Below are 72,089 nucleotides of genomic sequence, written 5' to 3' on the forward strand. Positions count from 1 at the left end.
TGTTCATCCATCTCCCTGCTCCTCTAGGCCAATATAAAAGCATCACTTTCAATGTTATGCCTTCCTACCAGAGGGTGAGGCAGGTCTGGGAAGGGGCAGCCAATGGTAGGATTCAGAAGAAAGATGTTAAATGCTGAAAGAAGTCTTCCATTCCCAACAATGAATGGAAAAGTGTAAATGATTTGAGGCTTACATGCAATCCCAGTATTAGACCCAGTGTCTGCTCTTGCTCTGCGTATGTGTGTACACATGCAGCTCCATGTGTGTGCATATGAAAGCCAGAGATGCTATTCATTACATGCATCCGCCTTTTGGTGTTTTCCAGACAGGGTCTGTGAAAGGCTTGCAACTTGCCAACAGGCTAGACTGGATAGCCAGTGAACCTGAGCCTTGGAGTCCCCCCTCCCAAGTGCTAGGATTACAAATGTGAACCACTGTACTCCACTCCATACTTGTAATCACTTTACTGACTCAGCCATCTTGTCCATACTTTTGCCCAAACACCCAAGGCATAACATGGCCTGTTTTCCACTAAGATGAAAACAGCTATCCTTGCAATCACCAGTGTATTATCTGTGCATCTCCTGAAACAGTTTTTGAAAATCACATATATCTTCCACCCCCATCCTTCAAGATTTAGCACATCCCTTGTCTCATGGTTCTGACAGTGTTGCAGAGGTAGAAGGTGACAGGATGCTTTTCCTTTTCTATAGTTAACGGGTGCTCACAAGCAGGTCCAGAGAACCTATAACAGACAGCTGCTCACAGAAAACATTTTTTATGTTTTTATTTAGATAAAATGCCAGAATGATAGAAAAGTTACAGGAACACATGGAGCCCCCACTCCTCGTTCACAGGAACACATGGAGCTCCCACTCTTATTTTACTTGGGGTATATGCAGTTCCTCCCTTTGCTCCAGGTGTGCACAGTGACACAGGTGGGTGTGATCATACATTGTACACATATGAGAGATACATGTAGCTCCTTTGTGCTGCTTGGGTTGGAACTCAGGACCGCCTAAATGCTAGGCTGGTGTTCTGCCGCTGAACTTTGTCTCCATCCCTAAAAGACAGCATGGAACTAATTCTAATTAATGATTACTAATGTAGCAACTACCTAAATGCACAGGTTAAGGGGGTGGTGTGATGCCTTATGCTTTCTAATTGCCTGTAATGCCCATTGCTTTCCTTGCATTAAAGTTTAGTTCCAGAAGAAGAGTGTATTTACCTCTTTACTTCCTTAATATATTTGTTGAACTTCACGTCATTGTGACACTATAAATACACCTTTGCAAGGCTGGTGACACTCTCCAACATCAGTGTGACTGCTTAATGAAACACTGCAAGCCTTTTAGGAAAACCACTGGATTTTTTTTTGGGGGGGTGGGCTAGTTTCATGGGAAACTAGAGCTAGGCAAATGATGACTGTTATTCCTGATGCTGGAGACTAATGGAGGTAGTAAAGGACTTTTAAACTGAGGTGGTTTTTTGTTTGTTTGTTTGTTTTAAATCCTTACATAAAAAGTCAGCATATCTACAGTTCTGCTAATACTGACTCAAACACTCAGCTAAGCATCTTTCTCTTGCTTTAAAGTTTCTCTTATTTTGAAGCCATATTATTTTCACCAAATTGAACACTGGGACTCATTTAGGAGGAACACCATTAGCAGTAAGATCCAAGCTCCGTGGTGAAGAAGTCACTCAATAACACAGCCTTGCCTAGCATGCACAGGCCCTGTGTTTACTCCACAGACTCACACATACATGCATAATGACAGGGGAAGCAAGGGAATTGAGAGGAGGGCAGAGGATGGAAGGGAAATTAGTTCAAACTCCAGGAAAAAATTAGAATCAAGTCATGGTGAGGTTTTCTTCACTGGTACTAGTGGTTTCTTTAGGAAATGTTATTAGGATATTTTAACTAGAATACAATCTTCACAGATTGAACACTGAATAATACAAAATTTGATTCTTAACACATACACATACACTAAAATGTCAACAGAAATACTTAAGAAACTATCAAAAAAATAAGTTTTGTTTTCTCTTCTGAGCTAAAACTTTCCCTCTTGGATTTTATAGCTGAACACGGCAGTAGAGGATCATTTAAACACGTATGTGTGTGAACATGGCAGTAGAGGATCATTTAAACACGTATGTGTGCGAACCCTTTGCTATTGTGCTCTATATCAGGGTCTCTGTGTGCAAGCCTTAATTCCAGGTCACGGTTCCTTAATTAAATTAGAATATTATTGCACTTAACTATGGCTATAAGCATTTTTATTCTAAAAGTTTTGCTATTAGTAGATTTTATATGGATTAATAGGAAGCATATTTTTACCAATAATTAGAATAGGTTTTATCACATATAGTATCAAAACCAAAAAAGCATTTGTTGTATGATATATATTGTGCTCTAGAGAATATTTTTAATGTCAAAACATAAAAATATTCTTTGATATTTGCAGAACTATTTTATACCACATTTCATATAACGGCTAATTACTTATTTTCTTTAAAAAAAAAAAAAGGAAACCACATACATATTCACAAAGATGTAGCTGAAAAGAAGGCGGGGCCTAAGGAGTTTCCTATGCTGTGGTTAAATAAGGGACTCTAATTAGATGCAAAGTTGAAAGGCCCAAAGCTCTAACAGAACTAATGTTGCCATTTCTGTTCATAGGTTTTAAAGGTGACACTGCCACACACACTTCAATAACAACAGCGTTTCATGGGGACAGGCTGAGGTGAATCCATTCCTTTGTACAGCTGCACTTGACTACAATTGCCTGGAATATTTACAATGTGTTGGGTTTTGAGAGCAAGTGGTGGTTGTTCTAGAACAAAACTGTCTCCCCAAAAGTCACTCTTGAGGTTTGTTTGCTTCTTAAATAGAAGAAGGGTGACGCGCTGAAGTGGACACATTTCTATTTCTTTCTTTTGCCATCTTCAATGGGAGAGAGAGGAGAATGGGTTTAGCCTCTGAAACTATAGTTCTGCCTTTCATCTTCTGTAATCCTAAAGTCATTTCAGAGGTTCTGCACATCCGCAAAGGCATCCAATGCATATCCCTGTGGCTCGCTAATCTACTCCTGACGCTTTGCCCAAGAAGTTGGCGTTTCCATCTTCCACGTCTCCCTGCTGAAACCATGGCTTAGAATTAGGGCCTTGCTGTTGATATGCATCCAGAAAATGACAGATTCCAGGGATGTCACTAGGGAAGTTTGGTGGAAGCTCCTCCCTCGATCTCGGGGTAAACACAAAACCAGGACAGTCTTTGAGTAACCTGAAAAAAAATTAAAATGAATTGAAAACTTAATGCCACAGAAACATTTGGCAACTCAGGACAGGAAGACAATAAATGAATCTTACTACTGTTGTCATATTAGGTATGGTTGACAAAAAGGTATCCATAAGCCAATAGACAGTCCCATGAAAGAAATGCTACAGAGAATCAAATGCATAGAAAATTCTACTCACTCATACACTTGACTCATATTACAAGAAAGATTAATCATAAGATATTTGGGGAAGATGTGATTTATATAACAATGGAATTCCTAAACAAAAAATTACCTAAAGTTTTGATAATAGCAAGTATGTATCATTTTAATGCTATTGAAAGGGATTTCCTAAGTTAAAAATCCTAAGTCATTGTCATTAATTATATAAATGAAACTAGGAAGAAATCATGCAAGAAGCCATGAAAAAGAGGTGAAATGATAAAACTGATATGAAAGTTACTTCCTGAAATATTAATGGATTTTTTAAATGAATTCTATAAACACAGAACTCAAATGAGCTTTTTGGTGGGAGGAGCCTATGCCTCATGTAGCCCAGTTTGGCTTCCACTGTGGACCTAGGCGTGACCTTGTACTTCTAACCCTCCTGACCCCATCTTCTAAGCACTGGGATTACAGGCTTGCAGGACCACTCCTGGTTGATGCAGGGCTGGGCACTCACACCAGGGCTTCAAGCATGCTAGGTCAGCACACTGTCAAAGGAGGCTCGTCCACAGCTCACAAATGAGCTTCATCTGCTCCTGTTGGTCCTCTGCTCACTGTTGGTACTCTACTCCCTGTTGGTACTCTACTCTACCCACTGCTGGTACTCTACTCCCTATTGGTACTCTGCTCTACCCACTGCTGGTACTCTACTCCCTGTTGGTACTCTGCTCTACCCACTGCTGGTACTCTACTCCCTGTTGGTACTCTGCTCTACCCACTGCTGGTACTCTACTCCCTGTTGGTACTCTGCTCTACCCACTGCTGTTACTCTACTCTACTCCCTGTTGGTACTCTACTCTACTCACTGTTGGTACTCTACTCTACTCCCTGTTGGTACTCTACTCTACTCACTGCTGGTACTCTACTCTACTCACTGCTGGTACTCTACTCTACTCACTGCTGGTACTCTACTCTACTCACCGTTGGTACTCTACTCACCGTTGGTACTCTACTCACTGCTGGTACTCTACTCACTGCTGGTACTCTACTCTACTCACTGTTGGTACTCTACTCTACTCACCGCTGGTACTCTACTCACTGTTGGTACTCTACTCACCGTTGGTACTCTACTCACTGTTGGTACTCTACTCACTGTTGGTACTCTACTCACTGTTGGTACTCTACTCACTGCTGGTACTCTACTCTACTCACTGTTAGTACTCTACTCTACTCACCGCTGGTACTCTACTCTACTCACCGTTGGTACTCTACTCACCGCTGGTACTCTACTCTACTCACTGTTGGTACTCTACTCACTGTTGGTACTCTACTCACTGTTGGTACTCTACTCTACTCACCGCTGGTACTCTACTCTACTCACCGCTGGTACTCTACTCTACTCACCGCTGGTACTCTACTCACTGTTGGTACTCTACTCACTGTTGGTACTCTACTCACCGCTGGTACTCTACTCACTGTTGGTACTCTACTCACTGTTGGTACTCTACTCACTGTTGGTACTCTACTCTACTCACCGCTGGTACTCTACTCACCGCTGGTACTCTACTCACTGCTGGTACTCTACTCTACTCACTGTTGGTACTCTACTCACCGCTGGTACTCTACTCACCGCTGGTACTCTACTCTACTCACTGTTGGTACTCTACTCTACTCACTGTTGGTACTCTACTCTACTCACTGTTGGTACTCTACTCACCGCTGGTACTCTACTCACCGCTGGTACTCTACTCTACTCACTGTTGGTACTCTACTCACCGCTGGTATGCTTTTGGAACATCAATGCACAGGAGCAGCAAGAGACTCACTTGGCAATAAGAAAAATTTTATGTTTTCAAGAGACTAAATACTATGATATTCTTGTGGTCTGTGGGGATGTAGAATAGTTTCTGTTTCTTTGGGGTTTCCATTAAAGGTTTTTGTTTTTTAAACAGGACCAAATTTATGGAATAAATAAAAGTCTATGGACATGGAAGGACTGCTTATTTTCCAGTTAAATGTAGGTAAGTGTTACCTGGCTCAGGCTGCTTACATGTTTTCAAAGAAGTAGGAAGAGAGGTCTGTTTTTGTTTTGTTGTCCTTTGCTGTACTAGAGATTGAACCTAAGGCCCTATGCATGCTAGCTCAGCCCTTTACCACTGAGCTATGTCTCCAGTCTTCCTTCAACTTTTTTTAAAAAAAACTAATTATTTATTTGTGTTTTAGGTGTACAGGTGTTCTGTTTGCATATGTAGTGCATTGTGTATGTACCTGGTGCCAAAGAGGCCAGGAGAAGATGCTGAGTCACCTGGAGCTGGAGTTAAAAGGTTACACGTTCGTGTGTGGGTGCTGGGCAATGAACTTGAGTCCTCAGGAAGAGCAACATCTGCTGTTCACTGCTGAGCCGTCTCTACAGCCCCATCCTTTGAGCTTTCATTTTGAGACAGGGTCTCATAAATTTCCCAGGCTAGCTTTGAACACACTGTAGTCCAAACTAGCCTTGAACTTGGTCGCATCCTGCCTCAGCCTCCCTTGTAGCTGGGGTTTAAGGCCTGTGCCACACTATGCACACTAAGAGGTCCTCTTGAAACTGGATGACACTTGGCACTGGTGTTAGGATGCCACCATTGCTGCTCCTCAAGAACACTGACTGAACTGTGTAGTAACCTGACAGTTTTCTCTGCTGAACCTTCTTGTTCCTACTATTCTCAAACAGAGGATTTACCCCTTGCCCTTCATTGGAGGGAGCAACTGACCCTCAAACCCTGGAGAATTTCCTAAATTACAGAGTAACTGTTATTTTCTATGAGCCCTTTGGATCCCACCTCAATTTATGTTAATGAGGTGACTCAGAATGAGATCAGGGTTCCAAAAATTTCCTGTAGGTTCAGGGAGGCTGGGTCAGGGGACCAGAGACTGCTGACCCCATCCATCATCCCTCAATAGGGGAAGCAGGGAATGAAGGCATCAACCCTTAAAGAGGCAGAGCTTCCTTTTATGATCCCACTGCTGTGGCAAGAGGCAGTAATAAGTCAAGATTGCAGGGACTCTGCATTTGGAGCCCAACCAGACCTCACCCCATATGCACCTTCATTTGGCTGAACCTGACTTATATTCTTTACAATTGAATTGTCTGGGATTGCTTGGGTAACACCTGAATCAGGCAGCATTCTAGGAGACTAATTTGAAAGAGTCAGGGGGACCCTCTTATTTGTAGTTAGTTGACCAAAAGTAATATGGCCCAAGCACCCCCGCAGTGTGGCAGTTGTCTGAGCTCAATCAAACTTGTTGAGCACTACCTCTATAAAATGTTATAATTATATTAATTCCGAGTAGGTACTGCTAGAATTGTACTGCAGGATAGCAGTTGGTATTTGAATACCCACTGATATATTGAATGAAAAATTATGGAAGAAAATGCAATTAGTTAATGCTACAATTATCTTCCGAGGATAGTGAAAGCCTTAGAGCAAGATAAACTAAGAATGCTAAAGTTATTCGTTTTCCAGTAAGGTTTCCAATGCAGAAACAGGGTGACTAAAGAGACAACTGCATCCAAACGGAAGCCATGCCTTTCAGGTTCTGAATGCACTTAGTACCTGTATGTTGTGGGGCTGACGTTGATTTTCCGTGGCACGCTGCAAGACTCAAATTTGTTAGCCAGAGTGACATTGTTTCCAAACAGGCAGTAGCGAGGCATTTTTACTCCGACGACTCCGGCAAACACTGACCCAGAATGCAGTCCAATCCGCATCTGAAAGCAAGATGACAGTGTTCCAGGTCACTGGAACGTCACTTCCCACTTGTCAGCATTGCCTGAGTCCCTTGTCTGGATGTTTCTACTCAGTAACTAATTCCAGCACATCCCTCTCTTCCATGGAACCTCCAGTGAGCCACCACTGCTCATGCAATGAGATGTTACCAGGGACCACAGCTGGTAACTCTGCTCCTTTGGCTCTTTAGTTTTGTCCCACCTATCCTTAACATCTTAAAAAAACTTGTTCTCAGGCCACTCAGATCCCTGCCGCAGAATAACAAAGTCCCCGTGGGCTGCTCACCTGCTCTGTCCTTTAAAAAAGAGGAAAGACATCCTTTCCAGACTGTAGCTGGAAACTCTCGAAATAAGGACAGAGGAGGACACACCTGTAATTCTGGGTACTCAGAAGGCTAAAGCAAGAATATCTACTGAACTCTGGAGTTTGAGGTCAGCTTGGCCAAGACAGTCAGACTTCAAAATAAAAGGAATGTGATCTAAAAACAATTTTACTTTAAAATAATTCTATGGTAAACACTAGTTCTTTATTTAAATGACTAAGAACTGGGAAAAACAAACTGTAATATTGAAGTGGAAATGACAGAGGACAAGGAAAATCAGAGTGTCTGGGATCCAGATCCCCGTATTTACAATATTTACAATCTATACTGTCTAGACTTGCGAAACTTAAATCCAGACTCACATAACATGAAACTTAGGCAGTGCCTAAATAGAAGACATGATCTTTCTCTCTGTTTTTTCTCATTTCTGTTTTCACACATTTTCTCTCTGTTTTGAGCCCCTGTAGTTTCATGCCTTCCAGGCTATCCTTAAACTGGACAAAGGATAGTCTTGAAAGTCTGATTCTCCTGCCTCCATCTCCGAATGTTGGAATTAGGATGAAATACTTTCAAATGAGCTCGTCTACTTCCTTGACGAAGGGAGAGGATGCCCACATTTTTAACTGAACGCTGCAGCAAACAGGTTAACAGATGGTAATGACATCATATCATGTTCATTGTTTTCAGAGTCTGTGTCTAGCTGGTCATTTGAAAAATTCCATTAACTAAGTGTACTCTAAAAACAAGGTCAAAGACTCGGTTATCTGAGGTACTGCTTATAATTAAAAGACTCTGCACATTTTTTTTTATTTTAAAAAACGTTTTTATTTTCTAGGTGTGGTGGCTCATGCACAGCTCTGTGGAGTGGGATTGCCCCTCCTCCCTCCGAGGACTGAGGCTAGAACTCACTAGGCTTCCTGGGCCATCTTTCCAGCCCGAGATTTCCTTCCTTTTATAGCAAACTCCGGGCATTTGCTAGAGATGACCAAAGTCATTCACAATGTTGTATCACATACTCCCCCGCATTTTCAAAGCAGCACACCGGGAAAGCAGCCCACTGAGGAGCTCCTCCCTGTGCCCGTGTGTCCCTCTGATTGTTTCCTAATCTATGAAACACATGGGTGAATGGTCCTTAAAACAATAATTCTACACCAAGAAGCAAAACTTAGATGTCTACTTAGATGTCTACTCAACCTGAGTTGTTGTGCTTTTTTTGTTTGTTTGTTTGTTTTCCTTTAGGATAATACAGATTTACACACCTAACAGGTGCACAATAGTAAATTGGCCATCAGTTCAACCTTAGCACAATGGTGCTGAGGAGCTTTTGTTCTCTTGGGTACACTCCCTTGAGCCAGTTTCTCTGTGTGTATTAATGTTCTGATTTTCAAGTGACAAATTTACTGTTGCATTTTGTTGTTTCATTTCATAAGTAATGCATGTGTTCCCCTCACAGATCTACCCAAAGCCCACGTGTTCCTCCCACAGCACACCCCTTCCCCCCGCCCCACTTCTCAATCTCATATTCACCCCCCCAAATTCAAGAACAAAAATTCATCCATAGAATACAATGAGCAACATGTGTGAATAGATTTCTTTTCATAAGAAAAAGAAGGTGAAATCATGAAAGTCAAGGAGAATGTCATCTCTCAGGAGCTCTTGGAGGGACCCTCCCTGGGATGCTCTCTATGTGAGGACTGTCTGGCAGAGCTCCTTTGTCCTCCGAGGCTCTGGGGCTCGGCAAGGAAGCACCCACTGTGGATTTCTCCCCTTCCTGCCACTTACTGACTTCCCCTGTGAAGTCAAAGCCTTGGTTGCTTATTCCCAGTGTTCCAAACCTAAGTAGGTGATAATGAGTGAGGACAGCAGTAAGGAGAAGTGGCTTCATGACAGATACTTATGACTGTGCAAGAGAACAGCACCCGGTTAGAAGGAAACCCAAACAGATGGGAAACAAAAGAAAAAAAAAAAAACCATGGAAATAGGTTCTACTTTTCTATGAGGAAACCAAGTAAAAAACAAGGGGGTCTGCTGAATCCAAGACTTTCAATCTCGATTCCCAAAGAAGCTGACCAGCCTTTAAAATGTTTCCCAGAAATTATGAAAGGCAATGTCTAAATCACAATGAGCAGCCCTCCAAACACACTCATGTTTCCCTGTGTGCTGAAGCACTCCCCACTCAGCCCTGTAGTGTTCACGAGGGTCTAAATCCATCAAGTGTTTCTCAGGACTGCTAATGAATAGACAATGAGAGACCTCTTTACTGAGTCTCACTTCACAGGTCCCCAAGGCTAGCCTGCTATTAGTCAGGTAATTATCTTTAAGGCTCACTATAAATAATTCTCCTAGTGGCAAAAGTAAGAAAAACTACATGGAGACAACTAACGAAAAGCCTGCCATTAATCTCCCGATATGAATCAGACATAAAAATAATTTATGTGGCATTCATTGGCTTTAATGCTAACAGTCTAGATATTTTTAACATTTATTGTGATGTTATGAACTCTCTTATGAATACATTAGGAAAAACTCATGTTTCTTCTCTAAAAAGTGTAACTATAGAAACTAAACCTGTGAATGTGAAATGCTGGGAAGCTTGTAAAACACAGCTGTAAACTATTCTACGCTCATTTGCTTCAGATTCGGGGTCTGTGCCTCCTCCCTTGAACACATGTGTGATTGATCTGAACAACAGACTAGGTGGAAATGTCTCTGTGTGCTGTGTAGGGGTAAGTCTTAAAGGCCGTGCAGTATCCCCCAGTCCCTCGCTGGCGTGTTAGCCCCCAGGACAGGAATGTCGCTGCTCTCATCCCACCATGCTGAAGTATGTAACATGTGAGCAGACAATGACAGTTGATACCAGGCTTTCTACCATCTACCCAGCAGGCAGATAAAGCTGCTATTTTGGAATGGACCCTTCTGCTCCTGCAATCCCAACTTCTCCGTACAGCTTCATCTACTTGCTTATGCCCAACCAGAATTCCAGATATTGTACAGCAAAGACTTGGAAGTCAGCTCAGAACTTATTCGGACGCATGATGCACAAAATCAGCACACAAGTGGCTGAAGATTTACACTAGTAAATGCTGGAAAGCATTTGACAGTGATATATGAATGAGTTAACAGCTGAATTTGAAAATGCCGTGAAGGCTTTAGACACACAGCTTCTCCTAAGATTAAAGAAGGCCAAGGCTAAACTTGTCTTTACTATAGTGTTATTTTTAAATTTTGTTTTTGTCTTTCTTGAAATTGGATATCAGAAAGTTGAATTCTGTGTTATTTTAAGGACTCATTGCTGAAAAGTGAAGAGTCTTCTGTAAGATTAGGTGGTAAACTCACTATAAGGTGACTGCTTTATCCACCCAGGTTCCATCTACTGAATCAGTAGCTGCTATATCACTTTTTGCTTTTATATCGCCTGGTATGCTCTTTGTGCAGTAGCGCTTTATTCTGGCCAGGTCTCATCTAACATTTTTACAATGTCACATGCCTGGAGACTAGTATTGGTCCCATAATCCATATTTTTCAGTTTTAATTATCTATTAAAATTTATTAAAAAGAACTTGTGAATAAAAGAGAAATACCAGGCGGTGAAATTGACTGCACCCAATCTGTGCATCTCAGTGAACCTCTGTAGAGTTAGACTAGCCCGCCCATCACCAATACTCTTAGGGAATATCTTCAGCTACTGATGAAAACAAACACTTTATCGCCTGGCAATCTCCAGATGCACAAAGTGTGGTGGGTGCTACACATACGCACGGCTCTGGACGGTCGTCTTTCCATGGAGGCTGTGTCCCTTGACTTTGCACCTGGGGCTCCCACTGTGGGAGCTCTGAGCCTCCCTATGGCCTGCACGGTGGGCACCTGTGTACCAGTCTCACACCCTACATGGCAGACGTGCAGAACTTCCATCCCGGTTCAACAACTTTCTGACGTGAGGGTTTCCTACCGCAAACGCGGGGCTGTAGCTCTGCTGTGTGCTTCCATGCCACAGGTAAAGCGGTGGGCCTCTGCAGACCTCTAGGAGACATTTTTGAAAACCCAGCATACAAACTGGAGTTTTCAGTCATCTGAAATAACTCGTAAGGCCATAGGACAGCCTATGGTCCTTCCCCCACACACACCTGAAAAGGTTTGAGAAGATTTTGTTCTTTAAAATTCAAACCCTCGTTAATGCTCCAGGTTTTTGACAACCAACTAACGTGCACCCTAATCACTGCCTTACCTTGATGGGTTCTCCGTGGGGAGACATGACCTCATTGGAGAGCTCCATCATCTTCAGGGCCATCAGTGCTATCTGGATGGCGTGGGTGTCGCTCTCTCTGTGCAGCCCCCCGGCCACGCAGTACGCATCCCCGATGGTCTCCACCTAGATGAAATATAATGTCTCCATTATAAGTAAAAGCTCCGAAGAGGACAGCACAGCAGACCCATACACCTGACACCCGAGTGCTCAGGCCCTATGGGGAAGCCCGGTGAGGGACATAGTATCAGAAGTAGTTTTTCATTTCATAAATTACATAAGGTGCCGATCGCTGACCTCAGGGTAGAGAACTGAAAGACAGCACAGTCAGCAGATACACTATCATAAGATCCCATAGTCTCTGTAGTAGACTTACTGCGACCCTCATGGTCTTTCCTTAAAAACCAAACCAAAGGACAAAAAACAAAACAAAACAAAAGAAGACAAAACTATGTAAAATGGCTTTTAAATAAACAATTGGATTTGATTTTTAGATTTTGTTTTTATTCATGAATTTATGTTTATTTATGTGTACGTGTGTTTGTAACCAAAGTATGTGTGGGTGCCGACAGCAGCCAGAAGTGGGCATTGGATTTCCTGGAGCTGGTGTTACAAGCAGTTGTGCCAGGGCCCTTGTGTGTGCTCAGAGCCAAACTCATGTGCTCTGGAAGGACAGAAAGTGCTCTTACTGCCTGTGGATCTTTGCCAGCTCAGAGTTTGAATAGTAAATTTTGATAGCAGGATCAGTTTCCTGTCATACACTCACACATAATGAATTTGCCACCAATACCGAACTGCATTTTGTGTGAATTCACCCTCCAAACAACGTCATATGAATGCAATACGAAAGTATGATGTAAAACAAAGGCACTGATAGCAATAAAAGCAATGAAAGATGAAATAGGAGCGGGCTTTGCTGAAAATTTTCTGAGAATTTAGGCAATTATTTAGGGCCTACTTGGATATTAATCACAAAGGATGAATAGAAGCCAGATTGTCAGCTAGGGAATGAAAGCAATATTGCAAATATTTTGTGAAAGAAGCTATTATTTAAATTTGAACTATGCTTAGTATGATCTTTATTGCTATTTCCACAAGCAACTTTGTATCTCTATCTACAGAGAATGAAGTGTTGATTCATCAATTAAAATACACAGGTAATTATTCTAATCCAAGTAGTTGAACTTGTCCTGTCCTTACATCATGGTATTCTCATCTAGAGTCCATTACGAATTATAAAAGTAAAAAGACAACCAAGGGAAGAGGGACAAACATTGTGATAATGCTTCGAATAATTTCCATTTTCGATGGGCCACTACAGTACTTGGGATGCCTCCAGGTTCTCAGCTTGCTTTTGCTAAGGCATGTCTCTGTCTTCTCACTATGCCTCTTGCTCATGTCACTGAACTTCTGTTATGACTCAAACACACCAAGCAGGGGCTCACTCATTCTTCATTTGCCTAAAACGAACAGCAGATACAGGTTTGCTTATCACCCATGCCCTTAGAACATCATCTTATTAGAGCTGTCTGTTTTCAGCCTTGAATAAAGCTATAATTCTTTAGCATCTATAATTCTTCTACTCCTTAATCGGCCTTATTTCTTCCCAAACATGCCACTAACTGGAATGTTATATGTAGCCATACAGTCTTCTGCACACTAAAATGTAAAGGCTCTAAGTGTGTCCATTGAATGCACTGCATCGCCTGCGCCCAGTGATACACAAACAGGCCACACGGCCTTGCTTTCCTGCTTTTCCTCAGCAAGGAGCTCATAAGTATCACAGTGCACAAGGTGGCATGGTCCCAGCACAACATTTAGGAGGGATGTTCTTCCCATGTACTACAAGGTAGGTGCCTTGTTCTCCCTGCCGTCATCATAGTTTATGTCCACTTGGATAGATAGGCATCCAAAGCATCACATAGGAAGTGGACATTAGTTTTCTCCCCTTTCTTCTCCACATGTAACTCTCCCTCCTTCTCAGACTGTGCCAATGGTATTCATTACCCACTCATGAAAACAAATTCTGGGTAAATCAACAATTCTTTGCTAAGATAATAGATAAAGAACAAAGAAATAAACTGGACAATGCCCAAAAGACTGAAATTCAAACAGAAAATGAAATCATGGAGTTATCTCCTACAAGAGCAGTGGACTATTCTCTAGAGTCATTTTCACTTATAGTTTATGCTGTACACATTTTATAGATAAGGCACAGTAGCAGGAATGAATTACCCCTTTTTGAGTTGTTGGCTAATAGAGGTCCCTTAGACTTCGTAAAATTACAAACTATTGCCAATGCTATGAATTACTCTCTCGAACTTGGAGGTAAGCTCCTACTCCTGAACACATTACATTTTTGGGTCATGGTACATAAAGAAGTTAGCTGGTAACATAACTGGAAGCCATCATCCTACTGGCCAGCTTTCATAGTGCTAGAAGGTCCTTTGAAGCTCATTGGGGAAAAAAATTAATAATCAATCTTACCCAACTTGAACACTGTGTGTTACATTAATGACCTGCCTCACAAGATATGGCCACTGATTGCATGAATGTTAAGGGAGTAACCAGCCACTTTTTAAAAAATAAATTTACAGCTCATTCCACCAAATGGAACCTGTACTTGATATTGTCAAGGGGACCAAGAACCTGAGACTAGAGAGGTCATGGGCTGTGAGTAAAAACCTACTACTATTATTCTGATAAATGTACAGAGCATCGAAGTATGTTACTATACCCACAAATCAGTGCATCTCTCAAACCCCACCAGAATCATCTTCTTGCAATAGATGGTAATTAACAGAGAGACCCACAACCGGTCAATGTGTAGAGAACAGGAGACTTTGAAATGTTCGCCCTCAACAGACGTCTACAACATACCCTTCTCAAGGCATGGGCTCCACTTGGAAGAGCGGAAAGAATCACTGCTGGAACAGAGGTGGACGGTGACTTCAGAACAACAGTGTTTTACAGATGCAAAAGAGAAAAAGCACATAGAAACCTGCAGTGATTGCAACAGCATGTACAGGTCTTGTGAAAACTCCACCCGGACGAAATCCCAGCAAGGAGGAAAGGACATAGGAATGGAGTTTGAGCCCGAGCTGCCAAGGAGCTTTTGGCATTTGATAGCTGCTGGGAGACGGAAAGTCAGTTCTCCTTAATGACGTGATGCCTGATATACTGAGTGTACTCCTCTGCAGGCCCTGTGTCCATCAGCTGTTGGCCAGCACACACTGGGTCTGGGGGACTCTGACCAGGAGACAGACATCATGAAGTTGGGCGGTAGACAGGAGGGAGAGGTTCAGGGAGGGAAATTAATATGATCAAAATACAACGCATGGAACCCTTAAAGAATTCTTTATAATGTTTTAAAAATAGACTCTTCACATTTATCAAAAGCTATTTTCATGTCAAAGCAGAAATGACAAAGCAGGAGCGAGAGCTGGGGAAAAGGTTAACAGTGGTGAACTATCCTGCTCCAGCTGAAGCCTGTTAGCCAAGGAACTCTGCGGACACCCTCCTTTGGGGAGGGGATATAGCTTAGGAAGCTTTGATAGAACCATTGCAACTAAAATCAGGGGGTGACAAGTGCTTCCTCAATACTCACAGCTGTGATGCATGATGAAAAACAATAACAACAACAAAAAAACTCTCTTCTCTCAGTTCTGAGACAGGAACCATTCTCCATGGAGAACATAGCTAGAAATCAACACTAAATTCCACAAGAGACCATCAAATGTAACTGAACTGGTGCCAATTATTTTATCTGTAATTATACAAGGGCCTCTTCCTCTCTCCCCAAAGAGAAAATCGTAACTCCCTCTGAGATTTCCTGTAAGAAATTTCACAAGACAAGGGTTTTGCTTCTACAGAAACAAGGCGGGGTCCATGTGTTCTCATAAACAATGCCTGCTTCTTCCCAACAGTTTATTTCTTTCTTGTTGGGCTGAACTCTGGACTAACCAGCTGCTGTGACAAGTTAAACAGATGATTTGAGTCAGGCAAAGACAAACGTTTTATTCCTACTGCCGCTGTCTAAAACAAGGCAAGATCAATTTAAGCCAGTGAAACCTTTGAATTGAACAGAACAAAGAGAACCTGAAATTTCATTTTTTCCTTTTTCATAATCTTTTTTAAAGAAATTTCATATTTGACATCCAGACATAAATGTATTATTGGATCCTCGGTGTCTACACAGACACCTATGGGGTCACTGGCACCCCTCAAAGAATTCCAGAGCCTGAGCCGCAACACTTGGCATCTACAAAATCTTTATAATGGTTCCGTTCACAAAGGTTCTGGGACATGGTACGTCATTTGTGGATGTAAGCTCTGGGGATGGCTATTGCTTTTGCTGTTCTGTAACTGGGAAATCAGTTGCTCTGTTCACAAAGCAAGAGAAGGAGAGGCCATGATCTGGGGGCGGGGCTCTCTAATTTGAGGGTACCTGCCTTTGATGAAGGTGCATTAAATGTCTTAAGGAGCTGATGCTGCTCTCCTGCTAACTGCCTGTGAAAAGTATCAAGTAAACTGTGCATTGAATTAATCTATTTTAGGACAATTTGCATACACCCTTTGTTTCTTTATTTTTAGAGATACAAAAGATAAAGATCCTCTCTGTGAGTCATACCTTTAATTAGGTCTTGTTTAACTAAGTTTCCACAGTTAAGTGGCTGGTCCATGGATGGCTAATCCATACCTTTTCACCGTAAGAATCAGACATTCACCCCAATCTCTCGCCATTGTTCTATGTTCATTTTTAAAAGACAATGTGGCAGACCTCTCTGGGAATGACTGGTTCTTATTGAGCTATTTCTGGCTGGAGAACATAATTACTGCACAATGCTTGACCCCCAGATATAGCCTGTGTGACCCAAAAGCAGAGAGCCGTCTGTCGGCTTTGTCGTTCCCTCAGGCGCTAGCCACAGTGCCTTTCGAGGCAAACCTGCTGGCTAAGCCGTTCTTGTTCCACCTCGCCTACCTTGTAGACGTCCAGCTCTCCACACTGACGGTCAAAGCGCGTGTAGAGAGCGTTGAGCATGGTGATGACCTGCAGAGGTGAGCACTGAGAGCAGATGGCCGTGAAGCCTACGATATCCGAGAAGAGCATGGTGACGTTACTGAACTTCTTGGCCTGGACTATTTGTCCCTGCCACAGCTGCTGGGCAACCTCACTGGGAAAGATAGAGCAGAGCAGATCCACCGTTTTCTTCTTCTCCTCCTCCAGGGCTTGGTGCGCATGCTCCAGTGTTGCCTTCAGCTTCCCCAGCCTCTTCTTGAGGCCGTCTTGAGCCCGCGCCTGCTCCCCTATCAAGACAACATCCCTTAAGGCATTGTGAATTGGGATGTCAGACAGGTAGAGCCCTCGTCCTGTGAAATCTTCCAGTCTGTCCACACAGGGTGACCCCAAGAACAAGATGGCGCTGGATTCAACAATGTAGATCATTTGGCCTTTGAGATCCATAACCTGAAAGGAAAGGAGAACCAGTTAGAGTGGGTTAGTCAAGGTCCCTGAACCTTTCTGGAACAGGAGACAGAGTGCATACTGGGGTAATCTTTTTGGGTCTGGCATTAGGAGTGGATACTGGGATAGTCTATTCTGTTTCTAATTTGCTGTAGAAGAGCAGTCTTTTTAATCTCTTTCCGTTCGCTCTCAGTTCTGAAATTCATGCAGACATTGGAAGCCTGTGTTAGGATATACCACACGGAGATTATGAGCTGCTGTGAGCGGTGAGAACACGTCTTGCTCTAGGGCTCCTTGAAGCAGCACGCCGGCTCTGCTGCTGCCGGATTCTTCTCATATTCCCATGTGGTTAATCTGAAGTTACAGTTCTCACATAACGTGGTGCCTATAAAAACCGAGTTTCCATTCACCCTGCCTGTCCCCTTCATTCTTTCTCCCTTTTCTCACTTGGTTTCTTCTCTCTCTCTCTCTCTCTCTCTCTCTCTCTCTCTCTCTTTTGGTCTTCTATTTTAGCAAGCTTCTTTTCTTTTCTCCCATGAGTTACTTGTTCCATCTGGCAGGGATAGAAATTAAAATGACTCTAAATATGTATCTAAATTTTTCCTTTTTCTTCTTTTTTTTTTCTTTCTCAAGAGAGGTAGAAAAACATCTTTTGGAAATGATTATTTCTCTAGCAAGTTCAGCCTACGATATCTGGGCCTTATAGAAGAGGCCATGTCTGTGTTTCAATTTTACCTTCAGCTTTTAACAAAGGCTATTTTCCAAAATGCAAGAAAAAGTACAATCCAACCCACAGACAAATGTACCTAGAGGGGCCTGCAAGAGATAAGGCTTCAAGGGAGTGTCCTGGACCACTCAATTCACATGTATACATATAGAGAATTACACACACACACACACACACACACAGACACACAAACACACACTACCTCCCTTGATTTTGATGCAATTAACACCATTTTAAAATAATTATTATTATTTTTTTGGCAAAAAATAGCAAAACAGCTGTTTTCAGCTTGAAGAACATGCAGTGCAACCTAAGGCCACTCCTTATCTATGTCTATGGCGTCATCACCATGGAGTCAGCAAACTTTTGTTCCTGAGATTACATGGTTGCCAACATTGTTTATCATGAAAGCATGTCCTCCCTTCCTCATACGTTCTGTAGCAATTCATCGTTATTCTTCCAAGTATTTATATATCCATTAAAATTTGTTTACTCTCTTCTTGCAACATGCAGCTTTGTTTGTAGAAAACAACGCTTTTAATTACTCAAGGCCAGTGTCCTATCTGATAATAATCACAAGCAGATTCTCCTGTGAACACTTCTAGCTTAGGTATAAAGCTCTCTATTTTGATTTTATATTTGTTTACTTATCTCTAAGTGTCTTTACCTTCCTGAGTGTGTATGTGAGGGCATCCACCCCACCATTCCAGGCATCCAACTCATCCTCAGGTTTAGTGGCGAGCACCTTCACCCACTGAGCCATCTTGCCCCAAACCTTGTTTTGAGATAGTCTCATTTACCTGGAGCTGGCCTTGAACTGAATATATAATCAAAGATGACCTTGAGCTTCTGATTCCTCTACCTTCTGAGTGCTGGGATTAGAAACATGATATACCCAGTCCCAGTCCGGTTTTATGAAATGTTAGGGATCAAAGCCCAGACCTTCCTGCAGGTCAGGCAGTAAACTGCATTCCATAAATATTTGTAATGAATGAATTAGGCAAGAAAGTAAACATACCAAGAAATTCACTTGTTGAAATCATTTTAGAATTTTAGACAGATGTGTTAGCAAATGGCATGTGCTTATTTGTCTTGTGATTTCTTTCCCTCAATAGGAAACAACTGGTTCTATTTTGCATAAAATATTGCATTTTCCTTACCCGTGATGATTTTTTCACTGAGTTATCCCATCTCCTCACCCGTATGACAAACTGCATATTCAACATGGTCATGATGCCACCAAATGTCTGGTTGATTTTGGGAGTCAGAATTTCAAAGAACTCGTCAAAGTTGGGCTTCCCTTGGAAGTCCCTCTTGTTCACCAGCCTTCTGATGCCATTACCCAGCTGCAAGATGGCCAGGTCGCGGTCCAGCATGAAGTGGAACGGGAAAGTCTTGCAGAAGAGTGAAGTGGGGATCACCAGCGAGGACTGGGGCTTGCCCGGGGACAGAGAAGGCTTGGTGCTCTTCACATGCACAGAATAGAGCAAATAGGGCTGGTTCACAAACTCGGCGCAGTCGCTTCGGAAACAAGGAGGCATCAGGGACACGTCTACGCGGCTTTCGTACAGAATGCCAGCAGCCGCTTTGATGATGCCAGGGAGAAGCAGTGCTGTAGTTCTCTTTGGGAAGAAGTAGTAGACATTTAGAAAGTCCTGGTCCTCGTCCAGGCATAAGATGGAGGCATCTTCCAGCCGGCCCCTCCTCTCTGCCTCCTGGCAGTGGCTGCTCTGCTTCAGGAGTGTGCTGAAGCTGTTTAGAAAGTCCTTCAGGGTGCCACCAACCACACCCAAGATGTGCTCATCTTCCTCATAACAGATCTTGAACAGCTCCTCACCCAGGGAGTCTTTGAGCGCCTCCACAGGGACACCTGCAAGCACACAGCTCAGTTGGCCATCAAGTGTGTGGACTCAGAAGGGGCGGCCAGTGCCCCCGCGCGCAACCGCCTGTGGTTTGTGACGAACCTCCTTCACTAACTCAAATGGCCGCGCAGGGCTCACACTCTACTCACCAACAGAGATAAGCTTTTAGAATCCTGGGAACCCTTATCAACAAGCCACAAACTGTTTATTTTAAACCAAGAATGAGTAATTGAGTAGAGTCCGTGACTTTTTCTCTCTCTTAAGTATAAAACAACTGGAGTTCCAAGATTGAGTCTATCTCAAAGGGAGTCTATCTGTCTTTCCCCTAACCACATAACATGCCTCTTGTTGAAGTGTCCTCTACCCAAGAGGTAACAGTGTACAGCTGAACACGAGTCACAACAGAAGTTAATCTTAAACATGAAACTTGGTTATGTCTGGGGATGATTTCAGGATTTTATTGTTGTTATTGATGTTCCCAAAGCAAATACGTGGGAACTATGTCATTTATCTTCAGTGCCTCCTTCCCAAGCTTCCTCCTTCTCTCCATACTCTGTGTACTACACTTGTATTATTTCTTTTATTTTTGAGATTATGATATAACTACATCATTTTCCTTTCCCCTCTCTCCCTCTAGGTCCTCCCATACACCCTTCCTTGCTCTCTTTCAAACTATGCCCCCCCTTTTTATTACTTGTTATTACATACATACATGCATATGTCTATATATATATATATTTCTAAATATAAACTGTTCAGTTTTTATTTTGTTACTTGTATGCATCATTTCAGAGTTGACTTTTTGGTTTTGGGTGATGAACTGTTATGCTCTTCTCCCAGGAAAGCAATTTCTCCTACACTGAGAATTCCTTGGTTGCCTATAGTTCTTTGTTTAGACTTGAGACCTTGTGGGCCTTCCCCATCCAATTTGGCATGTCCATGAGTGTTGTTCCTGTTCAGCTCCTGTTTGAACAGTCATGTTGGTGAAACTTTGTGAGTGCAGCTTCTTATATTACTAGGAGATACACTCTTACAACCTCCCTGTCCCATGGTTCCTGCTATCTTTCTACCCCCTTCTTCTGCAATGTTCCCTGGCCCTTAGGTGTGGGAGCATTTTGTAGGTGTGACCATTGAGACTAGGCTCCACAACTCTAACCTTAATTGGTTGTTGTTTTGTTGTTTTCTGTTATGGTCTCCTTCTGTTGCAGAGAAGTTTCATAGATTTTTCTTTTGTAAAGTACTAAACAATGCTACTCTCTTTGAGGATGTAACATGTGGGAATTATGTTTAGAAGAGTGTCTATCTCCCAATAATGTTTCGATATAAAGTAGTTGTTTATATTTCTAAAAAGGATTACTTTTCTAAGGCTGTAACCTCTCAGATTTCTTGCACCTACTCTGAAAAGGACTCAACGGCAGACACTCATCTATCTTTTTCCCTGAAACTAATTATTAATGTCAGTGGCAGATTATTTTCCCATGAAGCTTCTTTTAAAATACTCTTTAATTTATCTTGAGTAGAAATTTTCATATACAAATGAAAAAGACCAAAGCCTGTGAATATGAAAGTCTGAGAATCATCTTCCCACCCAGATTTATCTACTTCTCAGCAAACACTATGAAAAGAGGAAATGTTTGAGGCCACACAACATTACTGAAAGGGTTAATCTGCATTAACACATCCAGAGTGCAAACACGTCATGTTGGGAGTCGCTAACAAATAAATGTGAGTGTGTTGAGAGAAATACTAGTTATTCAGCGATGTGATATGCTTCCTAACTTTATAAACTTAAACAGTTTTATTCATTACCTGTTGCAATTGCTTGTTCTGCAATGATTGTTTCAAGGTCTTCTTTTTCTGAAGATTTCCTGGGAATGATTAAGTATGTTAAATTATAAGCTGATAAGCAAGTCCTGAAAATTCAGATCATATACAACACATAGATAGCAATATGAGATAATTGTTTTCCAGAAGCAAATCTTAACATACTAAATATGAAAGTATACATAGCATGAAATGTCTCATAATGCCTCACGAGGCAGATTTGCCTTTATGATTCACTTGTCACTGTGAGAGAGAATCTACCCCAGCACATAATCAGGAATGAGTGATGGTCAAGAAGAGAATGGCAGGACAAGGTTAAATGGCAGAGGAACTGCCCTGCCATGGAGGACCTGGGCTCATCCTAGCACCAAAGTCAAGAAAAAGTTGCTAATACGTCCTCAAGGGGTAATTATCTAAATGAGATAAGAAAATCTACCTACAGTGGATTTCACTGTTCTTCCATAGCATCTTTTCTTGAAGCCAAAACATAAAAGATAGGATTTCTTACTATTGAGATTAGGAATCTTTATCATTATTCCAGACATTAGTCTCCCAATTTTTATGCCTGATCTTATATACAAACTAGTTACAAATCTATTCTTTTCATCAATCATCACATTCTAGAAAATGGAAGCATGAAACAATAATAGCATGTACAAGGATCAATAGGACGCTGAAAGAATTTTACCCGGAAAACCTTTTTCTTCTCACTGCACAAAAACTTAAGAATAGCAATAATTTATGTACTGTATGATTAGCTATGAAGGTATGATTTTTCCTTGGATTTTAGTTTCCTTTTTGCTACACTTATTGTTATTTTTATTGTTATTATTGTAGACACAGGCTAAAGTCCGAATCTTCTGTTTTTTTTCTATAGTTCTTAACTGAACATGTACATTTTAGACATTTTTGTGCTTAAGAATCACATTATGTTTCACTACCCCCGACCCGACACTCAGCAATATAGAACGTGAGCGCCTTTATACATCAACTGCGTGGCCTTGTCATTACTGTCCGGCTACTTGCTTTGGGAAAGCTTCTCATTATAGTGACTGATTATGACCAGATTTGCCAAACTATTACAGCTCCTTAAGAGCATAAAAGGTTCTATTTAATTGCAAGTACTTGTCACTAGTTGAGCCAAATTTAAGTGCAGGTATACTCGTGCTATTTTAAAATAGCGTTTTAATAAAACACTATAATTTAAGAAATTTTAGAGGAAAATATTTGTAAGAAGGAAAATTGGCCCAGGGCACCACTTTGTTGCATAGAAATATGATGCTGGTATGTAAAGTACCAGTGGAAATATTTTATCTAAATGGACTAAGGCTCATAATATAATGTTATACTCCATTTGGATGTGGTGAGCCACAAACTTTTTATTAGATAATTCATTACAATAACAAACACTTATCTTTCCTTCATTTTTTCATTTAAGCAGATTTTGTTCTAAAAAATTAGAGCAGATCTCCTCATGCTAATACTGCCATTTTCTGACACTCATGCTGTCAGAGGAGAGGAGAGCAGAGCTTTGTCATTCCAAAGAGCATATGGTGAAGTGGAAGCTAAATGATCCTTGCTTTTGCAAACACAGCAGCAGCAAGCCTTGGGAATGGCCAGTAAATCTCTCTCTCTCTCTCAATTTCTCTCTCAGACACGCGCACACACACACACACACACACACACACAGAGAGAGAGAGAGAGAGAGAGAGAGAGAGAGAGAGAGAGAGAGAGAGAGAGAGAGAGAAGGAAGAGAAACCACAGCAGTTCCCTGAGCCGCAAAAGAGGTCCCAGTGACTTTAATAGATGAGAACTGGACTCTGGTCTTTCATTCACGGACGGTGCACTGCTTAATACATTGTGTTTTAACTGTAAGCCCCAAAAATGAGCTGCACAAAACCGGGTTAAGACCTGTCCTGCTGGCAGACCAAGGTTAGCAAGAACAGAATGTGAGGCACCAACAGGCATGTGAGGAAGAGAAGCACACAGGGGAAGCCCAAGAATGAAAGAACAAAGAGAAACGAGACAGAGTCACTCCACACAGCAGCAGGCAGAGGGGAAACCCTGCTGCATCAAACTGGGTCACCGTCGGGATCGGAATCAGCATCTCTTCTCCTTAACAAAAGATTTCCAAATGAAATGCTTGCTGCTGAGCGCTTCACTGCTGGGAGTCTCTTCCTGGGTGCACCACAGAAAGCAGAGCTCCTTCCAGCAGCAGGGATGGTTTAGAGCACAAAGGCCTGAGAATAAATCTCAAACGCGCTGACTGCCAAGGACTTGAGCCCATAGCCCCGGTAGCAGGCAAAATTGACTGGGAGCTATCTTATCAGCCTGCCTGGGAATTAGGGGCAGAGGCAGAGGCGCCCGGGATTCCTGTCAGCTCTGACCAGTCCACAGCTTCTGTCAGACACAGATTCACACTCCCCTTTCTTGGCTTAGCCTCGCTGCCTGCATGAAGTCTGACAGCCCTTTACTCAGCAGGAAAGTTCAGCCCAGATAATCCACGGTGCAGACAACGGTGCTCAAGAGAGGAGAGACACATGAAGGTGTTTGTAGATTGGGCTCCCCACTCTGCTGGTTTGCTAACTCCCATGATTTCCTCTGCAGAGGTGAACCCAGCATTTACTCTATTATTCACTAAGAAGGACTAAGAACAGAGATTGTCAATTATCCACCAGAAGCATGTGACCAGCTCTATTTTCCAAACCAACTCTACAAGCCAGATTTTTTAAAAAATTCACACCTTCCATCTCTTCTGAAACCTTTAAAAGTAAGTTCATTTAATTTCAAATTTGTAGTTACTAACATGCTTAGCTTAGTTTTTGGTATATAATGAAAATCTTATGTCAATATATTCCGTAAGGATTAATTATTTTTAGGAATATTTGTGGGACAAGGGTTCATACAACTGACTTGGTATGCTCACCTGTTTTCTTTTATCTTATGCTTTGCCAGCGTTCTCTGAAGTGCAAGGTTCAGTCGCTCAAACTAGAAATAAAAAGAAATATTTGCAACATTTCCTTAAGACGTCTTATAAAGGAATGGAAACTTGTACCTAAGGGTGAGTGTGTCATGGATTTGCTATCTTGGTCAATGAGACTTTGTTCACACGTGTTTTTCAATCCCAGGAAGAATCAGTGAGCTCAGACTTTGTGTTTCGTTGTGTGTGGGTCCCTGGGCCTTGCACTTGTCCGTATGTTTCACAGAGTCGATCTTAGTCTGAACCCAAACCGAAGATGCCAGCTTGTAATGTCAGGCTTTCTGCAATGCAGGAATCCATGACATCACTTCCTTTGGGCCAGGAAGTCTCCCAGGACACACTGCCAATATTTCAAGTGTAGAGCTCAAGCCAGACACATTCTGTTCCCTTTCTATAAACTGTATCTCCTCCACCACTCACCCAAGGATTACAGCACCCTTTCCCACATATTCTACTCATATTTCAGACATTCTAGTCTAAAAATCTGATCTGCAGTTATCTCTACTGCTGCCCTTTTAACCCTAAAATTAATCTGTCACAATTGTTTATTTGAAGAGTCTTGGGCTTATCTTTACTGTACTAATTTCCATTTTTGAACTAACAATCCATACCAAATATTGGTACTTTTATTTTTAACATCCCAGTCGTAGAATCCCTCCTTCCTTTCCTTCTGGTCCCACCTTCCCTCCCTGTTTTTCCTACCCTTCTACCACTCAGAGAAAGGGAACCCCACCCACCCACCCCAGCATATCAAGTTGCTTCAGGATTGAGCACATCCTCTTCCCCTGTAGCCCCGCCTAGGGATAGTGGTCAAAAAGAAAGCAAGAGAGTCCATGTCAGAGTCAGCCCGCATCCCCCTTTCTAGGAAACCTATTTGAACCGCCTATTAGCTACATCTGTGTAGGGAGCCTAGGTTCAGTCCATGCATGGTCCTTGGTTGGTACTTCAGTCTCCACAGTCCCCTTCTGGGCCCTGGTTCGTTGGCTCTGTTGGCCTCCTTGTGGAGACCTGTCTTTTCTGGCCCTTCCCACAACTTTTCCACAGACTCCCTGTGCTTCACACACTTTGGCTGTCAGTCTCGGCATCTGTTTCCATCAGCTGCTGGGTGGAGCTTCTCAGAGGACAGCTACACTCGACTCCTATCTGTTAGCATAGCAGAGTATTGTTAAGAGTGTCAGAGGCTGGCTCTTTCCCATGAGGTGGGTCTTGGGTTGGGCCAGGCATTGTTTGGACATTCCCTCAATCTCTGCTCCTTCTTTATCCCTGCACATCTTGTATCCCGGTAAATTTTGGGTTGAAGTTTTTGTGGGTGGGTTAGTGTTCCCCTCCCTCTATTAGGAGTCATGTCTAGTTAGAGGGCATCCTCTTCAGTCTCCATGACCCGTTACAAAGAGTCTCAGCCAGGAGCCAACCCTGTCATAGGTTTCCAGCTTGTCACAGACAAGTCTCTGCCCAAGGTTTCTCTTCTCTTTGAGTTTTCTTGTTCTGAGACATACATAAGCAACTCCCCTCCACTTAATGTATGATTTTTGATTATCTACTGACCAATTTTAATGTATCTTTGTTGCTGCTTGATAAACAAGAAGGAACATAATGAGAAATGTTCAGTTTTGCATCTTGTATAAAAATCGAACATGTCTATGCCTGGATACATGATTATTGATTCTTATTTTCAGTTTACACAGAGCAAAGTTGATAACTTTCTGGGTATGATCCAAGTTGAGAAATTCCTTTTGACTAATCTATTTATATCTCTCAGTCACAGAAGGCAATGCTGTTTTAAAAAAAAAGTAGAGAGAGCTTATTTGAAAAGGATTTTGAATTCTAAATATGCAAATCAAGCTTAGAAAATACATATAAAATTTATTCAAAGAAAATGCAATCGCTGAAAGAAAGTAGAAGAGAATCTACACTGGTAGTGTAGAGCGGAGAATCTACACTGGTAGTGTAGAGCGGATTGTCTGATGGTTCAGGAGTGGAGAAGGGGACACATCTGTGACAGGAGAAAGAAAAACTGAGCACAAGAAATAGAATCTTGAGCAGGCCCTGTTGACCCTGACAGCAAAGAGCCTGAACGCTAACAGCTGAATCATGGGTTTAGAAGGAAACATGTCCCAGTATTTTTTCACATCATCAACAAAAAGGCCCAAAGCAACTTGTGAGGATGTGAAGAAGCATCTCAGCCAGATGCCTGGAAGCTCATTTTCTCAGGGGTTACTCTGCATCCCTGGCTGCAGGACACCACTGTGATACCAACCCAAGGAACCACAGGCTCCTGTGAGCATGTTCTGCAAAACATGCTCCTGTGAGGAATGGGTCAGAGGGGGAAGGGGGACTGCCTCTCCCCTGTGTGTGAGGTCTTAGAGGTCTTCGTTTTCTTTCAGTGCTGCTACTCAAGGTTTGTTTGTTTTCCTTATTCTCTCTTTTACCTAATGGAGTAGAAGCACAGAAATGGCAAGAAAAGTTCATTGTGCTCATCTCTATCAGCCCCTGGTCAGCTCCTGTTGATTGACTATGAAGAAAGAAAATCTAAGCAGTCCTGTCACGGGGAATTTGTCCTTCTTCCTGTGTGGTGCTGTGGGAAATATCTTTCTCTTGCTCTCCGATTACACTCTCAGGTGTGTTCTTTTGCCCTTGCGCTTTCAGTCCTCCCATGGTTGGATCCTTCCTCCTAACATGCACTGGCATAGTAAATTGGGGAGGAGTAAAGTTGATGTATTTTTCCAGCATTGCTGGAGATGGTGGAACAAATGTTTTTTCTGGACTTTCCACTCCAGTCAGACTGAATTTATTTTAAATAAAACTATAGCATTCTTCAGGAAGCATGAGTATGTTTTTGTAACAAACTTTTGTGGGACACTAAATTTTGTCCTATCACAATGGAGTAGTGGGTGGCCTCTTCTAGGTTAGACAAGACCGGAGCCTGACATGACCACCAGCCATCAGTTGTCTTGGTCCCATAGCTATAGCAATGAAATAAAACAATACAGTGATAACCAAGTCTATTGTTATGGTATAGAGGTTGTAAATAGTCCCTAGTGGAAGAAACTGGGAGAGGGACAGGGAGTTCTTCCCCGAGGAATTTAGCTGTTGTTTTCTGCTGCCCCACAAATGTGCTTTATCTTGCAGAATGCAGAAGTCTATGAGAGGAAGAAGATTAATTAAAGATGAGACTCCTTTTTCCTCCCCACCTTTGTGGAGTCACCACTCGGGCTGTGTTTAGTATGATGTCGCTGGTTTTGTACTACCCATAGCCCTGTAAGTAACCTGATTATTCTCATCAGCTCATGAAGCTGTACTTGGATGGAATGCTTACACTTATTTGCTCTGTCTGAGAACTTCTTTATGTTTGAGAAGGCTCTAGTCTGAGACTTTTTTATAGTGATTCATGGAATTCTTGACTAGAGGAAGGGATGTCTTAGAAGTAATTATTCTCACTTTTATCTTTCTCAACAATTATCATTTGGTGTGACAGAGAACATGTAGGAATCCTTATTGAAGCACACCTGTGCCATGAATATATCACATGGACAGTGTAAAAATAACCACCATTAGAAACAGCATTGTTGTAAATGCTCTGAAGTTTGGTGTATTGAATTTCGTTGTCATTGTTTATGGATAAGCCATGATTTCAGTTGCCTGTTGTAGTTAGTGTGATAAATGTGTATGTGTGTTTCGAGGGGTATTAGTCTGTAAACATGTTCACCTGTGTGTACCATGAACTCCAGTGATCAAACACAGGTATTGTTCCTTGAGCTTTGTTTTGTTTTCATATTAAGACAAGATACCTCACTGAGGATCTCCAACTAAGCTTCTCTGGCCAGTCAGCAAGCTCCGGTTTTACACCCATCTCCTCCCCCTTACTGCTGGGATTTCAAGTGTGTTTTCCATGCACAGCTTTTCACATGACATCTGAGCATTAAACACAGGGTCTCATGATTCCATACCAAGCACTTTGCCCACTGAGATATCTCCTTAAAAGCCTCCTTTTAATGCTTTTCTAAATTAAAACTATTTTAATTCACAAGGATAAATTATGCTATGAATTTTCAATGAGATGCAGAATTATCTGCCACCAGTTAGCTCTTTCACTTTGAACAAATGATAAACCTTTATGTGCCTTAGTTGTTGCTTTTCAAGTAGAAATGGCAAGTTTCGTTAGGTGGTCAAAAAGCCATAGACCTTCCCTATCAGTGGACTTGGGGAGGGGCATGCATGAAGAAGGGGGAGGGAGGGTGGGATTGGGAGGGGAGGAGGGAGGGGCTTATTGGGGGATACAAAGTGAATAAAGTGTAATTAATAAAAAATTTTAAAAAAAGAAAGCCTTTTTAAACTCAGACAGGTCACTTATACAGAATGGGAGTTACTATTACAAAATTGCTCAGACTAATGGATTTTCATTCTTACCATCTTTCCATAAAAACATAATTGGAGAGTTAAATCTGATTATATAAAATAAAAACTACTATGTCAAATTGAATTTTATTCAGAGGTTATTGAAGTAACCAAAACTAAAATGCAAGCATTAAATGTGGTGCCACTCAAAAATAACACATGGAAAGCAGATATATCAATAGAAGACCAAGCATATATTTGGACAGATGATAAAAATAGTATAGAATGATTTACTACACATTTCAAACACATTCAACATTGGAGGATTTACTGCCATAAAGCAAATGACTGTAACTGTGGAAAAATGCCAAGAAATAGTGTATTCTTCCCTACAAGAATCCCTGCTGATGGCACTGTGGTCAGAGCTCAGGAATCACTCTTATGAGTCCAGAAGCCAACAGCGCAGCTCATTCTCAAAAAGACTGATATTGCACCCTGGCTTTTCACCACTCTCTTAGTGAAAAGAAAGGACAATTTGCAGTAGCCCCTGCCTGTTCTGTATTGTGAGAAGGCACAGATGTGGCTTCTCCTCCAGGAAATGGGGAGAGAAAAAGAAATGTATTTCAGAGATGCCCAGAACTTCTGGCTGGCCAATCGTTCAAGGTATTTCCAATATCAAAGTCAGTTAACAGAGACTGACAATCTGGTGGCCTCCTCAATATACATAGACAGCAAAGAAAAGTAATAAAAACTCTCAGGAAAATGTGACAGAGAGAAAAAAGTAAATCTCCAGTCATCAACCCTGGAGAAATGACAAAGAATTTAAAACAATAATCTTAAGGAAGTTTAATAAGCTATAAGAGAATGTAGACAATCAAAGACAATAAAATCATTATCCACAAAAAGATTAGATATCAGCAGAGACCATTAAAGAAAACAGTGAGCATCACACAGTTGCCACCCTGCATCTCACTCTGTCCTAGGATAGAATCTCCCAGATGCAATGCAAGCCACCTCTGTGGCCAGGGCCATGTCTCCCAATCTCAACAAAGCTGGGTAGCTAATGACTGGGATTGGGGGAAACGATTGCATATTTTCATTTCAAAAGTCATTAAGCTGCAATATGCAATATCATCTTTGAAATCAGCATCTTCAACTTTGTGCTCACTCTGCTTCCCCTTTGCCTGGAGCTTCACTTCTAGTCTCCTGCGCTCAGGCGCCCCTCCTCCCACCCGGCCTCCTCCTTTGTTGTTAAGGTAGCGTCGCTCTCCTACTGAGCGGCTGAACCACTCCCCTTCTCTAGTACTCCCAGGGCAAGAGTGGAGGATGATTTCATTCAGTGTGCAGTAACACAGAGGTAGGTGTGATACAATTCCATTTCACAGATAAAGGAAGCTGAGTTTGAGGGATGAAGTAAAGACAGTAATTTTCTCAGAATCTAATGATCTTTGGAAAGAAATTCAAGATGTGAAACTTAAAGATTTCACACAATTTAGAATATTGTTATTTTAAAAAACCAGTTTTCATATGTTTCAAGGAAATATATTTTACTGTGCCATTAGAAGTGTGAAACCCATTTCTAAGTATTTTCCTTTCAAACCCTTAGCTTTTCCAATTTTGAAATACCGCTGTCATTGCTAAACGTAGCATACCCACCTCTGGGAAGATGAGCTTGCAAATACTCTCTGCCAGCGTGTGCAGGTAGACTCTGTTCCGGCTTGTCTTTCTCTGGGGAAGGTCCCCTTGTGGATTCTTCTCAGGAATGTCCTGGCTTATGGGCATAGTGGCCTGGCTGCCCTTGGAGCCTTCTGCCACCTCCTGAGTTGGCTCTTTAGGAGCCTGACCAGGGGCTAGTAAGGAGAAAGGACACTCCCCTGTGATCTTGAGATCCTTGAACTTCCGGCAGAACATGGTGTTCCTGGGGCTTGGCTGTGGTTCCTTCCGGCTCACTGGTGTTGATGTGGACTGATGAAGGTTTGCTCCTACCGACTCAAGGACACAAGTGACCTGGCATCTATGGGTGGTGGACAGTCAGGACAGAAAGAAGAGAGAGGTGACTTTCCACAACAGGGAGCCAGGTGCACAAAGGAGAAAAGCATAAATCATGCAAAGGGAAATTGCCAACAGACTCTCAATTAAAGATAAGCACATTGGGAGAGAGCTTTAACATACGCGCAGTTCAGTATGCTGCAATAGGAAAGTACATGCCATGAGTATGTTAAAATCTTTCAAATAAAATATTTTTCTCTAAAGGTCCTTAGCACAGACCATTGATTTCCACCTTTGCACCCATTGTTTCCATTTGATTTCACAAGAATGAAACATCATGATCTTCATTAATGCTTCATTAATGGTAGAACTAGTATATTTCATCTATGTCCTGTCTATGCATGAGAACAGTACACGCCAATGTTTCCCTTAAATACTTCAATATATGTATTATTCTACATATATTGGGAAACTATCAAGGTGAGATGGGAACAAAACTTAAGTTCAGCTAGATTTTGTTAGCTGGGCCTGGGCCAAAACTTCTGGAGTCTGACCCCAAGCAATTTATTTCTTACATATTTAAATACAGTAAAATGTCGGGGAAAAGTTTCCATGTGACAACGATCAAGACAAAGCTGTAAGCATGACTACTTCTGAGAGACTCCTTTGCAAAGTACACCTCTCTAGTGAAGCACCTGTGATATTTTACACACACACACACACAGAGTTCTCTTGACTGAGAAGCAATGTTCAGAGTTTGAGAGGATTCAGTGAGGATTGGCTTTCAAAGATTACCAGGTATCAACATAACCATTTCCAGTCTCCTGGATGCAGACAGGTGTCCGTTTCTTACACTGAAGAAAAAAAGCCAGTGTTTAGCAATCTGGGTATTTCTAGTCCTGTCTGTAAGCACATGAATCTAATATCCTGCATGGTATTTGCAGGCATCTCTGGCTAGAAATGTACGGGTCACGCTGAGGTTAACCAAGAAAGCTGCTATGCTGTGGGCAGGCTGAAATCCTCTGTGCTGCCCTCAGCATGTTTTCCCCCATGCTTCTTCGCTGGTGACATCATTTCAGGTCCTCACACAAGTCCAGACCACTTATTGCTAGTTATTTATCACTGGAGGTTCTAGTTTGAACTCAGCTCATCAACAATGCCAACCAGGTGTACAAACTATGTCTTGCTCTTAAAATATCAAAACCCACAAATTAAAAATGGAAAAAAACAAAACAAAACAAAAACAAAAACAAAAAACCTTCCACATCTGTTAATATCCTCCAACATGTCTAGCATAGCACCGGGAATTTCTGTGTGCATTTAGTCTTCACAGCACCTTCTGGATACAGATACTACAACCCCCAGAGGAACAGAACCTCAAAACTTGAGGTCATTTCCTCCTGTTTGAATTGCTGGAGACATTGTGTATGTCCAAAGTCCATCTGTCTCTCAAACTAGCATGTTTTCTGTTACTACAAACTCACTCCAAGGGTCTGAGTCCATAAAGTAAGATTTAGCTTATCTGGGTAATAGATTTACATATTTACATTAAAAATAATTCGTGATCTAAACGCCCTTAGTGGTTGGCTGCTAGAGTCTCAGTCATCCATGCTTCAGGTTTTTTTTTTTTTTTTTTTTTTTTCAAAGTCCATGAAAGGCTTTCACTAGCTTATAAGACAATATTGACCCAATCTTTATTTCATCACAACAAACTACAACCTTTATTATATTATTGTTGGAATTTCTATCCTTGTTTATTGCTGAAATACATGACCAGCAAGTTTGTTTGTTTTTTTCTATAAAGGGCTAATGATCCTTTCGGCTTCGAAGGCCATATAGTCTCATCTGCAGCTGTTCAATCCTGCTTCAGTTTATACCTCGGAGAGACTCATGGGTCATATACAAATGGACGTGAAGGCATTCCAGCATAGAATTTGCAAATCGGGCTGAGATTTTGGAAGTCTGGTGGACAGGCTGTGGCTTGCTGACCCCTGGCTCTAAATAGTTGAGTATCCAAATGTATCCAAACGCATCCAAATATATCAACATGTATCTTAATGTAAGAATAGAGTTGCTTTTCATCTTCTCTATCCACTCATCTCTTTAAAACTTCAGGCACATGGATCCAGTGTGGGTATGAATGCTTGCAAGAAATAATCCGGGCACCACACTTGCTGGGCAAGCACCCTACCCTTGAACTACATCCCAGCACATGGAGCAGTGTAGGTGGTGGGGATAGGCAATTCTAGGAAAAATCTAAGGAATCACTTGTTCTGGCTGAGCCCTCTCCTCCTGAGCAACATCCCAGAGCATGGATTCCATTCTGAATAACTCGAAGTAAGTAGAAAAGAAGATAATTTAAAATGCATATTTATTTCTAAAAAAAACAAACAAAAAACTATGATGGCATTCTTTTACACTATTATTCAAAAGAAGTAGTTACAATGCCACATTTTCAGTTCCCTCAAGCATGAGCATGATGGCCGTGAAAGGACGGTAATGACAAATAGACTGTGGACTGACTCTGCCAGCAATATAGTGCCGCTGATAGTAAGTTCTTCTAATACATGTTAGAATTTTAGCACCAGCCTTGGAGGTTTGGCAGAATAGTTTATGGTAAATCCTTCCATTACTGGACTCGAACAGTGGCCCACAAGCCTAATACTTCCCCAGCTCATCCTGCCAATGCTTTATACATAACTCGCCAATTGCCCATGAAATTCTCCTTTGTCTTGAATTGCACAGTGCCCTCATTTCCAGAAAGCATGCTTGGCATAAGTTTTATTAACTTTAGAAAAAGCAATGGGAAATAAATTGCACTTATTGAAGATTGGTTAACTGGTTAGTCTCATTAAATCACACACGTATAAACAAAGTAATTAGCATTCTTCATCTGTGACTGATGGAATTACACCAGGAAACAGATGCACAAGGACCAGTACACTTGAAACCTCTGTGTGTGTTGGGTTTTCCAGGAACACAGGAGACATTCTTCCATTGAACTAGAGATTATTTTTATGTGTAATGTCAGCACTCACTTCAGAAACAGTGTGGTCACTTGATGAGGTCAGTATAGAGCTGGCTGGGAAAAGGGGAGATATGGCAAGGGAAAAACAAATTAAAATAATGCATTTAGTGACAAGGTCTTGGCAAATAGCCAGATAGTATGTTCTCCGAAACTTGGAGAGTTCATTGCTATCTCAAAAGCTGATGATTAAACACCCCCCCCCATTCTTAAGTGTTTCTTCTTTCTCCTAGTGAGAGATTAACTTTGCTGTGTTGAAGATAATGACCATTTCCTGGACTTAATGTTAATAAATCAGGTATTTTATTATTTGGGTGAGGACTCTCCTCATCATAAACTCTAACATTTGGTGGGCTATGAAAACTTTGTTTGCTGCAGTCAGCAGGGTCATGTAGAGCCAAGGAGAGAGCTTCTTGGCCACACCTATCACCAAGTGCCTCTTGGACAGAGGCGACTGAAAAGCAGATTTCAAAATTAGTAGTGAGTCCCAAGAAAGTGCAGCTTGGGAGCTAGGCCTCCACCTGAAGAGTAAGCATCAGCCATGTCCAATGTTGATTGCAGCATAGATGGCCTGGGTGTGTCTGTCACTGAAGCAGTATACCTGTGTGAACATTGAAGCTCAAAGTTGAGGCTTCTAAGACTACCTGGAGAAGGGCAGGGGAAGGAGTGGTCAAAAAATCAAAATTCAGTATCAGAATACAGTTTGCATGCTTCTATATAAAGGATAACTTTTTAAGTAAAAGGAAGGACAACAGTTAATGTTAAGGTGGGCTGAAAGACTAGAAGGATTTCAAGCTTCAGAACAAGGAAAATAGCACATATTTGCCTTAGACAGCAAGCCCCTCTTTACTGTGCAATAGGAAATGCTTAGAGAATTTTCTCTGTGATCAAGAAAGCAAGACAAGTAGGAAAAATGGGGAGCATGTTCACATTTTCCCAGTGCTGTTTTTGTGTGTTTGTTTGCGTGCTTGCTTGTTTGCTTTGTTTATTTTCATGGCACACTTTAGTGAAGGGTGATACACTGTCTACACACTTCCAGGAAGCTTGGGGTATGGCTGAATTCACTTTCCCTCACCACATCTATTCCCCAGGCTACAGCTTTCTGGCTTTTCAGTCAAAGATGTGATTGAAGCTTCTTTGTTAAGTCAATGACATTTAAAGGACAAACCTCAGCATCCTCTTGGCTCTCAACAAATTTGAATTCTTCATTTATTTGCTATTTCCTTTACATAACTCTGACCCATGACATCTTTAAAATCACTAGATTTCCTTCCGCTCTGTTTATGCTGCCTTACAAACATGCTGCACTGCCACCTGCCAGGCAGTCTTCAAGACACAGTGGCCCAGTGATAGCCAAAGGCACTGCTCCCACAGAACATATGCTCTGTAGATAACCTGCATCTGGGACTTCAGATCTCAGAGACAGCGCTCAGCGCTGTAGGAAAGCAAATAGGGACCCTGATTCACATTGGAAGAGCCTCCAGCTCAGCCTTGTGAAGACTTTCAGGGGAAAAAATAGCATACTTGCATATTAAGATGCCATGTTTGAGGGCTTGAAGAGATTCCAGGCTGACCCAAGGAGGGTGTCTAGGAAGGAGAAGAAGAGGATGGGGTGGAAGGTTAAATGAACATAGGTCACCATCCAGCAGGCTTCTGTGAGTAGGTAGAAGTGAAAATTCCATAGGAAGGGCATCGACTCAGGCAGAATCCACAGTGTGAATAACTGACAGCATCTCTCCAAGATTGTGGGAGATGCATAGACTGGGGAAGAGTGACACCGTAACAGGGCTGAGGTGGGCTGAGCAGGAGCTCTGAGGAGGAAAGCGTTTACCAACTCCGCAAGTGTTCTGGTGAGAAAATCCACAGGCCTTGGCCAGAAGACACTTCTCTGGGGCTGCGCCCCACAAGGTGCAATCCATACAGGAAGCAAGGTGCCCTCACTGACCTTGGCTATTCTACTATGACGTTCAGAATCTAGGTATTGGTACTCTGCTGGTGTTTGTGATGTTACATTTTATGGGAGTTGGGCTCTTCAGGTAATCTGACAAATCTTCTCTTTTGTTTTTTAATATAAGATACAGTCCTGATACTTGGGAATCTGAGACAGGAGGAGTGTGAGTCAGTGCTAGGCTGGAATATAGACTGCGGCCTTATCACCAAAGAAAACAGAAAAAAAATCATGTAGTTAACCCTACAAAATCCAGGTTGTCTTCTCTAATGTTCAAATACACATCTTTACCATGTGAACTGTCTCAGGAAGACCTGTCAGAAGAGGAGAGCTTCCACTTGGAACAGCACACCCAAGAGGTCACCCCTGATTTTTTTTTTCTCTTAACTTAAACTGTCCAGGTTCCCCCTTCTCAAAAGTACCTTGCCTACAATATCTCTTTGTTTTTCCATAGTCTTTGTACTCACAAACTACACCCTTTCCCTTCATTTCTTCCTATCAAGCTATTTTTGCCTTTCTACAGTTTTTTTCCTGTTGGGTGGCTTGCGCTGGAACTCAGCACTTTTTTTTTTAAGTAAATTCATGTGTCTTTTAGACTTGTTATTGCACTTATTAGGGCTCATGGACAAAGCGCGGATTCCCAAGAAGTGTTTTTCCCAGAAATCTTGCATTTGTAGTGTGCAGTTTTGCAACACTCAAGAAAGTTTGGCCAGTTAGGATGCATCATGCTACATCAGAAAAGCTTCTTCCCTGGTTCCTCACATTCTACTCCTAATTAGGGCCAGGGATGCAGGGTGGGGGGAGGGGTGCTGGCAGCTGGTGGCAGCTGGGGAAGGGAGATATTTTCTTCAGGGATGCTTCCCCTGAGAGGCTACTCATGCTCCAGTGTCTGGTCCTACACAAAGTAACTTCGTGAGTTCAAAACACAGCTCCTAAAGTTGGGATAGCGGTAGTGGTAGACCATAGGGAGAAACCTGATAAAGGAGCAAAAAGACTGGCTCAGATAAATATCTTATGCATATATGAAATTCTCGAACAATAAAAATGTCTCTGCTGTCAAAAACGCGTGATTAAAGTTTTCAAGTTATAAGTCAGATAAAAATCAAACTTATTTACTTGATTTCCCCATCAGCAGCACTGAGAGTTTTTATTTTTTAAAATTTTTTGAGACAGGGTTTCTCTGTGTAGACTTGGCTATCCTGGACTCGCTTTGTAGGCCAGGCTGGCTCGAAGTCACAATGATCAGCCTGTTTTTGTCTGCCTGAGTCCTGGGATTAAGGACGTGCACTACCATGCCGTCTAGCAGGGATGTTTTATATGTTTAGTGAACAAGGACGTGACTATGTGGGCTTCACGAATGCTGACAATCAGCATAGGAGGAGCTGCGTGATTTGAATTTTTGGATGTGAGTAGGCCGCGCTAGTCATGTAATAAGGCATCAGAATTAGCGTGGCAGCTTGGGGCTTAGGTCATCGCAGCAGAAGTTTCTCTGCCTGTGCAAACTCCAGGGCTTGACTCAATGTATGAAGCAAATCTCACCTGAACATTCTCCACCTAGGAAGTAAGAATACTGACACTAATTATCATATGTTGGGAGAGTAAAACAAATCGATACGTGTGGCGTGCTTACCACTGCGTCTAGCAGTGTTGGCCGTGCTTTGCTTAGTACATTGCTAGTCAGTGGGGGCATGGCACTGGCAACTGCATCACCTTAAGCTTGCATAAGCTTCTATTATCCCCCCTTAAGTGGAAAAGAGGTGACGACATGCAATTTCCCTGAAGGCTGGAGAAATACAGTGCCTCGTTTTCACTGGTTCCCATAGACGTGTGTGTGTGTGTGTGTGTGTGTGTGTACATATTTTAAGTATCCAATCTTCTATTCAAATCTCAAATACAATAGACACAATGTCACTTCCACTACTTATTAGGGAAACTTCTTATAACAGAGGTAAAATTATCTGTTTAGTAATAGGCTGTTTAACTTCAGAGCAGCCCATATAACGAGTGCCTTGGGTACATCCAAGATGACCATGACATAGTTGCCTGAAAGTCTACCAAACAGTAGCAAACATTATAAACTCTCTTACTGACAAAACTTTTATCTTCTCAGAAAGACTCAGTAATATTTTATACCTGTGAGAACATTTCTAACAAGTTATCAAAGGCACCCTGGAAAGTATAAAGCGCCTATTGCCATGAAAGTCTCAGAAACAACATCTGTTTGAAGATTGATGAACACCAAGAGAATTATGACCACACCTCTTGACAGGAAGCTAGGCATAACATTAAGAGATCAGAAAAACTAACTGGGTACTGATTCATCTTATTTAGAAGGAAGATCCTAAAATAAGGGGAACCAGGGCCACACATAGTTCTTTTACTGAAGCACTGGGGACTTTTTACTAGTTCCTTGACAAAAAGAATCACTAAGTGACATAGTAACTGCAAGTCCACGCTTTAATGTAATATTAGAAATAGAAACTTATCAAACATAATCAAGATCTGATTCATTAAGAGGCAGGCTTTGCCACAGAGAGAGCACCAAAGAGAGGTTGGACAGAACAGGCACCAGAGTGTCAATCACAGAGGCTGTAGAAGCAGCCATGAAGGTGCTTCCTCAAGTCTTGAAGACCTAGAGAAGATGTTCTTCCGGAGGCTGCCTGGTGGCTCAGCCACTGACCAGTTAGTCTTGTGAACAACTGGAGCCTTCTTGAACTCTCAGGCCAACAGCGCAGTTCTTTCTGACTCTTAAGAGAGAAAATGATCTTTGGTTACAAATAATGGGTCAGTGGAACACATCTCTCTAAGGTTCATGCTAAGACCAGGCTAGAAGCAGACACAGAAAGTGCTAGCACAAATTCAATTCATTTCGAAAACTTATATAACGATTTGTTCTGAAAAAAGTCATAACCAAAAATACATTTGGCTTCTTAACATGTACTTAAGGTGTATATTTAGATACTAGTGAGGAATGTGTGGGGAAGGGCTGAGTCTTTTTCCACTACATTCAAAGCCACGACCTTTTTTATTTTAATGTTTTCTATTCTCTCATTGATACAAATCAGAGAACTAAAAGAAATCTGTGTGTTCACAGTAAAGCTCAATTTTTACTTTATTTCAGTATCTTTTAAATAAAGTAAATGAAAGTGCTTGTGTTGGATAACAGAATTTTGAACTGGAATAGGTGTTAGAGATCTTTTGCTGTGGTCTCTTGTATACGACTGATGACAGATGTCTAGCTGTTAGTGATGATACAAGCTTCAAAGCTCATCAGGGACAAAGGTGATGTAAGAGTTCAATTTACCCACGAGCCCAAACTCACACGGTTCACCCTGACACTTCCTCGACTAAAATGTAGAAATACTCCTCCTATTGACTCCCTAACCCTAGCCTAGGAGCTCAAATATGCTGGGCATGTACACCGCCATGAGCCTCAACATGCTTGGGCTCGCCTTAGTTTTTTGGAGGGTTCTATATAGAACAATTAAATCCTTCATCTTAGTAGAATCAGAGGGTTGCCCATCATCCACATATCATACAATATTAAGATACTTTGGATGTCTATAATTTCTTTAATCACTTTCCAGATTATTTTACATGATTTTCTCATCATCTTTTATACTTTCTCTAAAAAGTGGCTTTAGTCCCCTCTCAATTCTTCAAATATATTTTTCTAACTACTTCATTATTTTGTCTTTGTCACTTTACCAAAACTCACATTTGATTCCAGCCTTCATCTCACCAGCTGTGTAGATCAGAGTAAATTTATCCAGGATGGACCAACCAGGGCATGGTTAACCCAAAGTGAGAGCCAGAGAAAGGGCATTTGATGTGAGATTGTGTCTTCCAGTAAGTTAGAACTACACCCCTAAAGTCTCAGCTCTGACTTCCCAGATGTAAGCTGAAAAACAACAACAGCAAACAGGCATAGCAAAGTGGAGAGGGGAAAGCTCATGAACACCAACACCATAAAGATCTACAGACAACTGAGAATGTTGAGAGCAAGGAAGCCTATCATCTTCCTGTCTTTGTTAGGAAGAACACACCAATTCATTATCCAATGGGCAAATGGCCAGCCCTGAGCATATACATACAAGAAACATTATTCAGACTAAGCAGGTTGTATTTATGTATTTATAAATATATGAATATACGTATGTACATATGTTGTATGTAGCAACAACCACTGGGAGAAAAAGCCATAAATTTGAAAGAGAGCAAGGAGGGTTATATGGAAGGATTTGGAGGAAGGAAAGGGAAAGAGGGAGTAATGTAATTATATTATAATCTATACACAGTGGGCATGGCAGCATAAATAATTATCAAATTGACTCATTTCCCCTTAGTTCCCTTAGCTTTAGTATTTGACAACTCAAGCAAACATGCATGGAAGGCACATGGCTTGAAGAAAGCAATTTTAAAGGTTCCTACAAACTTTCCTTTTCTCATTTACTATTATCTGTAGTTTTTAAGTTTACTGAAACTAAAATCTTACCACAAACATAGGTTTCTGAATTTCACTAAGGTCAGAGGTTACCAAAGAAGTCAATGATGCCCCCAAAACATCTTATTTCTTTGCCAATTTCACAGATAAGGCACATCATCTAAGAGACAAACAGCATGCTCCCTTTATTCAAAACATCTTGAAAAGGTTTTGCACAGTTTACTCTGTCACTGAACATTCATTGAATGTAGCTAATATTGATAAATGTATTAATATTAGACTATCAACTCTAAATAATGTATAGAACAAAACACTGGCAATAAAAATTATAAGACTTAAGTACAATTTAGCTAGATCAGAGCCTACATTACTTTACCTTTCAGAAACAAGGTTGAACACAGGTTTTATTTAAATTCATTTACAACTCAGTTAAAATGTAGAAACTGTGAACTTTTCTTTCATATTCCTCAAAAGCTAATGTGAATGGTACGCACACATACTACCTTTCTTAAAGGGCGATTATAAAGGCGGGGGCGGGGAGAGACGGTTAACGGACAACACCCACGAGAAACCTCACTTCTAGGCAGTGAGCAATGGGAGAAGTAGAACATCGGCTGGGAACATGCAGAGGTTGAGCGAGAGTGTGAAGGTAGCTGGGCTAGACACCAAGACTTGGGCTAAAAACTATGGAAGAACTGCCCAGTGGATGCAGGAACAAAGGGAGTTGTGGGAAAGAGGCAGGAAAGGATGGCTGCTGGAGATAGGGCCACATTAGAGTCGGCATGAGGTGGCAGCTGGGGATATCTAAGGACCACAGTGGCTCCGGGGTTCTGTCTGAAGAGATAGCTAAGGCAGTTATAGGAAAGGGGAACAGAAGGAGCACAGAAGGGTCCAAATGGCCACTGAACTGTGCTTTTGTCCATGTGTTTTTTGATCATTAGCAGAATATTTAGGGAGAGGAGTATTGGAATATGGGAGACCTCCTTTCAAGAGCAACACACTGGAGACTTTAACCTGTGTCCTTCCCCCTAAGGGAAGCTGGTGAAAACAGGACTTTAATTGAGCCCAAAAGCAAAATAGAGAAAAAGAAAGAAAGTGGCTAAATTTAGACTCTGAGAATGATCCTATTTAAGGACTGAAGAAGGATGTTATGATTAAGACATAGAAGTAGCAATTAGCAAAGTATGATGGGAATGAACACAAAGGGGGACACGGGGTCGAAAGGAGATGTGGCAGAAGGGAAAGGAGTCTAAGGGCATCATTAGCATTTCAGATTGGGAAAAAATCATGAGGCTTAAACAAGAAAATTGAGTACCCATAGTGGGGTGAAGTGAAAAGAATGGAATTAAGATGAGCAGACTGATATTGATTCTGTTGTGAACACTTGATTGGCAAACAGCAAGCTCAAAAGAAAATATTTTGAGGATAGGAAGTCTCTTTTTTTTTTGTCCACAGTCATCATAACTGAAAACAATTACTTCACAGTACAAAGTTAATTTTGACAATATTTGTAATGCCATTGATTCTGGTCAGGTTAAAGAAAATCACAAGATACTCTCATCTCCACCCCTAAGAAAGAGATCAAACACTAAGAATTTTTCCCACCATTATCATGAGACAAAAAGCAAAGGAAGAATAACTCCTCTGACTACTTCTAACCCAACAATACTGTCAAGCAGAATACTGAATTATGTTAAGAAACACAACACAAAAAGAATGTCTACAGTTTATATGCAAGTAGAATTGGTTATGTAGAAATTCTGAAATGATCCACAAAGCAAACATGGAATCAAGAAGAAAATGAGAGTCAGGTCACAAGGCTGGTACAGAAAAGTCCATTATAACAACACTAAAGTAATATAGTAACTTTAATACTAAGAGTAAACATTGGGAAATGGTTACTTTGAAACATTATCAACTTAACTCATAGAAATACTTTTCATTCAATCTAACAAAAGGTTAGAAAAGTTGTTACCCCAATACTCATAAATGTTGGTGAAAATATTAGGGAAAACATCAAGAACTGGACAGACATATTTTTTTCAATATTAAGAAATCAATTTTCCTTAAATAAATCAATCTTTAGATTGATTATAATTCTTGTCAAAAAAAAATCTTGTCAAAATTCCAGGCAGCTCTTCAAGTAGAAACTGCCAAAATGATACTAGCATTGGATGGAAGACATAGGATAGCTAAATTAGTACTTACATTTAATTGGAAAACTCTGACTTTTGGGTGTTTGTGTTCTCAAATCTCACCTCCTCACTCCCATTCTCCTGAGTACCCATCCCTCTCTCTTGATAAAATGTCTATTTTTTTTAGTACATTAAAAAAAATTCCAATAAAGCTGGAGTGCTCCAGAGAGTTAGAAATCAGCTACAGTTGTACACTCCTGCAGGTAAAGCTAGCCATAGAACTGTGTTGGGAGACTGAGATCAGTCTGGAGGATACAGAAAGACTACTCTTCAGAGACAGGAAAAAATTAAAAACAAAAGGAAAGAGAAAAGGAAAAAAGGTGAGAGAAGAAAAGAGAAATGGAAAAGGAAAAGAAGGGAGAAAGGGAGAAGAGGGGATAGAAAAGAATGTGTTTGGTTTTGGTTTGAAAGTGATGATACAAAGATCAAATATATCAGACAAATATACAAAGAAAACAGTCCAAAAAGCATTATAATTATATTGTCAATGAAAACTTTCAGGCAGTACAAAAAGTAAAATTTTCTTAATAAATAACACTGAAACAACTAGAAATTTACAAAGAAAATGGAATATTTACTATTATGCTAAGAAAAGTTAACTGTAATGTACCACAAACTTAAATATAATTGTTAAAACATGAAATTTCTTGAAGAAAACATAAAGTAATACTTTGTAACCATGTACAGGGCAAATACTATTGTACTCTGAAAGATGGCACAAATTTAGCTACACTATAGACACACTGTCAGACATCAGCAACACAGCCACCAGCAAAAGCTGAATCTTAAATATACAGAGCATTACAGTTTAATAAGAAAATTGGTGATCTACTCTATAAATGGTCAAGAATCTGATTTACATTTCATTTAGAAGATCCACGAATAGCCAGTGAACAACTTTCTCACATGTAAAATATTATAAAGCAGGAAAAATACCGCTAGGATGCCTAAAATCATGTGTGTGTATGTGTGTGTGTGTGTGTTGTGTTAATGGCGATCAAACTCAGGACTTCACAAATAGCCTACCCCTGGCTTTTTCTCTTCTTATTTATTTTTAGTTGGAGTCTCCCTAAGTTACCCATGCTGACCGTGAACTCACTGTATAACCCAGGCAGGCATTGAGCTGGTGCCCTCCTGGCTCAGCCCGCTTTTGCCCTGGAATTACAGGCCTATGCCACCAGGTCTAGATGACGTTAGAAAATATCAATGGTTTTACAATGGGCAATAACTAAAGCACACATGTGCTGCTGAAGGGCTCTAGTGTGCCAAGCTTGGCATTTTCCTAAAGATTTAGACATTTCCTACCACATGGTGTATTTTTTCAAATTTTACATGTTTATTCAAGAGAAGAAATATAAAAATATATTCAAATATAGATTCATATGTAAATGCTCACACCATCTTATTTGTAGTTTTGGCTGAGCCTTCTCTGCAGCCCTCTAGCTTTATCTGTAAAAACCAAAATTTGAAAATACCTCTATTGTTCATCACTGTGTAAATGCATCAGTAAAATATTGTGGGACTATCCCTGGCGATGCACACAGGATGTATTTCAAAATCATATTGTAAGTAAATGCATCCATGCACCAACTGTAAAGCTGCTTTAATATAAAACATGGGAACTAAGACATTATGTCTGTTCTTCTTGGTTCTACTTCACATTCTTTAATCTCTTAATACTATCTAATGTTTATTAGTATCCATTAATTAAGGTGAGTATTTTGCTACCCTGGATTTTTCTTGTACTTATGTGTGAACACAAGAGGCAACTACACATTATTGTTTGGAGTGACTCTGTTATCACTTTAACATTTCTAAATTTAAGCTTTTAACTTGAACTATTATCTTCATGTTTAGTGTTTACTTGAATTTAAAGGAAATCTATGTATTTCTTATAATAAAGGTTGCATTTTTTTTACTTAGAAAAAAAGAGACTGAAAATGTCCTTAGTCTACAGTTCTATTACCTCTATCTGCCATGACTGATGACTTCATAGCACTAGAAATCTTTCCTGAGACAGCAATGGCATAATCAGTGTAGCTCTTTGGTACTGAGTGATGAATCTCTGTAGCCCTGTAATTTTCAATACATTTCCAGTTACCAATGTGTTAGCAGGTTACACGACAGAGATATGTGATAGCATGCAAGTAGGATGGTTCAGAGAGCAAGGCAGAGTTTAGGATGCAGAGATCTTCATAGCCCACGCTGCACAGTGGATACAGAGATCTTCACAGCCCAAGCTGCACAGTGGCTTTCAGGAAGTTATCAGATCTTACTTTGGGTGTCATTCTAGAAATGTGTGAAACTACAATCTATGATACTACACACTAAAATACTTTCTATATATGTATCAGTGTAATAGTAATTTATTTTCCATATATTTCCAAGAAAATTACCTTCTTTGTTCAATAATAAAAGCTCACTGCTTTTTATTTCAAGTAGTCACATGACAGGATTTAGATTTTTTTTTACCAAATTTATAATTACTATTTGGACATTGTCCCCTCTAAGCTTGAGTGTCGCTAATGTGGGTGACCACCATGCCAGTAAATGCCACCCTAACCCACTGCCTCTGAACGACCATCTTCACACATGGGGCTCTTCCCACCTCGAGGCAGACACTCCCTCATGCCATCCTTTCCTTAGGACATTTCTTTGATAACATCTCTGCCTATGCTTTCCTCAGATTCCTTCATCGGCCCCTTCACTCACACATCCTTCCATTATCATCCGTGTGTTTATTCATTCATAGATCCCAACAACACTTCTCAGTCAGCCGTTGTTACATTCTAGGGGAGTTTTAGAAATTTAGGACAAAACCCAGTTCCATATCCTTAAAGCAAAGATTGCGTGTGGAGGCTAAGGTCACACAAGTTCAGTTCAATATGAGCAGAATGTGTCCTGACAGGTTGTGACGGTGACGTCAGAAGCATGCATCAAAATCCACATGTCACATCGGCCATCTCTTTCTGAAAACACACACAAGCAGAGCTTTGCAAAACAAATAGAAAACAGTGGAGTAGAAAAATCAAGGGAGGAATCTTCAGGATAAAATATGAGTGAGCCAAATACGAAGATGTAGACAGAAGGACGCACGTGATGAAAACCCGCCATTGAGGCAGCTGGCAGATTGGTTTGAAGTAAGAGGAGGAAGGAGGCAAACCCGCAGTGACAGCAGGCTGGCTGTTAGGTTACCAAAGCTTGAACTTTCCAGCAAGTGGGCTTTAATCCCATTTAAAATAGTGCTCCATGCATGGCATGCAACCAAAACTTGAGATTTGTGTTCACTGAACCAAGTGTCATTTATTGAGGAGGGCTAATGCCATTATAGCTATATAAAAATGTAGTGGGTAAAACTAGGCTGGCACCCAAAGGTTAGTGTACATACATGTCTATGAAAACATCCACTTTCTAAATTGAGCCCAGCAAGAGATAGAAAACAATTTGTTATAATAAAATCTATAACAATACATTGCTGTAAAAGTTATAGAAAACTAATGAATTATTTATTTCTGGAATCTTCTATTCAATGTTTTCCCGAAATCAGAACCACAGAAATCAAAACCTTAGATAAGATTACTGTATTATACATAAACCATATTTCATTCAGCTGTTTCTGAAAAAGCACATCTGAAGGTACCGTGTGATGACTGACAACTGAGACTGTAGCTAACAATTTCAGGGTGTGCGTGTGTGTGTGAGTGTGGGTGTGTGTTTATACTAGGAAAATAAACAGCCTTAACACAATTCAAGTCATGGTTTTTACTCTTATGAAGACACACAGAGCCATGTACGGCTTGAACGTTTGCATCCCTACCACTGTGTCACAGCTTAGTCCTGGCGTGATAGTATTTAGACTTAGAGATCTTTGGAATCCCTCATGAATAGAAACCTTGTAGTCTCTGAGCATTTCTTTCAGCACTGTAAGTGAACTAAAACACAATGTAAGAATACAAGACAATTTCATGATAAAGTTCAAAATAAATTTTGAACTGCAAATGAATAGAATTGACTTTTGAATATGTAGTCAAAACTGGTTAAACACACACACACACACACACACACACACACACCTTATGCCCATCCCCCAACTTTAAAAAATGCATAACAGTTACATTACCTAAGGATGCACAGACTCTGACTAAGAGCCCATTCTTCTGATCCAATCCCTTATCTTGAGTGCTTGTACAAATGCGCTCTGAGATAATCTCATTGCTCCAAGCAGGCTACATCATGGGACACATTTTATTGTGTATTACAAGACACTCAGCATTTCTCCTAGGTGTTTGTACACAAAGAGGGACTTAGGCTAACATCTCCCACCCAAATCATTCTGGTGGGGAAAGAATGATTCTAAATACAATCAATACAGTAAGAGAATGTACAGGCAAAGTATAGGGCCTTGTGCAAATGTGTAACAAGACATCCACTTCAGAACTGGAAAGGGAGGAAAGCTGAATCTACAGTTGAACTAATGCGTGCGAGTGGCTCTCCCAGCGTTAGGGCAGGAAGAAAAGTCAACAGCAGGGCGGAGTAGGCACCGATGCTCTCCCCAAGGGTGCCGTGGCGCACAGTTGTAGCTACTCTAAAGACTGAGGCATGAGCCAGGGCCAGGGCACTCAGAGTAAAATCCTGTCTCAAAAAAAAGGAGCTGTGATTTGTGAAGGGACTGTGCTACTCCCCTGCCCGGTGCTTTGATCCTGTCCACTTGCCTGCTCCTGTGTGCCTCTTGCCTTGTCCTGTGCCAGGCACACACTTCCCACTACTCTCAAGCATAAACCCGTGGATCCTGCAGAACTCAGAGCCCTGGCCTTGTCCTAGATTGTCCTTGAAACTCATTCCTCAGTTTTTCCACTGCAGAACTGACTGTCTCCCTTCTGAGTTCTTGAGAACCTATTAAAACTGCCACACGCATATCAAGCTGCTCGTTAAGGGTTGACATGTATAATTTGGAGACTATTTCTTGCTTTTGCTAGCTGCCATGTGCAGACTTTAAATTCCTTCCAATCGAGGGCTGTGTCATCAACTTGGTTGTGTCTCCCTAGTGACAAGTATAATCTGTAATAAACTTTATTGAGAGAAGAACAGAAGAGCGTCTGGTCCTCTAAGAAGGGCGCCATAAATTACAAAGCATGAAACAAACCAAAGCTTTTAATACTTACAGTAACAAAAAATAGCTTTTGATTCCTGTTACTGATGGTTAGATAAAGCAGTAATGATGGTGTTTTTAGTAGATGTGGGAAAAGTGTTCTTGCTTCAAGGAGACAAAGGTCAAATTGCACTACATCCTCAGACATTCTGTGTAACTCTAGACTCAGTGTCACTACTTTTCCTTGTCCACCCCAAGAAGATTAGTAATATTGAAACAACAAGTAGAATGAGAAATATATTATCCAGGTTATAAGACGCTATGAAACCTAAATGAATTTAAGTCCAGCAAAAGGAAAAAGTCACATTACAGAATACCAACAGGATCTGGGATAAGATAATGAAATTGTCCAAATAATTTTCAAAAATACAATGATGGTCAGCGTGGGTGGTGCAGCTATGATCATAACACTACAGAAAATGAGGCACAAGATCATAATTTCAAGGTCACACTGAGCTCTATCAGAAGATCATGTCTCAATATAGGAAGAGAAAGGAAGGGAGGAAAAGAGGGAAGGAAAAAGAGGGAGGAAGACAGGCAAAGGGGAAACAAGTAGGAAGTAATAGGTTAACGGAGAACAAGAAATCCAGCCAGTATTAATTTTCAAACTAGAGAGTGCATTCCACTGACTAACCCAGGAAACTTGACATTAATACCAGGCAAGATTCCAGGAAGATTCTTTAGAACATACTATTTAAGCCCAGAAAATGTGATGTGTTGTTAACAGCTCATTATAAATGAGTGCGGTACTGCTGCTTTTGGTTTTTGATAACGTTACTTGGTATCAATTCTGAAGAATGTAGAAACAAATTCCAGCCAGGAATCTGATCAGGTCTGTCTGTCCCAGCAAACTTTGGGATCACACAAAGAATGTAAACTCACAGGAAAGAAAGACTTACCAACCCAAAGAACAACCTTGTAAGAGGGTCAATTCGCCAATGACCCTGAAACCGGAAGAAGGGTCCTGGGACCATGTTAACGGTCCTTCCCCTTAACATTCTGCAGTTGCTTGGATAAACTACACACTGATAAACTCTGTTGATGCTGCTACAGCGAGAAATGTTTAATCCGTATTATCAAATTCTAATCCAAAGAGACTCTGACCTTTTGGGGCAATAAGGTGAAAACAAAGGGTAAATATAATTGCAGTAAGTATGTGCTTAATTCCTAAATTAAGCCAGGTATGCTAGCAAACCTTCTTTAATACAAGCCCTGGGTATTCAGAAGCAGGAGGATTGCAAGGTCAAAGCCAGTTTGTAATATACAGTGAGCCCAAATAAGGCCACCAAACATAAAATTGAGGGAAAGTAATGTATGTATTTGTAACAGAATATGCTAAAGAGATGCAAGATTCAACACTGTAGTAAAAATGCAAAACAAAGAAGAGAGATAGAAAGGACAAAAGAAAGAGAGGAAGGAAGAAAGGAAAGGGAAATGGAGAGAGAGATACATTGACTTAGAATACAGCATCAGTGGAGGTGAAAGCCTACACCTGACAGTAATAGAAGAGTCTTCATGTGTGTGGGTTCAGTATTACAACAACGTGAGTGCTCAGCTGTGAGGACAGCACTTTACACAAAGCCAGCGAAGGAGAAAACTCTCTATAGTCAGGAATCTCTCCACATCACTCAATAGTGTCTCAGAAATTACAAGATCTGCTATATGCAAAAGAATTTCACTCAAAGGGCAAAAGGAAAGAAATACTAAAAACAAAGTAACATTCCATTTGATGCAATACGAGTTTTTAGGTTCAAAACTGGCCTACCAAAGAAAAAGCAACTCAAAGGGGTTTTACAATAATTTGTCAAAAGTGACCTCACCTTTCTAATTTAAATTAGAAAATATGATCAGCTGCTAAGGTTAAAAACTGGAGATGGTCAGAATAAACTAAGAAAACTGATAAAATTCTAGAACACGTATGAGGTGTGGATGATTGGTACTGTATAAATCAAGAAGAAAAACTAACTTCACAGCCTTGCCAACATTTTTTAAAAATCAATACCCATTAAGTGTCCATCAATGTAGAGGCAGAGCAGGCCAGATGGTGATCAAGCAAGGAGGCAGCTGGATTACTCTTCTGGCTGAATCCACAGCAAGGAAGGCTTTAAAACAGACATTCCAAGGAAGCTGACAGAGTCTGTTGGATTTTTAGGAGGAGATGAGGGAGCTGAGCAGAGTGGAAATTAGACTCTAAAGTGGTTTGGTAAGAACAGGAAACTATTACCAAAGCGGGGGGGGGGGGGGGGGAGAGAAAGATATCAAGTAGGATTAATAAACTTTTTGAAAGGACAGGAGGATTTGCTCAAAAAAGACTATGGGCCTCCAAGATATTTTAGTTGAGGCTTAAAGTGTTGAGAACTATGAACTTGATGGTCCTTTAAGAGAGTAGAGGAGGTTAAGCTCAAAGCCAAATATAGACCATTCACATTGGTAGATACTGAATGAAGCCCTGACCACAGAGGAAGACCAGGATGCAGCGTGTGAGGCCTCTGTTAGTGTAGATTCAAAGGACGAGGAAGGGCTGACAGTGTGAATGGGTAAGAAGCATGAGGCTGAAAGTGCTATTGGTGACCAAAATGCCAGATCAGGTGGTTCTGAACATGCTGGAGAGCCTGTATAGAAGCACAGAAGGACGCCCATGTGGCCACGCTCATCACACACAATCCATTGGGTGCTCCCCAAATAAGTGCTGTGCTCTGCATGGTGCTCCTGAATAATATAACTTGTGGCATCAGACACAAAACAAACACCTTAGCTCAGTGCCAGCCACGTGCAGCCCATTCGACACCTACAAGCTTTTATAAGTCCAAGAGTAGAGAGCTGAAACTGGGCAGATGTAATCATTGAATCAGCCACCGTCAGTGTCACGTGGAGAAACAGAATGGGATATAAAGCCAGGGTGGCCACAGGGTTAATGTGGGCATTTACCTTGCTTCCTTTCAGCCATCATCTCCTGCTGTCTTCTGGCTAATCCTTCTTGTGTAGGAGTAGTTGGTATGTGAGTGTGAGATGGCTTCCATTTTATAAAAAGAAAGGTTTGTTTTAATAAAAGATTAATACCAGATGGAAAGCATGCCAGGCAAGGAAACTATAACCACAGACACCAACAGTCACATTTCTGTGGTGAGGAAACCATGCCCCAGAGCCTCTTCAGTTTTAATAAGCATTATTCTCTCATTGTGTGATAAAGGTGTACCTGGCCACAAGCTCCTTTTATCTCTGAAAACAATTGTACATGTTTTCTATAAGAGCTCTGGATTAGAGTAAGTGAAAGCCGGCATGCCTAGACTCATAGGAAAGGAGAAGATTTATATCAAATAGGTAAAGCATTTCAAGGATATTCTGAAGAAAGATGAAAGAATAAAAGAACTCAGGAGATGGCTAAGTAGGAAAAGGTTCTTGACACAACTAAGGTCCTGAGTTTGTTCCCTGGACTCACACGGTAGGATATGTCCAGAGTAGCTGAAAGTTATCCTGCCCTCTGACCTCCACATGCTGTGGTATGAACATGCTTACCCATGCACATGCACACACCCACAAAATAGACGAGTGAAATTAGAAATTGTAGAAAAAATGAGTAATCGTGTATGATACTGAGTGGACAAGAAGAAGGTATCCCAGCCTCCTTTAAGTCAACTGATCCATAGAAACCGGTTCAACAAGAGAACTCAAGATTGTGGAAAGCTCTTGTACTAGGGAAAGATAGTGACAGCTAAAGAAACTGCTGCCCAGACATTCAACAGGGCTGGACCAAGATGGCCTGGAATGACAGTCACTGTCATTGCGGATGTGTTAGAACGAGGAACAATTCCTTCTACAAATTTGCAGATGTAATAAGCAAGGTGCCCAAGCAAAACCTCCTGGTTAGTAAATAGCTCTTATCAAGTGACGCAAAATAGTTCCACACACGTTGAGCATCCTCCCTAAGTAAAGGAAAGCAAAACATTTCCTTCTCTATCTGACACAGAAAGTAATTCTAAAATGCCACTTACTACAACTTATTCCCCATCAAGAACAGATTTTGGATTGTTTTGCCCAAATAATACTCTATCTTTCCATTTCCTCTCACTAAAAAAAAACAAAACAAAAACAACAAAAAAAAAAAAACCTCAAACTTAAAGCTAATTTTGTATTTACTTCTTAAAGATTCAGTAGAGAATTGAGGGAACATACTATGCTGTTTTAGAGTAACTTGTGAACTAATTCTGTAGTCTCCCTTCTCCGTCCACTCACTCACTAGTACTAGCAAATGCAAATAAGAGAATTCATGTTTCTTTCATGGTTTCTGACACAACCCAATGTTCCAAGGTTTCAATTGTTCAATAAAGGAGGATTTTTCAAGTCTGAAAATATCTATGACAAATTATTGAAATTTTAATCCTCTAAGTATTCTACGGATCTATTACTCATAACAGCATAATTTTAGTGTCATTACTTAAGCTCGTAGTGAATAAGTCTACACAGTAAAACAACTTCTCAGAATGTCTTGAAACAAGATTATCTAATAAGCCACAGTTACGAGACACCAGCATTAAGTAGTGTGGATTCTTTCCTATGGCTGGGTATAAATCATAACCTCACGTTTCCTTCCTCATTCTCAAGGAGCAGACGATAGCCACTTATTGTACCTGACCCTGTAAAATGGGGTCTGTCCGAGGCATGCCAGGCACTAGGAGACACCACACCAAGCTAAACTACTTTTCATTTCAGCTGGCTTCCAATAAGGTCTTTTTATTTTCTGTCATAAACTGGAAAGATCTTACAGTGTACGTAGATAGGTAGAAATCTATCCATCTATGCATCGCCTACTTCTATTAAGTTAACTTCACAGAATTTTACTTAATAGTAAATAGTATCACTATTAAGTATTAAATAAATAGCAAATAGTAAATGGTAGTATCACCAAGCTTGCTAAGTGATTCATTGAACAGTGTACTTATGAGACTATATCATATAAATTTTCTTTTTTATTGGTGTATTTTATTTAGTATACAAAGCAGGGCATTTTTCATATATATGCATTATTACAATCTGCATCAGTCTCATTTACCCCCTGCCCTCCTCAACTTGTGGGTCTTCTCTTCCCTCAAAATAGTTTCTCCTCCTGCTTTCCCATTTTATATAATCAGTTTTCTTTGTCCCCAATCCCTCCTCTCCTAAGCTCACTTCTTCCCCTCTCTTATTCAGTAGATGTATATTTATACACACATATATATCTGTGCATTATATATATATATATATATATATATATATAACTCTATATTCTACATATGAAGGAAAGTGCTTTTGCTCTGTCTTGTTTCTCTGTGGGTGATGTCAGTCCCATCCATTTCCCAGCAAATGCCATACTTAATTCCTCTGTGCAGAGATACAGCCTCATGCACATTTCGCAGGTTGCTTTTATCAGCTCGCTTGTTGCCCAGCACTTGACTGCGATTGTGTCTAGTAAATATCTCTGTGGTGTGCTGACACAAAATCTTTCTTGCATATACATGAAGGAGTGTAGCTTGATCATGCTGTGTTTCTATTTTTAGATACTTTAAGGAGCCTCCGTCCTGATTTCCACAGTAGCTTCCCAAGTTTACAGTTCCCAGGCAGTGTGGATTCTTCTCCCTCCAGCTCCGCACCAGCATTTGAGATGTTTAATTATTGCAACACTATTCTTGGAGGCTCGTGCTGGTCTGTGTTCCCGAACTCTTTATGTACAGAGGCTACGATCTGGACTAGAAAAATGTTCTGCTTACAAGTTTTAACTCTGGTCCCCACTTTCCAGTTGTGTCCAAAATTTCTCTGTACTGCTGAAGAGTTCATTCTATCTCCCTAAAAATGTAACAGCTCAAATATTTGGTTTTAACTTCTGACATTACAAAACCCCTCAAATAGATACACAGACCAAACCATTTAATAATCGAACAAAACAACCCCCTAGAGTGTGTCAGAACCCTAGACAGTTTCATGTTGTCATCCTTTGCCACCCTTGGTGACCACCGCTCTTGATAATAAAGTACCTGATCCGATCCTTCCTGAAGAGAAAAAAAAACAAAACAAACAACAACAACAAAAAAAAACAACAATCACCAGATTAGGAAAAACAGCAGACTGTGCCTACATTGTGAACCAAGCCACGAAACTGCTTAAGTGTCTCCAAGTGCGTGCAACAGCAAGGCGAACACTGCTCCGAGTCCGCCGGTGCCAGCCTGAATGCAGACAGGAACGGTTGTTAGAGAGATGATCCTAAGACACCACTGCGAACTTTTAAGTGAAGTTAATCTACATTCCTTTCAACACAGAAAGGTTTCGCTATGCATCCAACCATTTCTGTGAGTGAGCTGGACATGCCTCTGCTTTGCCTCAGACGCTGTAAACTGTTCATCAAATGCAAAACGAAGCAACAACTGGGTGAATCCCAGAAAGCAAAACAAGGCTCAGGAATACCCTGGAACCACGTGACCACACTGCGAGGTAGCCTCTCCCACAAAAGTCACTTAGAGGCAACTCTGAGGACCCAGGACAGGCCGCCCAGGCCCACGAGCCTGCTGTGACGCCTGCCCGTTGCCTTGCAGCTCGTCACAGGCAGTAAGGAGAGAAAGGCTGGTAGGGAGCAGTCAGGCGCTCACACCCAGCCTGCAGGCACACTTTGCTGCGTGCCCCACAGGGGCTGGAAGTTTCCAGTTGGTATTCTTTGGGGCTTTGAGCGGCCTGCCCGCTCTGGGGACCAGTTAGGGGAGGGAGCCAGATGAGGCCACAAGCTGGAGGCTGGCAGGTCCAGGCATCCCTGCGTTGGTGCCGGGTGAGGGAGGCCACACAGCTGCTCAGGGCTGGCGGCCGGAGTGGGAGACAGTCTCCCCACGCCTTGCACGCCCACTGACCGCCCACAGCACACAGCCAGAGCTGCTCCGGGGGACCGCGATCCCGCCCCGGAGCCCCTTCCTCGCTTCGCCCCTAGCGTGGGAACCGTGATCCCGCTTCCCAGGGCTGAGCAAGCTTCAGGAGGGCGTGGGAAAGGATTCAGCCAGGGCTCCGCAGAGGGCCGCATGCCCGGGGGAGTCCCGGCCGGCGCGGGTACCGCTATCACTTACTCAGGGGCTTCCAGACCCGGGGACGAGGTTCGCGACCTCCTGGAGCCGGCAAGCAAAGCCCCCTACACAGCGCAACCACACTCACTGGATCGCAGACGGAGGGCGGCGGCGCTGGCTGTGGACCGAGAGGTGACGCTGGAGCCGCACCTGTCGGCCCCACGCGGTTTCACCCAGGGCACCCAAGGCCAAGGCACACACACCCGGCGCATCCTGTCAACCTGCCCCACTCTGGGCGCGGCGGGAGCACCCCCAGAGCCTGTTCCCCACCTTGCTGGAAACAGTACCTTCTCTTCTTTGTTTCTCCCTGCCACGACCCGAAGAATTCTCCCGAGCCTCTTCCCTACCCCACAGGACCTCTTGGCACCTCTCCGTGCTTTGCCTCCTCGCCTTCACCAGCACCGAAACGCTAGAAAAGCAAGTAGCTAAGCAAACCTACCGTGGCGCGGTCACGAGAGGCCAGGGCGCCGGCTGCAGGTGTCCTCGCTAGGCTGGCTCCCCGGGCTGTGCGCCGCTGCTCTTTGCCTTGGGGTCCGGGCTGCAGGCACTGGAGGAAGACTGTGTGTGAGAAACCCGCTGCTCCGGTCCCTCCCACTCCTCCCAGGCTCAGCTGGAGAACTGAGTCCTGCTCCCCGCCCAATCGCCTTCCTCCAAACCACCAAAGCCAGACACACACACACACCAAGGAAGGGAACGGGGAAGAGAAAAGAAAGGAGAGTCTCTAGGAAAAGTTGGCGCATTAAACACAAAACAAAAACATTTTCTCTACTGCAAGCTGGTACAGAGTAACTGTGGTTTCCATAATTCGAAACTCCAACTCTTGTGGGGAAGTTTCTGTCTCCTCGGTTGGCGTTCTTGGCCTGGCTTTTAAGATTGAGGTCAATCTACTTGTGAAGGCAGTTCTGTGGTCACAGAAATGTAATTTCTTCTGAGTAAGGTCTTAACCTCTATTTGGTTCACTGCTCTCAGTTCCATTTGCTGTTAATACCTGTATGTGTGCATCGCTATTCTTTCAGTTTTTAAAAAAAATCATCGTTCACACACATACATATGTAAGTACACACGCACACACACACACAGTGTTCAATTACTCCTGGTGTCTTTTCAATCTTTCAACTCCAAGAAGTCTGAGAACTATTTAGTTCCTCAGAGTCTCTTGACATCTCTACTTTCTGACTCATCATCTGCTTTGGCCCCACTGAGGCTCCTACTTATGAAAATGTTTCTCCTAGTTTTGTGTACTACAGAGAAAACGTCAGTAAGAGTCGGCCTTAAGAAAAGATAGAAGTGAGCAGAAACACAGTTAGTCAGAAATAGCAAGACAGCCTCAGGAACCAGGGAAATGTTGGCCTTAAGAGCCAACCAAACCCCGTAGCTCCTTTGCTGTTTTATGACTTAGCCTTTGTTGCTTTCCCGTCATCTCATAACGTTCTCTTACTCCCACTCCCGTTAATTCCTGACGCTTAGATCAGTAGAAAGATATCCTCAGACAACGTTGAACTTAAGACCCAGAGGAATCAAAAACATAATTCATAATAAAAAACAGCCAGCCTTATTAGGCTTAAGGTAAATACGGTAATATGAACATTTGGAGCAACCAATGCTGACAGTGTGGGCTCTTGAAGGGTCCTCTATTTTGGGAAAAAATGGTGTGGAAACACTGCTTGTACAGGTGGGAAGGTGGGGCTACAGTGGCCAGAAAATAGGACTGATAAGACAGGGTAGAAATTAAAGGTGAGAAATTAAGCTGAGTAAAGGAAAGTTTAAGAAGATAAAGAGGGCACAGGATATTGTCTCTGCTATGCTGTGAGGTTCATATAAAGACTCCTGATGCTAGTTTTCTGCACTGACATCCCTCGTTCCCATCTCCCCTCCTTTCTAAGACAGGACCTACTGAGCAAGTCAGGAATACTGGAACATGACAGCATCTTCAGGTCTGTCTTGACATTCGGGTGGCTTGCAGGTTAAAGCCCACCTGTCTTCACTCTTAGGAGAGTAGGAAAGTCACGACAGTTTAACAACAAATGCCGACAAAGACAGTTTTTTGGTGCAAAGCAAGTCTTCTGTAACCTCCTTTTCCCTTTCAGAAAATGTAAATAATTTAAATAGACCCATGATAAGCAGTAAGTACACAAAAATATGTTGGAGAGTGAAAGTGTAAGATGCATCAAGAAGTTCCTTGTAGTGACTCCTGGTCTGGGTGAGTTTGCTGGGTTTTCTCCAAGTTCTTTATAATTAATTTTTAATGAAAAAAAAATAGAATTTAAAAGAAAAAGGTTCATAGAATCCAGCAGTGAATGTGTCTGACCCTGGGTTTTCCCATAAAGTGAAACTTTATTAGTTCCAATTTCATTGTTTATAATTGATTCATTTATATTATTTACATCTTCTGGCTTTAATTTTGATAGATCATGTGCATTTAAAAACTCAACAATTTCTTCTAGGTCTTTGAGATTTTGGAAATTTATGTTTTCAAAAATATCTCCTAATAAATTGCATTTGAGTCTTTTATTAGGACACTATTTTCAGGTCTAATTTTGTTGGTTTGTGTCTTCTTCCTTTCTTGACAGATTGGCTAATGGTTTGCCATTCACTAACTAACTTCTACAAAGAATCAACTCTCTCTTGTCTGGTTGATTTTGTGTGTTGTTCTTTTAGTCTCTGTTTCATTCCTAATTCTATCTCCATTTCTTCCCTAATTTGTTTTTTCTTGCTATCTACTGATATGGGATTAATTTCTTGTTGCTTTCAAGAGCCTTGAGCTGTATCATTAGGTTGTTTATTTGAACTCTCTCTCTCTCTCTCTCTCTCTCTCTCTCTCTCTCTCCACTTGTAGCTGTTAAGATCCCACTCAGTGCCACCTTGGCTGGCCCCAGAGACTCAGTTGGGTTGTACCCTCATTTTCATTGGTCTCCTGGATTTTAAATTTTTCTCTCTGATTCCTTGAGTGATCCACTATTTATTTTAAAATGTAGCATTGTCTACCAGGATTTCTGTGGTTTCTGTAGTTTCTCTTGTTGAACTGCAAAAGACTGTGAAAGTGATTTTATTTTAAATATAGGAATAAAATAAGAGGGAAATGAAGGATGCAGATGAAATTATACCATAATATGTGTTTGGACCCAGTGTAATTATAAGGATTCTTATAAAGAAAGGAGACTGGAAGGTCAGTGTTAGAGTCAGACATCTGGAGTGAGAGCTTGAGAGAAAGACTGACAGCCTTGAGCTAGCGTGCTTGCTGCCTCCGAAGAGGGTAAGGGGAGATTATTTTCTTTATAGATTGTCCAGAAAAGAACCTGTGCCTTGCCATCCTACTTTCACTCTAGTTAAACTCGGTTCCGACTTCTGAATGTTAGTAACTGTAGGCTTTTAAAAGCACTATTGGGAGTTATTTGTCATGGCAACAAACAGGAAATTCATCAAGCATTTTGATAGTGTGGGAAGTGGACAGTAATTGAATGAATTCCTAAAAGAATGTGTCTTTGTAACTGGGCAATAGCAAAGGTTGGATGAATTTTGTGAAGTGAGCTTTTGAAAAGCCTAAATTTTGTTAATCACAGTTTCAGTTGGTAGCAATCTCAGGTAAGAGTAATGGTGGAATTAAAATTGTCATGTTAGAGAATACATAAACCGTTAGGAGCAAAATGTGGATAGAAAAGTAAAACGAACATTAACAACGCGATGGAGATGGGAAACTTTGAAACAGCGCCCTCATACCCGGTAGTACAAAGCTCAGCAGAGGTGCACTGGGGGATATTGGGAATACTGGTGCTGTCTGTTTAGCAGACATTTCTCAGCAGTCTTGATGCGGCAGCCTATTTCTTTCTTTTTTAAAAAAAATATTTTTTTATTTTAAAATAATTTTATACTGCAACCTATTTCTTGTCTCTCTGTGTTGTATATTAGGAGACAGACCGAAGCAAGGACTCCTTAGCAACATGGGAATAGATAATTTAAAAATTATGTCGATGTATGTTTTGTGTGTGTGTGTGTGTGTGTGTGTGTGTGTGTGTAGGAAAAAGAGAGAGGGAGGAAGAGAAAGATACAAGGGGAAGGGAATGAGGGAAAGACAGAGAATGGGTGCAGGAGAGAGAGAAAGAGGGAGAGAGACAGAGACACACACACACACAGAGTTGTGTGCAATGTGTTCATGCTCACAGAGATCAGAGGAACACATCAGGTTCTGCTCCTGTCTACTTTATTCCCTTGAGATGAGATCTCTGACAGAAACTGGAGCTAAGTCAGTGGCCAGCACTCTCCAGTGAGACCCTGTTCATCGTTTATACTTGGGTTCTTGGGCTTTGAACTCAGGTCCTCATGGTAGCAATATTCTTAATCCCAGCCATCTCCCACCCCAGAGAGCTCTTCTGTCTGCTGAGGCATTTTCAAGCCTCTCTACTCACTTTCCAAAAGATGCATTACATGCTTTGTTCTGGGAAAAATAAAAGCTTTTAGACATTTGTAACACTGAGGTATTTTATGAATTCTGAAGTTGAAAAATGAACTAAATATATAAATATGAAAAACCTGTCTATGTTTAATTTATCTTAAAGTCATAGTTAAATTGAGTGCAAATATATAGCAATATTTGAGCCCTGTTAGATTACATAGCTTGGTCCCGCTTACCCAAGCCTTACAATTTTACAAGGACTTTCGGCTCCCTATAAAATAATAGAACACTTGAATATAGATTTTGCTTTGTGTGTTTTTGGCTCTCTTTCTCTCTTTCTACACACACACTTTAGCTCTGCTGCAGCTTTATGGTATTTATTCCTAATTAGATTTATTTATTTTTTGTGAGTATTTTACCTTAGCATACATATGTGCACTACATGAGTGCATGGTACTCTCAGGTCAGAAGAGGGCGTTGAATCTCCTGGAACTAGAACTATAGGTGATTGTGAGCCACCATGTGGGTATTGAGAATCAAACTCAGGTTCTCTGCAATACCAAAAAAAATTTTTTTTAATTGTCAAATAAATCATGCCAGCTAATATTGTAGGATATTAATTACATGCAAGCACCATTGAAGCTAAACACTATTTACATATGCTGTAAATGGATTAATATGAAAGATTTGTATATGTGTAATTTATCATAAAAGTCATAGTTATAATGTTATCTTTGGGAAATAACAAATCACAAAGCTAGCAAGTAAGAAAATTAGGGCTCAAACTCAAGCACTCTGAGAAGAGTGATCATCTAGGTTGGCCATTTTGAAGAGTTCTTATACAGTATCTGAATAAGTGACTCTCATTAGACATGATAAGTCATCTTTCTGTGGTAGGCACCAGGAGCCTGTTCTTGTACGTGGGCACACTGATTGTTTGTTTGTTGTTTTGCCACATTCTCCTATTTTTATGCACTACCCTCATCCAAACTATTATGCCCCACCATCATACAAAGTAACATGACCAACCAATTGTGAAATGAAACTTAGAATTGTGAGCCAAGGAGAGTATTTAATGGAAGGAGGGAAGGAGGGAAGGAGGGAGAAAAACAGTTTGCTGAAGGAACTGGATAAAGTGTTGCAAGTGTACACAACAGACTACTTGCAGAAAAAAGTAAGGGGCACAAGTAAGGTGTACGTTAGTACAATTTTCCAAATGTCATAAAAGTTGTCATTCCTACTGCATTTCTTAGAAAGACTTATTTTCAAAACCATTGATTAAATAAATGTCTACATAGAGAGAGTTGAGTGTCTTCATATCCTTTATTTCTAGACATCAGATGCATAATCAACCCCAAACTTCCTGAGACTGAATCTTCCAAGACTGTTGTTAGTGGCAGATTTGGCTGCTTTCTGAAGAGTTTCTTGAATAGCTGGACTGAAAAAGAACTTCAAGTCACAGACCTAAGTGGAAGACATAGCTCATCAATAGATTACTTACCTAGTACCTGTAAGAAAGTTCTTAGGATTGATCCTATGCACTTTTGAAAGGAAAACAAGAGAATAACGAAAATTCACAGTATTAACAAAATATCACTTTTTAGAAGGGAACATTTCCTGGAATCTAAAATGTTTAAATATGGATGTCTATGAGCTTTGAATATTCTCTTCTCAAAGTCTTGAACATTCTGGGCAAAGGGTTTACTACTGAGTTATATCTCCACTCTTTAAAAACTTTATAATCTTTATTTTTTCGTGCTGTGTTTGGGTTGTGTGGGTGTGTCTCAGTAAAGGTCAGATGTGTATGAGTGACTGTGGAGAATAGAGGGGGTTGATGGATACTTTGGAGCTGGGTTTATAGGAGGTTGGTTGTCAGCCACTGGTGTGGGCCCTTTACTAGGGACTATGAATTTTTTACCTTTGAGTCATCCTATGGGCCCGCCTCACTTTTTTTTTCATCTCTTTATTTATTCCCTCATTTATACATTCCACCTGCAGCTTCCTCTCCCTCTTGTCCTCCCAGGGTCTCAAATATACCACCCTTTCTCCCATATTCCACTTCTCCTCCGTTTCCCTTCAGAAAAGAGCAGGCTTCCCAGGGACAGCAACCAGCCATGTCATAGCAGGAGACTAGCACCTCCCCCATATTAAGGCTGGAAGAGGCAACCCAGTAGGAGAAAAAAAAGGGGGCCCCCAAAACAGGCAAAAGAGTCAGAGACAGACCTCATGCCCACTGCTAGGATTCCCCTCCCCCACACACACACAAAAGAAAACTACACAAGCATGACACATATAAAGAGGATCTAGTTCGGGCCCACGCAGGCTCCCTGGTTGTGAGCTCAGTCTCTATGAGACTCTGTGAGCCCAGGTTTCCTTGTGGTGGCCTTAACCCCCTGGTCCCTGCAATCCTTCCTCCCCCTTTCCACCGGATTCTCTGAGATCTGCCTACTTTAGCTGTGGGTCCCTGCTGATAACAACTGGACAAGGCACCAGTCTATGAGTATAATAGAATATCATTAGAAATCATTGTGTTGACTTTTTTTTTTAAGGCCAGTCAGGTTTGGTTCTATCCTAGGTCTCCGGCTATCCAGCCTCTGATCCTGGCCCTCCAGGCAGTGTCAGGGATGAGCTCCCTCTCGTGGCCTGGGTCTTAGGCTGGACCATCATTGGGTGGCCACTCCCACAAGTTCTGCCGCACCTTCACCTGAGCGCATCTTGCAGGTAGGTTGAAGGTTTGGAGGCTGGGCTGGGGTCCCAGTCGTGCCACTGGAAGTCTTGACTGGTTACAGAAGATGCTCATTTCAGGCTGTGCATTCATTCCCTATTACTAAGAGTCTTCACCTGGGTCGCCCTGGGAGACTCCTGGGAGTTTCCATGGTACTCAGTCTCTACCTCCCCCCTGAAAAGCACCTCAGTTCAGGTTGTCTCTCCCAGAACTCTCTCCCTCCATCCTCCCCTACCTGATCCCTCCTGTTTCCACCCCCATGAGCTCTCAGTCCACCATAATATCTATCCCCTTCCCAGCAAAATCCATGAGTGTCTCCCTCTGAGCCCTTCTTGTTAAGCAGCCTCTAGGTCTGTGGAATGTAGCATGATTAATTATACTGTACTCTAAAGCTAACATCCACTTACAAGTGAATACATACTAAGACTGTCTTTCTGACACTCACTCAGCATGATATTTTTTTAATTTTTAATTCTATACATTTGCCTTCAAATTTCGTGTTGTTATTTTTTAAAACAGGTGAGTAATACCCATTTTCTTTATCTAAGGTTGAGGGACATCTAGGTTGTTTCCAGTTTCTGGTTATTATGAATAAATCTGCTATGAACAGTTGAGCAAGTATCCTTGTGGTAGCATAGAGCATCCTTTGGGTATCTGCCCTGGAGTGGTATAGCTGGATCTTGAGGTAGGAAGATTTTGAATTTTCTGAGAAACAACTATATCGATTTCCAAAGTGGCTGCACAAGTTTGCACTTCCACTAGCAGAGGAGAGGCATTGCCCTTGCTCCGCATCCTTGCCAGCATGAGCTGTCACTTGTGTTATTGATCTTAGCTCTTCTGACAAGTGTAAGATGAAATTTCAAAGTAGTTTTGATTTGTGCTTTCCTGGTGGCTAATGGTGTTGAACATTTCTTTAAGTGCTTCTCAGCCATTTGCGATTCCTCAACTGAGAATTATGTTTAGATTTGTATCTCTTAAAGAAATTCGGGAAAAGTAAATAAATCCTGCAGGCTTACATTTTTCAAACACGTACTTTATTTAAGGTTCTTAAACACCTCTACCTTCCTTCCCATCCCCTGAGCTTAGGCAGGAGCTTAGTAGGAAGAGAGACCAGACCTCTTTCAGCTACTTCCTGCTGATTAAGGCTGTTGGGCTCTTTGGGGATACACCAGTTTCCGTCGTCAGGATACCAGCAGTCCAGTCAAACGGCAAAGGAGCAGACCACAGCAGCGGCAACAGCAAGCAGCGGCAACAGAGGTGGTATCACTCAGCAAAGCGGCCAGGCTTTGCCCAAATGTCACGCAAGTCCTCCGAAGCAGCAAAGAAACATGAAAAGTTCTCCGGATCATTTCTCTCTGCAAAAACCAACAAAGCATTCCGAACCTTTGCAAAATGTAGAGGTGCAAAAGACATTGTCTCACTGTCGGTGGCCTCTATTTACCTCTTCTCAGGGTTCACACAGGGTGTTTTCCAACTAGCAAAACCCTCGCCCCTCACACGAGCAAGTTTACAGCCGGCAAACATCACAGGCCTTTTCACAGGGCCGTTTTCCACAGGGGGAAAAAAATTCCCACATCCTCCACACTTGGAACCAAACCAAAAAAAAAAAAAAAAAAAAAAAAAAAAACAACAACAACAACAACAACAACAAAAACATGTTCTCATGACACAACTGAGTTTCCAAAGAAACCAGAAACTTCCACTTCATAATCCCTTAAAGAAAGTCAAGAAAGCCAAGAAAAACAGAAACAAAAACAGTTTAAACAAATGAATAAAACTGTTCAATAACTGAAAATGGAAATAGAAGCAATAGAGAAAGCACAAACTGAGGGAATCCTCGAGATGAAAAATCTATATAAGTCAGCAGTAACTACACAACGCAAGTGTCACCAACAGAATACAAGAGATGGAAGAAATCTCAGGCAATGAAGACATGTTAGAAAACAGTGATACATCAGTTACAAAAAGGTTAAATCCAAAAAATACCTGACACAAAATATCCAGAAAATCTGGAACCAAATTTAAGAATAAGAATCAAAGAAGGAAAAGACTCCTTCCTCACTCTTTAAAGAAATACCCTGAAGTCACAAGAGCCTCTTTCTTCTAGTGAAGAAAGGTGCATGTTTAAAGCATGTCAAGAACAATGGAAGCATATTTTAATCAGTTAAGTTAATCTCCTTTTAATACACTGTCAAGGAAAGCTTTCTTCTCGCTCCCTCTTTTTTGTATTATACTTTTATAGTGATACTATATGGCCTGAGATAAAGAGCACAGCTGTTGTAAACACTCTGTAGGATGAGGGGCGGAGATTTTCATTATTTCTACAGAGCACTCACCAACCTACAGTATTTTTGTTAATGTGATAACTGGAATCCTTTAGAAGCGTCAAATGAGGAGGCGTTGATTCTGCCATTGAGTCTAGCTTCCCTTTAGATAGCATGGTGTCTCTGATAGTTATGACTGTATTTATGCCTGCATTTCAGGGGTGTTGCTTCCTCGGGTCTCAGACTGGAGAAGGATCCAAAATAGGCTCATCCTGAGCCATGGTTAAAAGAAAAAGAAAGTGATTCAAGCCTCACAGTAGATAACTGTATTTTGACATTTTTAAAAAAAAAATGTAAATTGTGCAATGGAAGACTAGTTAGAATCTTATCATATGAAAATGACAGTTATGACTGCTATGCTCCTATTTATGAAATGCTTAGTTTAAACAGCCAAAAATATTACCTAAGGGAAATAGCATCTCACCAAATCTCTTTCTTTATAATTTTTAGAGGTCTATTTTGCTCTGATTTTAAATTGAACATTAGATTCCTGTAACATAGCAGAAGATACACAGCAAAATGCTTCTCCAAACTAAAATACTAAAAAATAAGATTAAAACTAAATGTGCTTTTGAGGTTTCACTTGACTGTGTGTCTAAGCAAGATGAGACTAGAATCAGTGAGAAAGCAGGATATCACTGGAGAGCCAGAAGTCCAGAAGATCTTTTATTGTAGAGGATTGTTTTAGCTATTCTGGGTTTTCTGTTTTCCTAATGAAACTGAGTACTGTTCTTTCAAGTTCTGTAAACAATTGTGTTGGTATTTTGATGGGGATTACACTGAATCTGTCAATTGCTTTTGGTAAAATGGCCATTTTCACAATGTTAACCCTACCAATCCATGAGCACAGGAGATCTTTCCATCTTCTGAAATGTTTTTAATTTCCTTCTCCAGAGACTTGAAGTTCTTGTCATACAGGTCTTTCACTTGATTGGTCGGAGTCATACCAAGGTACTTTATATTATTTGTGGCTTTTGTGAAGAGTGTGGTTTCTCTAATTTCTTTCTCAGCCCTTTTGTCATTTGTATACAGGAGGGCTACTGATTTTTCTTTAATTAATCTTGTATCCAGTCACTTAGCTAAAGCTGTTTCTCAGATGTAGGGGTTCCCTAGTGGAATTTTTGGGGTCGCTTATGTATACTATCGTATCATCTGCAAGTAGCAACTTTGTCTTCTTCCTTCCCAATGTGCATCCCCTTGATCTCCTTTAGTTGTCTTATGGCTCTACCTAGGACTTCTAGTACTATGTTGAAGAGATATGGAGAGAGTAGATGTCCTTGACTTGTCCCTGATTTTAGCAGGATTACTTTGAGTTTCTGTCCATTTAGTTTAATGTCCATTTAGTTTGTCAATCAGCTTGCTGTATATGGCCTTTATTATGTTTAGGTATGAGCCTTGTATCCCTGATCTTCCTAAGACTTTCATCATGATGTGGTGTTGGATTTTGTCAAAGGCTTTTTCTGCATCTAATGAGATGATCATGTGATTTTTTTTTCTTTGACTTTGTTTATATGGTGGATTACATTGATGGGTTTTCATATGCTGAACCATCCCTGCATCCCTAGGATGAAGCTTACTTTACCATCGTGGATGATGTATTTGATGCATTCCTGGATTAGGTTTGTAGGATTTTACTGAGCATTTTTGCATCAATGTTCTTAAGGGAGATTGGTCTGAAATTTGTTCTTTGTTGAGTATTTGTGTGGTTTAGGTATCAGGGTGATTGTGGCTTTGTAGAATGTTCAGCAATGTTTCTTCAATTTCTGTTTTGTGGAATAGTTTGAGGATTATTGGTATTAGAACCTGGGCTTTTTATGTTTGAGAGACTTTTGATGACTGCTTCTATTTCCTTAGGGACTATAGGATTGTTAAACTGTTTACCTGATCTTGATTTAGCTTTGGTAGATAAAAATCTATCAAGAAAATCATCCATTTTATTTAGTTTTTCTAATTTTGTAGAATACGAGCTTTTGAAGTAAGACTTAATGAGATTTTTTTTTATTTCCTCATTGTCTGTTGTTATGTACCCCTTTTCATTTCTGATTTTGTTAATTTGGATACTTTCCCTCTGCCTTTTTGTTAGTTTGTCTATCTTGTTATTTTCTCACAGAACCAGCTGTTGGTTTCATTGATTCTTGTATTGTTCTCTTTGTTTCTAATGTATTGATTTCAGCCCTGAGTTTGATTGTTTTCTGTAGTCTACTCCTTTTAGGTCTGTTTGCTTCCTTCTAATCTAGATCTTTCAGGTGAGGTGTACTGCTAAGTTACTAGTATGGGATCTCTATAATTTATTTATGAAGGCGCTTAGTACTATGCACTTTCCTCTTAGTACTGCTTTCATTGCGCCCATAAGTTTGGGTATGCTGTGCCTTCATTTTTATTGAATACTATAAAGTCTTTAATTTCTTTATTTCTTCCCTGACCCTGTGGTCATCAAGTAGGGAGTTGTTCAGTTTCCATGATATTGTAGGCATTCTGTTGTTTTTGTCATTGTTGAGATTCAGCTTTAATCCATGGTGGTCTGATAAGATGCAGGGGCTTATTTCGATCTTGTATTTGTTGAGGATTGTTTGTGGCCAAGTACATAGTCAATTTTGGAGAAGGTTCCATAGGGTTCTGAGATGAAGATATATTTTCTTGTGTTTGGATGAAATGTTCTGTAGATATCTGTTAGGTCCATTTCATTCATGATCTGTTAATTTATTTCCCCATTTAGTTTCTGTTGATAATCTGTTCATTGGAGACAGCAGGATGCTGAAATCTCCCACTACTAATGTGTGAAGTTCTGTGTGTAATTAAGCTTTATTAATGTTTCTGTTTTGAATGAGGGTGCCCTTGTGTTTGGGGCATAAATATTCAGACCTGAGACCTTGTCCTGATGTATTTTTCCTTTGATGAGCATGAAGTGTCCTTCTCCATCTCTTTTGATAAATTTTGATTCAAAGTATATTTTGTTAGATACTAAAATGGCTGCTCCTGATTGTTTCTTGGGTATGTTTGTTTGGAAAACCTTTTTCTAACCCTTTGCTCTGAGGTAATGTCTATCTTTACTGCTAAGGTATGTTTCTTGTATGCAGCAGAGAGATTGGTTCTGTTTTCATATACATTCTGTTAATGTGTATCTTTTTATTGGGGAGTTGATACCATTGATGTTGAAATATATTGATGGCCAGTTGTTACTTCCTATGATTTTGATGTTGGTGATGGTAGAGTGTTTGTGTGCTATTCCTTTCTTTTGGTTTTGCTGATATGGGTTTATTTATTACCTGTCTTTTCATGGGTGTAGTTGGCCTCTTTGCGTTGGAGTTTTCCTCCTAGTATCTTCTATAGAGCTATAGTTGCAAATAGGTACTGTTTAAGTTTTTTTATGTTGTGGAATACTTTGTTTTCTCTCTCTGTGGTGATTAAAAGTTTTGCTGGGTATGGTAATTGGGATGACATCTGGTTGTTAGAGTTTCTGATGAAAAGTCAGGTGTAATTCTGATAGGTCTGCCTTTATATGTGACTTGGTCATTTTCCCTTGTGGCTTTTAATATTTTTTTCTTTGTTTGTACATTTAGTGTTTTGATTATCATGTGGCAGGCTGATTTTCTTTTCTGATTTAATCTATTTGGTGTTCCGTAAGCTTCTTGGATGTTTATAGGCCTCCCTTTCTTTAGGTTGGGGAAGTTTTCTTCTATGATTTTGTTGAAAATATATTCCAGGCCTTAGAGTTGGGAGTCTTCTCCTTCTTCTATTTCTATTATTTTTAGGTTTGGTCTTTTCATAGTGTCCCAGATATCCTGAATGTTTGTGTCAGGAGATTTTAGATTTAACATTGCCTTAGACTAATGTAACAATTTCTTCAATCATATCTTATACCCCTGAGATTCTCTCTTCCATCTCTTGTATTCTGTTGGTGATGCTTGTGTCTATAGTTTCTTTCCTCTTCCCTAGGTTTTCCATCTCCAGAATTGTCTCAGATTGTGTTTTCCTTATTGCTTCTAGTTCCAATTTTTTTTTTCTAGAACAGTTTTATTCATTTCCTTCTCCTGTTTGATTGTAGTTTCCTGTATTTCTATAATTTCTTTAAGGGATTTGCTCAAATCATTTACCTGCATGATTGCATTTTCCTATGCTACTTTGAAAGCTTTATTTTCCTCCTATTTAATGCCACCACCATTTTCATAACCTCACATTTAAAATGTTTTTCTTGTGCTTCTGTTGTGATAGTTTCTCCAGGGATTGCTTTCTTAGGATTGTTGATTTCTGGTGGTATCTTATGACCCTGAGTTTTATTGTTTGTGTTTTTATGTTGGCCTCTAGCTATCTCGTTGTCTCTGGTGTTCCCTGGCCTGGTATTCTCTCTGATGGATTCACTGAATCCCAGATGAACCAGGCAGATAGCGAGCAGGCAGAAAGAACTCCAAGCTGAGTGCTGCTCTGGTGCCACACTGGCCTACTCAGGATATGGGACAATGGGGCTTTGGTCCAGCTCCCAGCTCACCTTTACTGAGTTTGCTATCTCTGCTGGGCTTGGTGTCTGTGACCCAGGGTTTCTCTGTGTAGCCTTGGCTGTCTAGATTCACTTTGTAAAACAAGCTGACCCCATCTATCTGCCCACCTCTGCCACCCTGAATGCTAGGATTAAAGGCATGTGCAACCATGTCAAGCTTAAAGTAATTTTATTATCATAAAAGGAACTGAGTTCCATTATAGCATTTTTCAAACAAATTTGTTTTGCTATTTCTTTTCCTCACCTCTTCCCCTACCCCTTGTATCCTCCTAGCCCCAGTGTGTTCTTTTTTGATTTTTTGCTGCATAGGAACTTTAGCTCACCCCATGCCCCTTTCTCAACACCTGTTTTTCTCATCACTTCCTACTTAATCTTACAGCCTGTAATTATCACTCTCATTTAATATATTATTTACATATATACTGTGATTGTTTAAATGAGCATGGCCCATAGGCCATTGAATGCTTGGCCTCCAGTTGGTAGAACTGTTTGAGAAGGATTGGGAGGTGTGGCCATTGGGGGTGGGCTTTGAAGTTTCTTAAGCCCACACTATTTCCAGTCTCCCTTTTCCCCTCCCTCCAAACCTCTCCGCTGCATGGTTGTTGTCTCAACATGTATGCTCCCAATTATGGCTCCAGCGCTATGTCTGCCTGCCTGCCTGCTGCCATGCTTCCTGCCAAAATGATCATGGTATCGCCTTCAGAAACTCTAAGCCCAATAACTCTTCTTGGCAATAGAAAAGTAACTAAGACACAAATATGAAAAGGTAGCATTTGCATAAATGAGAAATTACAGTTGTTTGTCTTTATGAGTTTGAGTGGCCAAACTTATTGTAATACTTTCCTTATCTACCCTCTTTTCTGCAAATTTCTCTTTATAGATGAATGAAATTCCATTGTGAATATGTGGCATATTTTTATTTTTCTGAATAAAAAGGAAATTTCTTATAGACATTGGAATAAATTGATGAACTATGTCAATTTTTTATTTTAGAATGTCTGTTTATTAAAGACAGTCTAAGACAAGAAAAACTAAATTAAATATGACATACAACACATAATTACAAACAGATGAAAATTTTGCCAGTAAGTGGTTTTGCGTGCATCTCTTTTAATTTTCTTTGATCTGTTTCCAAGAACTTTGATTTCAGAGAATAAATTATTTTATAGAAATTAATATCATTGACCAGATGGCTTAGGGAGTCTTGTCCAGGGATGTAAGTACAACAATTTTATGTAAGAGATGATATGCTTCTTGCTTTTTATTAAATACGTTAGGTAGTTTTTATTAAACATGAATGGGGAATTCTATTTGTTTTATGGGTAGTGGTCACTATTTACTGGGTTTTTGTCATCATTATTATCACAACTCTATTTAATTTAAGCTTTTGTAATTGCCCTCACAAAAATGGGAGACATTTTAAAATAGACCCCCTTATACTCTTGCCTTCAGCGACAGATTGTTGAAGCAATGGACAGAAAACAAGTAGATTTTCCCCAGAAATGCCATGGTGGGAAAAAGGGAGGGATCTGCTGAAAAGGCACTTGCATTCCAAGAACATATTGCACTGAGTTCTGAGAATTTACACCATTATCCTGAAGGAGAGACTGGATCTGTGAAAACGATGGGCCCAGGAGGGAAGACACTTGGACAAGGTGTTTAGTTATGAACACCTCTTACCCATGCTTTAATTAAATCTCATGTAAAAATCATCAACATCATCAAAAGTAAACAGGTGTTCCTCTTCCCAGTGTGGCTAAACTGCCTCCATTTCCTTCCTCTGATTTCCTGTCACTGTAGTGGTGTTGGAGACAGTGGCTGAGCCCAGCCTGCTCATAAGGAGCTCTCAGGGTGGCAGGCTTTTACTCCAAAATCTCTGGTTCATCTTACGTTTATGTTTTTTGCTCTGGGTTGACATTTTACAGTTTCCCCCATTAATTTAGGATTTGTGTGTTGAGTATGGACACTCAGTATATCAACTTTATGAACCTCATTATCAAACTCATCTAAAGACAACCTGGAGCATAGATCACAAGAGAGTTTAGATAGAAACCATGAAAGAAAATAACACTCAGCTCTGGGTTGATCATTCTGCTTTTCAGTCCAAAAACTATCTGTGTTACCATGATCACAAGAAGACAGTGAGCAGACATGTTGATCCTTCCTTCCATGCTCTAGATTCTCGGCCCTCTTTCTTATTAACTCATTTACTGAAAAGTGAAGACAGAGAAGTACTTGTCCATGATCAGACAGTTAATTTTTAATGCTATCATCAAATTAATGATAATAACAATAACAATAATATTTAAGCACTTTTCCAGAAGCTTAGGAACAATACAATAAGAACCGTGTTGCAATGATTCTCTAAGCAAAGTTTAAAAATTTAGTGACATGTATGCAAAGTCAGATGGTAACACGTATGGAGGAAAAATAAAGCTGAGAGTGAGGATTGGTGAGAACATAATAAAAAAGGGAAGGGCAAAGAGAGGAAAGTCGGTTTTTCCACCAGATTCAGCTGATTAACGTATTTTAAATACATTATATATTACTGATATTTTGTGACAACTACTCAGATTTTTTACCAGAAAAACGGAAAACATTGCATGTGATTGGTCAGGAAGAGGTACTAAGAGGAAGACTGGAGGGTGGAATTCAGGAAAGAAAAGGAAGCATTAATGGCGGAGATGAGCTTCCTGCTGTGTGTGATGTAGATAGAAATCTTCAGAGCCTTTGTCTCTGCAGGTCAAAGCACTGGCTGGAAAGGACAGTTTTTTTCCATTTGAAATCAGATTCCAAATTCAACTTCTGGTTGACAAGGGATTCAGGGAACATTCAATTCACTCTGCATTGTGAGTGTGGTACTGAACTGATAACAGAATCACAGACAACTACAAGATGGAAATCAAATTTATTATTACAAATTATGTAAATGTTTGTTTTCATCCAACTATTTCATACAGGGTGTTTGTTATGATATTAAACTTGTTATAAATTAAGTTATAAATTAATCGACTGGGTTTGAGCTAATTAAAGCATTTGGAGCATAAAGAAAACATCATTGGACTGAGAACAGCCTAGGATGTGGAGTACAGGCTGTGGAGAAAGCTGTGCTCAGTACTGCTCCTGAGTTCCCAAATAGATCAAGTATAAGAATCAAGAGTTGTCTGAACATTAATTTATTCAATAATATTTTACATCTATTTACTAACTTTTTAAGACTGCTTTAACAAGTTTTCACAAATCTGGCAGCTTAAAACAACAGATTTTTTTTTCTCACAGATCCAAGGTACTGTGGTCCAGGTATATAAGGATGTCGTCCTATTTGTAATGAGATGAGCTTATACCATCAATGGCAT

At 40.9% G+C, this 72,089-nt stretch overlaps 1 protein-coding gene and 1 long non-coding RNA gene across 5 annotated transcripts; one reads left to right on the forward strand and one right to left on the reverse strand.

The window, feature by feature from the left end:
- Positions 1-772: 772 nt before the first annotated feature.
- Positions 773-55,618, reverse strand: Gucy1a1 (guanylate cyclase 1 soluble subunit alpha 1). 4 transcript variants are annotated; one of them, XM_060378487.1, is made up of 10 exons: positions 55,482-55,618; positions 55,239-55,346; positions 30,630-30,987; positions 24,585-24,646; positions 21,644-21,702; positions 19,133-19,842; positions 16,763-17,248; positions 11,764-11,907; positions 7,043-7,197; positions 773-3,286 (listed from the first exon to the last, which is right to left on the reverse strand). In XM_060378487.1, the coding sequence occupies exons 3-10, from the start codon at positions 30,882-30,884 to the stop codon at positions 3,082-3,084; spliced, it is 2,076 nt and encodes a 691-aa protein (XP_060234470.1). In that variant the 5' UTR covers positions 30,885-30,987; positions 55,239-55,346; positions 55,482-55,618; the 3' UTR covers positions 773-3,081. The 4 variants fall into 4 exon arrangements, with proteins under 4 accessions (XP_060234470.1, XP_060234469.1, XP_060234471.1 ...); XM_060378486.1 differs by lacking the exon at positions 55,482-55,618 and having other exon boundaries at positions 55,239-55,439; XM_060378488.1 differs by lacking the exons at positions 55,239-55,346; positions 55,482-55,618 and adding an exon at positions 55,087-55,200.
- Positions 23,416-33,146, forward strand: LOC132652487 (uncharacterized). Its single transcript, XR_009590130.1, has 5 exons — positions 23,416-24,428; positions 24,614-24,719; positions 27,080-27,256; positions 27,768-27,896; positions 32,767-33,146. It is a non-coding gene; the product is annotated as an uncharacterized LOC132652487 (long non-coding RNA).
- Positions 55,619-72,089: the final 16,471 nt, after the last annotated feature.

The sequence above is a fragment of the Meriones unguiculatus genome, chromosome 2 (assembly GCF_030254825.1).
Source record: "Meriones unguiculatus strain TT.TT164.6M chromosome 2, Bangor_MerUng_6.1, whole genome shotgun sequence".
Classification (NCBI taxonomy): Eukaryota; Metazoa; Chordata; class Mammalia; order Rodentia; family Muridae; genus Meriones; species Meriones unguiculatus.

What these genes read in the sequence shown, in the direction of transcription:
- Gucy1a1 (XM_060378487.1), bottom strand. Translation starts at nt 30,884, where the DNA reads ATGTTCTGCCGGAAGTTCAAGGATCTCAAGATCACAGGGGAGTGTCCT. An exon ending in GCAAGCTCATCTTCCCAGAG is followed by an intron (nt 24,647 to 30,629) that starts GTGGGTATGCTA and finishes TTTTATTTCTAG; the next exon opens with TTTGAGCGACTGAACCTTGC. An exon ending in GAGAGCTGGACGTCTACAAG is followed by an intron (nt 11,908 to 16,762) that starts GTAGGCGAGGTG and finishes TATTTCATCTAG; the next exon opens with GTGGAGACCATCGGGGATGC.